Source organism: Netta rufina (genome assembly GCF_964035555.1).
Source record: "Netta rufina genome assembly, chromosome: 3".
NCBI classification, from domain to species: Eukaryota; Metazoa; Chordata; class Aves; order Anseriformes; family Anatidae; genus Netta; species Netta rufina.
This window is the reverse complement of record NC_140125.1, coordinates 1,499,362-1,570,266: the sequence shown is the minus strand read 5'-3', so window position 1 is coordinate 1,570,266 and position 70,905 is coordinate 1,499,362. Positions and strand designations below refer to the sequence as shown.

At 45.2% G+C, this 70,905-nt stretch overlaps 3 protein-coding genes across 3 annotated transcripts in view; all 3 read right to left on the bottom strand.

Annotated features, from left to right (window-relative positions):
• The window catches only part of LOC311207374 (zinc finger CCCH domain-containing protein 11A-like), a gene marked incomplete at both ends in the record, with an annotated part of 13,545 nt that extends 8,565 nt beyond the window's left edge, over positions 1 to 4,980 (bottom strand). Inside the window, 10 exon segments of the mRNA XM_084283378.1 lie at positions 170 to 271; positions 538 to 600; positions 1,331 to 1,441; positions 1,736 to 1,816; positions 2,322 to 2,441; positions 3,068 to 3,157; positions 3,160 to 3,270; positions 3,701 to 3,824; positions 4,602 to 4,721; positions 4,927 to 4,980. Coding sequence (XP_084139504.1) covers positions 170 to 271; positions 538 to 600; positions 1,331 to 1,441; positions 1,736 to 1,816; positions 2,322 to 2,441; positions 3,068 to 3,157; positions 3,160 to 3,270; positions 3,701 to 3,824; positions 4,602 to 4,721; positions 4,927 to 4,980 — 976 coding nt within the window.
• A 9,302-nt stretch (positions 4,981 to 14,282) lies between these two features.
• Positions 14,283 to 23,658, bottom strand: LOC311207373 (zinc finger CCCH domain-containing protein 11A-like; the record flags this gene model as incomplete). The annotated part of the gene is given in 16 exon segments (XM_084283377.1): positions 14,283 to 14,550; positions 15,095 to 15,156; positions 15,571 to 15,740; positions 16,382 to 16,565; positions 17,152 to 17,157; positions 17,265 to 17,341; positions 17,565 to 18,056; positions 18,576 to 18,641; positions 19,999 to 20,109; positions 20,404 to 20,484; positions 20,990 to 21,109; positions 21,746 to 21,835; positions 21,838 to 21,948; positions 22,379 to 22,502; positions 23,280 to 23,399; positions 23,605 to 23,658. Coding segments are annotated over 16 exon segments (2,136 nt in total).
• A 9,305-nt stretch (positions 23,659 to 32,963) lies between these two features.
• Positions 32,964 to 42,335, bottom strand: LOC311207372 (zinc finger CCCH domain-containing protein 11A-like; the record flags this gene model as incomplete). The annotated part of the gene is given in 18 exon segments (XM_084283376.1): positions 32,964 to 33,231; positions 33,776 to 33,837; positions 34,252 to 34,421; positions 35,062 to 35,254; positions 35,832 to 35,837; positions 35,945 to 36,021; positions 36,245 to 36,736; positions 37,256 to 37,321; positions 37,525 to 37,626; positions 37,893 to 37,955; positions 38,686 to 38,796; positions 39,091 to 39,171; positions 39,677 to 39,796; positions 40,423 to 40,512; positions 40,515 to 40,625; positions 41,056 to 41,179; positions 41,957 to 42,076; positions 42,282 to 42,335. Coding segments are annotated over 18 exon segments (2,310 nt in total).
• Positions 42,336 to 70,905: the final 28,570 nt, after the last annotated feature.

Here is a 70,905-nt window from a genome sequence, read left to right as displayed (position 1 = left end):
GCATAATGTCAACTTCAGGTTCACATTTCAAAACAAGACAGGAAAGGTGACTTTGAATCCCAGTGATTACGACCTCAGCCAACATGCAAAAAGAAACATCACTGGAAAAGGACAAACAGAAAGACTAAATACAAAACCCAGGAATCCAATCCAGATGCCCGTTTAGTACCTGTCTCTCTCTTGGGTGCTTTGTCAGCATTTCCCGGAGCCTCTACCTTCTTCCCCAGCCTTTCAGCAAGGCTGCGCTTCACTGGAAGGCTGCTTACATCATCTTCAGAGAAAACAAGGAATATTGTAAGAACTTTTCTTTGCAGGAAGGTTTGAGAACAGTCAACAATAAGCTTCTCTTTTTCAAGCATATTTTCATAGAATTGCCTTTCAGCTGCTAAATGATTTATTTATTTATTTATTTGCCATTTCTGCCGTCAACACAGATCTCCACTGCAATGTATTTTCCTTTCATACATCACAAATACTCTTTAATGCAGTCATATATAGAAGGCAGCACCTACGTAACAGCTCATAAAAAGTTCTTACCTGCAGAGGCTTTCCGTTTTCCTTGTCTATCAGCAAGATCTACTCGAACCACACGTTCCTCCCCTAAAACAAAAGGGAATTTTTTTTTCTATTTCACAGAAACCAGTAGCCAACAGAAATAGTATCCTGTTAGCCTATGTCCAAAAAACCCCAGTCAGACACTCTTTTGACAGCTAAACCACATAAACTCATATTTTAACTATAGTTAACATAGAAAAAAAATATTAATAGTCTCAGTGCTTGCTTCAAATTCCAGCTGAGATAGTAGAGAGTGAATCTGAGTCTGCTTGACACCTATACTTTGTGCAGAACAAAGCTGCATAAGCAAGCAGAATATTCTTAGGTACAAATGCTGAGAAATATTCCTTTCTAAGGTGAATGTCTACGAGTAAAAGTACTTCCACACTTTTTTCCTTTTAAAAGGCATTTGCACAGCTCTAAACAATTTATACACAAACTCCTGTCATACTGTGTCCACACCTGCCACTGTCAGCCTCTTTAATGCTTCAGAAATTGCTTCTTATATAGCACTGTCTTCTACAGCTCTTTCTTCTCGTTACTCTTCTGTTTTTCAGTTACCCCCCTATTTGCATACTGACACTTTTTTTTTTCTCCTGCCACTGCACTTAACCTGAGCACCAAATCTTTCCAGTACAACCAGGGACTTTAAGCATAAAAGCACATTTTGAACAGAAGGCAGCACCAGAAGGCTAACATGGGTGAATTGTTTTAAGTATTGCTTAACCCTCCAGTTTAGGAGTAAGGAAATCAAAACAAAAGCATTCATTATTACCTTTCTTGGAAGACAGTGTCACAGTTCTCACCACTGTCCGGACATTTTCCTTTTCTGGAGCAGGAAAAATCATAGAATCAACGGGACGAAGAGAAGATCTTGAAGAACCTTCTGTTCAGAGCAACCAAAACATAAGGAAGTTTACCCAACATAAAAAACTATCACAAAGAACAAAAAACTTTAAATGATTTGTTACTGTCAAAAATACAGCAAGCAGAGCATGTAAAGAAGAGAGGTGACTAATTTGCCTCTGGTTGCCCTTTGAACTCCCATTTAGAATACCAGCTGGCTGAGAATCAGGTTGCTTTATGCCCCCAGCTAAAAATGGAAGTCTGTCCCTCAAGCAGCTCCCAGTCACCATCACCTGCCGTGAACAGGATAAGAAAGTAGGGAATATTAACTCACCACCGTGTCTCTTATTTTTTTCCTTCATCTTCTGCCATTTGATTTCCTCAAGTGTTTTTATTCCAAAATTCAGATTGCCCTCTGAAAACAGGAAACAGTTCATGAGACAGGCTTAGAGGCACTCACTGAGGACCACAGGTCCTCAGGCTTCTTAGCGCTCAGGAACTTTCTGAAGTATTTAGAATAAAGCCTGTCAACACTCCTCACAAGTGAAAGAGCCATAGAACCAATGGCATTTTGCCCCTCCTTTCATCCTTCAGGGTTCAAAATGTAGTTTTAATTTTAATCCATTTACACGATATTAGATCCCTCTATTGTTAGATATGGCTTATCAACAGTGGTTGCAAGGCTGCACGTGCAGCCATTTAAACTCCATGCTGTGGCCCTGTTTTGTTCTCCAAAAGTAAAGAAAAGGAGTTCACCTTTCTGACCCAATGGGCACATGATGGTATTAATGGCAGAAATGAGATCATGGAAATAACCGACTCCATTCAGCACCCCTACATTTTGTAGTGTTTTTACACCACACTGCTTTTGAGTTAACTGTCAAGTTCTTCTGATTTATCCTACTAAGGTGCTGGCATACCTTGTTTAGTAGTAATAGAACTGCCTTTCCGAGTGGAAATCACCCGTAATCCATTTTTGCCTTCCGCAGCTGGATGCTGGATGGGAGTTTTAGTTTCTTCTCCTTCCTCAGAAAGTTGGTCTGAAGGGGAAAAATCGATTCAGTTATGCATAGACCAGATTGGTCATGATTACGTAGCTCATGCAGTGACACTTCAGCCCATGGTTCATGTAAAAAACTTTGTTGCTGTTTTTGTTTGTTTTGTTTTGTTTGTTTGTTTTTAAACAGCTACACTGACCTGATGAACTCCTAAGTAGAATACACTAGGACAAAACATCTAGGACTCTAGATTCTCTCTGCAGCTTTAACTACTACACAACACATTGCTCTTCAGACAGAAAAAAGAAATTTCCTTCCTAGTTTCATATAGAACTTTACACAACAGACCAGCTAAAGCCAGGAGTGGTTCCAAGCTTTCCTCCAACGTTTCAGGTTCTGTCCACCGACTGCCAGACAAAGCCACCAGTGACCTGGCCAGACTGCCTGCCCTATTGCTAGTCAGACCTCAGGTCATCTGTGATTTATACATTCATTTACAGCACAGATTCCTTCAAGAACCAAAGATTTAACACATTCATTTACAGCACAGATTCCTTCAAGAACCAAAGATTTAACACATTCATTTACAGCACAGATTCCTTCAAGAACCAAAGATTTACACAATCATTTACAGCACAAATTCGTTCCAAGAACCAAAACATGCTCACCATCATCACCTTCATCATCATCTGCAGCATTGATTACAACTGGAGGGTGTGTAGGGCTTGGGACATTTTCAGAGTTTTCCACTTTTGTCACCCCCTTAGCTGTGGAGAGGGATTTGACTGGACAGAAAGTTTGTTTTGCTGCAGTGACATCTGAGCCACTTTCAAATCATCGTCCGCGGACTCAGGCGGACTTGGCAGTGTAGCTAGAGGAAGAGGAGGATCATCGGTAATATGGCAGTTTAAAACTTTGACCACAATGCAAAGAGATGGTAGCAAAGGCAGATAACCCGCACAGACAACGAGTTCAGCATCTCCTTTTGCCCATCCCATCACTGCTTACGCCGTGAACAATGACTTCCCTTCGAACAACAACACATCTCCCTACCACCCAGCAAAAGAGGAAACAACAGGAAGCAAACTGCAAGGCAAACATCACACTAAGCAAAGAGAAGCTGAGCACGAAAGCAGAAAACAAACACCAGCAGTACACTCGGTGCAGTACACCTATGACTGCAGACCTTTTCCTGCACTCACAAATGAACAGTTACCTGATGCCCCCTACAGGATTGGCACCCACTAAGTACTACTCAAAATTAATTCTTCAGCGCTTAAAGAAAAAGGACCTAAACTCACTCTTGCTTGGTGGTAAGAACTGTCCATCGATGTAACGTCCCTTTGCATGATGAAAAGCACAGTTGGCTTTCTGACAGCCTCCCGGCTGGTTCTCCCAGTAGCAAGGAATCTCACTGCGCTTTTTCTGAAGACAGAAAGAAAGAAAAGCTTGTGATAACATGTACCTGAGGCTTGCAAAGAGATGCACAGCTCCAGATCGTGACAGCTGTCACAACACAGTGCTGAAACATCATTCCAAAGGTCACTTTCTCAGTTAAGTGTAGTATTTCTGGGCATATTCACAAAGTTTGCATAAGCTGTAACCACTATGCACATTTAGATTGGTCATCATTCAGTTTGAGAAGACAGGCACTCTCAGACATCCGTTGAGGGTGGGTTAAACTAATACACCTAGGATTATACTAGGATTATTCAGAGGGAAAAAGAACATCTGAAATTGCCTAGGCTAACCCTGTCTAGAACTACTTCTTGGACACTTAGTTCTGCTGCACCTTTAACTTTCCCCACTTCCTACCCCAGGCAGCTACAACAGCGTTATCTGAAGGACTGTGGGTCAGAAGAGACCTGATAGTTCATTATCAAGCCTGCTCCCATGAGGATAGAACAGCCTGTTTATTACCCCCCTGCTCCAGCAGGTTTTAGCAGTCTATTTAACAGCTATTCTGCATCTCTTGAGAAAACTGTCAGCATCTAATAAAAAAAAATAAAAATATCTTGCTAAGACATACCTAAGGCATTGATTTTATTTCCCTCTGCTTCCTCCCACCCCCCCTCTTGGTAACAGAAACCAGTATGATTTTGAAGCAAACGAATCTATCCTGCAAAAGCACAATCAGTGCACCTACGGCACTGAAAAATGCTTTTGTTGATTTATTTTGAGAACACATCGTTAGGCACTCACGTCAATTTCCATGTGTCTGAATCGGCAGACATTCCTGAAACAACGACCCTCCTGCCACAGCTTGCAGACCGTCTCATTGCCCAGAGCAGCTTCGCAGTGGCGGTAGGCACATTTGTCTCCCTGGAACCAAAAGGAAACCAACAAGGAAAATAGAGTACAGCCTCAAAAATGGCCATGCTGCTGCCTCATGTTGCTACAACTGAATTCAGAATCTATCTGGTTCTCAAGTTAACCAAAGACCAGTGTGCTTCCTCCTCCTAATCTACTCCTTCCTGAAAAAAAAAAAAGGGGGAAAAAAAGCAAGGCAAAGGAAAACCAGCCATACCTTGGTACAGGTAGAATAGAAATAGAAGTAGCAGTCGTCTCCTTGTTTAGACATGCCGACGAGTTCTGCTAACAAGCTTGGGTTCTCTCCACTGGGACTTCCTCTGCTCTTGGAGAGAGCTGTCTTCACCCTTGCTTGGGCTGAAAGTCTTCTACTGGCTTGTGATCGGTGAAATCTTCTTTTTAAAAGTAACCCGAAAGAAAGTAACAAGTGAAAAATAATGAGGAACGAACATTTTTCCAGCTTTCTTCAGTTAATCAAATCAAGTTATCAGTCTCTCGAAGAGAGCAAAGCCTTGAAATCAGCTGTTACATGAACTAACTAAATATTAAAGTTCTGTAAAGCTGCCAGGAGCTTTGTCAGCAAGCGTTCTCTTCCACATCCTCAATAATATGACTTGGAGCACATCTGGAAGCCTGAAAACGGAGTCACTCCTTAAAAAACCACCTGATGATACATGCAAGTCAATAATCAACTATGGCTACAAATAACTTCTCTAGAACACAGTTAGGACACATTAAACAGCACGTTCCAGGCACTGTGGGTCTTCGATTTCACCTACCTGGACAACCTCAGCAAAGTTATCGATCTTCAAAGGCTTCCAGTTAACTGCTCCTGTAGGCCGAACCAAGACTGAATCCGTGAATTAATAATAAAGGGGTAGGAAGAATTTTCCTCCTCACTTTGCCAAGGGAACCTCTCATCCACAATTCAAACATAGGATGCGCTTTTAAACAGCTTATAACTAAGAGAGGAAGCAAGTCCATTTGAATGCTCTCTCAGACTGGACGCAGCCAGGGTTAGTTAGCTCTTCAAAAAAATAAAAACCAAAAAGCAAAACAAAACAAAAACAAAAAAAAACAGCGCATTTAGAGATGAACGCGTGATTCAAAGTGGCTGCAAAAATGAGGCTCCATCTTCCACAGCCGGACAATTTAACTTTTTTTTGTTTTTTTTTTTTTTAATTTAAAATTCAGCATATTCCAATCTCTGGTCTTCAAGATTTCTTCACCTATTAAGAAAACACAAAAACCTTTCCCCGTCTTTATTACCTGTACAGCAAAAAACATACCAGTGCATCTAAAGCCACAGATGTGCATACGCATACACACATCTGTGTTTATGCACACACGAGGAGGGAGTGAGAGAAAGTTAGCGAGAGCGACAGTGAAAATCAGAATTTTTGCCTTTTCGACACAGAGAGCGCGTAAAAATTCTCTCATTTTGAGGGAACTAGAAAAAAATGGAGGCTCTACAAAAGATTTTGATGAGTATGCCTTTGAGGCCGATGCTTTGTAACATGAGGGATCTGGGGGCCAGCACACAAATATGCATACGTATGTACATGCATACAGGATAAACAGATCTATACACACAAGCGTGCACAGTATATGTTGTATGATCTCCATATCGAGAACAACTCGTAGCCCTGATCAGACACGTAGAGTTGCAATCAATTAACAGCAGCAAGACAGCAGATCATGGGTACAGCAAGCTTTGAGAGGCAGGGGAATGCTCACTTTGCCAGTGGCATGGCTTCATGATACCAAGGATTTTGAATTAGTTTGATTTTTTGGAAGCAATTTGGTTTTTCTTTCTGCGCTGTAGCAAATACCACAGGTTTGCCATCACGTGCTGTTCCCTAATCCATATATCCATCATCATCCATTGCTGCAGGATCATGAAAGGTTAGAGAAGACGACTTAGGTCCAATTTAACAGCCAATGATTTTTCGATGAGCAGAGCTGCAACAGATTTTATTTAACCACAAGCATTTTTTTTTCTTTTTTTCTGATATGAAGCTAGAAATTTTGATTTTTTTTTTTTTTTTAAAGACACTAAATGTCACAAAACCTGCAACCAGACCAGATAAAGTTCAAATTAGAGTGATTCTGAATCCTTTCATTAAAACGCTGCACATTTCTGTGCAAATTATTTCTGACTCTTCTGGGCAAAAGTGGATGAAATAGTTCTTACAAATTCATAATAAAAGGTTGGAAGCTTTTACTCACACAAACACTAGTGAATTTTCCAGGAAATATTTTTTTGGCAGGGAATTTTCCCAAATCTAAAATAAAGAGAGGAAAAGTTGGGTTCTCATATTAGTTACTGCTTTTGACTGCTGGACAAAGGGAATCAAAACAGTAGTTAAGTGCAAGGTTTCCTTCTCTTCTTTAGTATGGATAGGAATCGTCACTTTGGACCTTTAGCACCTTCAGAAACACACCCAGTGCCATGCAGGTTCCTCTGCAGCTACTTCTAACAATTACTGGTGCTCCTTAGCATGGAAGTTTGACTCAAAACTCTCTCCAGATTTAGCTCTTTTGACTGCCCAAGGAGCTCATCATTTTGCTTGTTGCCTTCCATTTTCCTGAACAGACCGGGAACGCTGTTCAGAATCTGAATGGATCTCGTCTAAGGAATGGGAAGAAAGCAAAACCAACGATACCTTGCAGTATTCCAAATTCCAAAAAAGCAGTCTCATTTTAAAAAGGACCTCAAAAGCTTTTTTTTTTTTTTTAAACTGACATCTGCCAACATAGCAATCCAAGCGCTAAACCAACTGAAGTTGCCCCTGAAAGCCTGAATAAAAGTGAGTAACTCTGGTGCACTCAGCAGGTCTGTAATAGAAGTCGGTTTGATTTTTCAATTTCTTTTTTTTTTGCTCCAGGGTGCTGGTAAAATTTTTGCATTAAGAGATTTTGAACCTTTTGTACCAAAGAATTAGAGATGCGCTACAGTGCCAGTAGCTGGGGGTCTGGAAATACACACCAACAAGTGTCATAAGCTTTGCCTTTGCTGAAGGAAGATGAATAGTACAAAGAAAATCTGTCTAGTTTGTTTTACAAGCTTGTCTTTCTCAGTACGGAACAAACTGACCTCCCTGGTCTAACTTTGCAGTTGCCTATTCTGCCTTTGTCCTGCAGAGAAGAGCAAGAAAGGAACAAATCTATTTTTGCACCTCAAAAATGCATTAGAGGAGGATTATCACACCCACCTAAGGGTACTGCCTTGTTTGTTTATAAAGCACAAAGCATTTCTCTTGGACAGTCTCTGTTGCTGGCCTGTTTTGTGCCTTCCATTTATAATAAAGATATTAAGATGCTTACCCCTTGTTGTTTTTTTTTTGTTGTTGTTTGTTTGTTTTTGTTTTTTTTTTTTAAAGAACAGTGGAAGTGGAGAGTCGGATGACAAGCAAGAACAAACACTAGAAACTCCTTGTTCTGCCCCTGCTTTTTAATCACCCAGCATCACCCCGGCTGCAAAGCAGCCTCTGCTGATTTACCTGCTTGTTAAAGCACCCCACAGGCTGCAAGTGCGGTGTGCTAGGTGTCAAGTTATATTTAACGGTGCACACGTAACCATTCATCTTCCCACAGTCGAAGCACAGAACAGCCTCTTGCTAACAGAACTCATCCCTGCTGCTGCAAGAAACCTCATGGCCTGCAGGAAAACCTCAAGCTAAGAGTTCCAAAGCAAAAGCAGAAAACGCATCATTTGTACTCTTTCTATTTGAGGGAATTCTAGCTGCTAAACGCTGCCTACATCTGAGGGCACGTTCTGCGGCTGGGGGGACGGACACTCAACACCGACTGACAGCAGGAGTGCAAAGATGCCAGCCAAGAAGGCAAAGGTTAGAGCTGAACGCTGCCTCAGCTTCCTCCAGCAGCCAGCTGGGGGTCACCTTTCACCATGCTCTCTGAGACTCTGAGCCCCGAGTTACCGCAGCCGCCACGTACAGCTGCTCCTTGCTGGCCCAAACTATTTGAAGAGTCTTCAAACTTCAGGGACCAGTTTTATGACAGCCTCAAGATCAAATTCATCTGTTCCTGAAGGCGCTGATCGTCCTGCTGTTTCTGTAGCTGTCAAAGAACAATCCTGAACTGAGGCACTCGTCTGATCAGACAGTGCTTCGGCACAGATTTGTCTTTAGCTTGACACATCAAGGTGAAGAGGAATCAATTCTTGCAAGCAACCTCTCAAGCAGGGATCTAATAAGGTGACCAAACAACAGATCTGTTGTGCAGATCTGAGCACGTCACTCTGCAGGGAATCACTTTCAAGCCTAAGATGTTTCACCCATCTCCCTGCCACAGAGCGACACAAGGAAAGCTCTTAAGCAATTGCTAACCTCTTCTCAGTGCTCACGAGTCCCAAATCACTAATTTTACAATATATAAACCATGGCAGCTGGCACCTAGTTGGCACACGGTGACACTGCACACGTTGGCAGTGTCGTCAGGAGCTGGAAAGTCAGGGGTGAGGGGGTTAAGGGAAAACCACACATCAGTTTAGCAACTTGGCTCCCGTAGGATACTTCCTACGGCAGGAGTTTTAGCAAAGTCCCTCCCTCAGAGGGACCTGCTGGCTAATTAAAACGGGACTTCTGCTGGAGCAGTCAGAAGGCAGCAGGGTATCAGGAGATATCCAGTGGGCATCACTGTCAGTCTGTGGCAGTTTGGGGTCCAGGTATCAGTGGTTATGTGTGGTTTTCTCTGCTTCACTTTCTCCAAAGCTGTGAAAAAATATTTCTTTTACAGCACTGTACAGTCACACTTTACGGATGGAACCGGCTGCATCGACTTCCAGTATGACGGTGTTGGAAAAAGGTGCCTTTGGTGGTCAGGAGCACAACAGCTCTGGTGAGGTGTTATTTAAGTGTGTTCTTACATCTGAGTTTCCTCATAGCAGTATGGAGCTGAGGGGGTCCAGGTTTCCCAGGTAAGATTTATGTTTTTTCTCCTACCAAGCACCAGCTCAGTATACAAAGCTCTGTTAATAACACCCAAGCATGTAGATGTTAAACTGAAACTGCTTTTAAACCTATTTGTTGTTACGAAAAAAGCTTCATACACCAACTTCACAGGGTAAAAATTCACATGGAAGGACAGAAAAACCCAGAAGCGCTTCCTGAGCTTCAGTTTACCAACAGCACCATCGGATTTAGATCCTGGCTGCCAGGCCAGGATGCAGGGTCTGTAAGCATTGCTGCGATGTGCAAGTGCCAAGGCAGGTTTCTGGCCTGCCCTGACTAAAATACCTTTTTTTTTTTTTTAATACAAACAGCGTGCCAGGTACGCTGTAATGCCAATGTGCCAGGTCAATAGAGGATGTCAAACAACAGAGGCGTTTATCCTAATTTCTGGCATGAAAACACTTTTAACAGCATTCTTTTCACGAAGAAACCCCTCTCTATCTTCTCCAATGCTCCAGGATCTGCTGCTGCTGCAGCAGCCGCGCTGGTACAACCCACATCTTTGCCAAATCTTTTCCATAATTGTGCTTTACCTCGGCAATGTTGAGGTCACTCCTCTTCCTCCTCCAGCTGAGGAAGCAGCTCGCTGGTTCTGCCACACCACAGGTGCGGAAGCGAAAGCTGGGAACACAGGAGTCAAACTCTCAGTGCTCACGAAGCCACCAGGGCAGAGGGCTGACCCAGAGGCACCCCGGATCCGCTCTCCCTCCCCGCTGCGAGGCTCGCAGCAGCCCCGACCCGAAGCGCACACAATGCTTCGCATGGTGATGTCATTGCTGATTCTGAGTCCCCAGGTGAGGATCTGCTTCACCACTCTCAACGTTGGTGTTGGTTTTTTGTTTTTGTTTTTGTTTTTCTTTTAAACATTCACAGCTTATGGGAAACCATCAGGTAAACCACAGATCGCTAGGGAAGAAGTCCCACACGAGGGAAGTCCGTGCTTTTCTTCCAGGCAGTGGCATGTGCTTTAACACGCCACATTCAACAAAGCAGCTCTCCCAGTTTTGCTCAGTGGCAACAGGCACGACTGCAACGCACACAGCTGTAGGCAGCACCTGCAGGTCCCAAACCCTTAACCCGTTTTTAGAGAGCACCAATTTTTTAAGTAGTGCTTTTCCCTTAATCCATGACCCCTTCTTTCCTTTATTTCTATCGGGTGGCTCTCCTCCATTTTCCTCCTCAGTGTCTGAGCAGACACTGGGAATCGTTTCCGGAGGAAGGGCACTGCTGAAGCTCCTCCATCTACTCTCCGAGAAAAGAGAGTATGTTAAAGAATACATCTTTCCTTTCTTTTCCCTTTTTTAAATACAATTTCTGAAATCAACGCTGCGGCCTGGCAGCAAATACCTACAGGACTAAAGATGATTCCTCATCCTCACTCTAACGTTGTAGTTAACCTCCAAACGAACCCATCTCCCCAGGAAGTGGCCATTTGAGATGGGAAGGGGCAGAGCAAGAGGAAGCTCTCCTTAGCCTAGCTCTTCCCCCAACACCACCTCGCCACCCAGCACCAAATTCAATTCACCTGCTCCGCCTGATCACTCGAACGGGCGTCCGACGCTGGCACACGCCACAGCGGTGGTTCTGACGTGCCTTAAATCACCTCTCCGCAGAATATCTCGGGTCTGTATGCTCAAATAACGCAGTATTTGAGAAATAACGCCCAGAGCTCACATTCTGAGTGCAGCCCAACAGCACCGAAGCACCGGTAGGCTAAACATTCCGAACCTGGCAACAAGGCTGACCCAAGCAACAGCACGGAACCCTTCTGCACCTTCAGCGTGGACATCAGCGTAAGGAAACACAGACCTCCTCGATCCAAATTTTAAGTGAGAAACGCAAAAGGTCACCCAACCGGCTTGTTTTCAGCAAGCTAAGGGAGAAATTAAGGCGACAACCGGGTGCATCCAGAGTTAGTCAGATCCTGAAGGCAGTTCCTTGGGGGAACGGAGGAGCAACGCGCCAGATGAGGGCTGCCTTACAGCGCACCCCTTAGAGGCACTGCTACGGAAGGAAGGCAGAAGGTTGGAACTCGAAATAACTCGCAAGGCGCCTGTTAAGGGGGAAATCTTTCAGTTTTTTCTCAGCAGAACCTCCCCTCTTCCCCCCCTCCCCCCCCCCCCAAGAAGGCAGCCCGGGGACTCTTTCCTTCCTTAGGGAGAGGGCAGGGACGGGGCAGGGTGGTGGGACAGATGGCCAGAGGGTCGGATGGACGGACAGACAGCCGGACAGAGGGCCCAGCAAGGCCTGACGAAGGGCTCAGGAGCGGGAGGGAAGGGCAGGATGAGGGGAAGGGCAGAGAAGTACAAATCTTTTTTTCCTTGTGATAACTTTTCTTGACCAAAAAACACGATTGTGAATGAGGCAAAATGAAAGATGAAACATGGGGACGTGCGGATACTCACGATGATGCAGCCTTCTATCTGCATGTTCACCTGCTCATAGAGCCACACCTGGATCCTCGACCTCTGCAGAACGAAGGAGGAGAGTAAGTCGGGCCACAAACACTGAGCACTTTTGTTCTCTCATGTGTTCAGAAATACCTGCTAGCCACAGCCACGACAGCTCCCAAACGCTCCGAGGAGCAACTCTCAGGGGCAGTTTCAATGAGCAATCTGACATTTGAGCTTTATACCATCGGGTGAATACTACACATTCGGTGAAGAACACGTTTCCAGTCACAAGGGATCACCCCTGCATGCCCGGCTACACGAGGGGGAAACGCTGGGCTCCTTGTGCCCACCAGCACGCCGCACAGCTCTCCATCCCCCACAAACCCGTCCCGGGACACGGCCAGGAGCCGAAAACTCACCGAGGGGAATCCCCAGACCCTCCCCACTCCCCCCACACCTCCCTAATCCCCATCCCCGCCCCCTCCCCGCGGTACTCACGTTCTGCAGGTAGCAGAAGATGAGGTTCTGGGGCGCTGCGTTAAGGGCTCAGCACGGGGACAACAGTTCCGGGCTCGGGACAAGGTCCCAAACCCCACAACAAGGCCTCAGGGCCCCGCGACAAGGCCTCAAGGCCCAGGCTGAGCCCCCAGGGCCCCAGATCCGAGACTCCTGAGGTCCGAGCTGCCCCCCACCCACCTCCCTGGCACCCCGCAGCCGCAGGAAGGATACGATGGGCTGCACAATCACCTTCTGCACCTTCTGGTCCTGCTCGCGGTACGCCATGGCTGCCGCCGCCTCGCCGCTCCCACTGCCAGCACCGCAGGCAGAAGAGGCGAAGGCTGATGGTAGAACAGGGCTTGGGGTGAAGGGAAAGCGAGGGCAGGTGGGCGCAGTCTCTGAGCTCTCCTCCTCCTGATTTTGCTTTTTCTCCCCCATTACTGAGCCGGCAGAAGTCCCCGTGAAGTCCTTTGGCACGATGAAGGCCTGTGTGAGCTCCAGCAGCAGTTTCGTTGGCGGAGGTTTTCCCTGGTGGGGCCGGGGCATCACAGCACACACACACACACACACACACACAGAGACGCGTGGTTTTGTCCAAACATTAAGTATTTACAACAAATTCGACAAGCGCTTTTCCTCTGCCAGCAGCAAATGCCTGAGGGCCCCCACAGCTTCACAAATCATAGCGGGAAGAGCCTACCGTGCCGCGAAAAGTTCGGAAAATAATTCAAAATTGATCTGCTAGGGGAAAAAAAACGATGGCTGGTGGCAGGGTACAGAATACACCCGAATCTCAGCTTTGTCCTCCGCAGAGTCAGTGCCCACGCCCAAGCGCGATGCTGATGGCACCCGAACATTTGCTGTAGCAGGCAGCAGAGCCAGCAGCTCAGGGGAGCAAGTTTTAAAACCAAGAGGCACTTAAACAACCCTTCATCGACCCCGTAACTGCGGCAGAGTTCCGACTGCTCGCCCCGGAGTCCTCACACCAGCAAAAAGCACCAACCAAAGCCTGGGGGAACTTTGGTACAGCACAAGAGAAGGGAGTGGGGGTAGCGGAGCCGCATGGCAGAGCTGCTGCTTTTCACTATTTGATCCTCCCTGATAATTGAAAGGAAGGCTGGGTGGGCTGACCCCCACCCCCACTCCTGGCAGCAAGTTTGGTCCACAACACACCGGAATAACGATTCTGCTCCCTCCCACCCCTACAGCTTCATCATCTGACACAGGTACAGTCAAAACAATGGCATACACGAGTAAAAGTCAAGAGTTGACATAGTAACTCCAGGATTTGGCTATCAACTGTCCGAGAAATCAGAACACTGAAGCTTCACAATGTGCCCAACATCGAGTTGTGCCAAGGGCGGAGGAAGGAAGAAGCTTTACGTTTAAGCCTTCAGAGCATCGCTCCATCAGAAGATCGATTTGCAGCCACCATGGCGTGCCAATGGAGATCTTTCTGTGCCAAAAGAAGTGCTTTGTCCTCTCGATATCGAAGGTAAGAGAATGGATGCACAAGACCTTACCTCTGACCAGCAGGGAAATTTAGGACAACTGAGTGCAGATCCTGCCAATTTCTACCACTTCGGACTGTGCTTTAAGTCTCATTGCAAAGCCTCAGTTAGAAAAAGGATCACCTCGGGGTATCCAACAAGAAGAACAGTTTTAATTTTTTTTTTTTTTTTTTTAATTCTACCATAGGACTACGCAGTTCAACTGTCAATCATCTCGGAGAGTTCAAGGAGGAGGTCATCCTCGTCCTTCCCTGGGTCTAAGTCGATTTCGGCTTCCAGTCTGCCTCCTGAGATTTCCCAAAGTAGCTTCTCAAAATCTTCATCCGCAGATAAGGGCGCGTTCCCTGTGGAACTCAGCCGGCGTGTCCGTGCCTCTTCTAGCTGGGAAGAAGCTGAGGTCGAGGTCTCGAGATCCATCTCCATCTGCTCCTCAAATCTTTCCGGGCTTCCAAGACGCACTTCAGGTCTTGGGAGAGCAAGAAAGAACAATCAGGATATGCCATTTCTTAACGGGAAATCCCTTTCCTGCAAACCGGCTCTTAAAACTGTAGGCAAGCCCTCCTACGCTTCAATCTTACACAGGGATTGTTATCAATCAACCCAGGGCTACATTTAGAGCCCGATGCGTTACCAGGTACATTTTTCAGTCTGGGGGTTTATCTGTGAAGCCAGGGCACCTGGAGTTGAGGTGGCATTCTTGAGGACCAAAAGGCAGAGGACACTACTCATCATCTATCACCTCACGAGGGAGTAGAACTTCACCTCATCCTCGTTCAGGTATTTAGACAACCCAAGAAGTCACCGGAAAGCTGTGCTGACTTGCAGCATTTCAAGAAAGCCTAATTAAGCAATCCTGCTAGCTGCTAGAAAGTGGTTTCAGGTGACTTATTCCTTTGATGGATTTGGGCTTTAATTATCTCAGAACCCTCATTTTTTCCCACATGTGACAGAACTTATGTTTCCCTGGGGATATACACTGATTAAGAAAAAGAGCAAGTTGGGGTTGTCACCTGTTTGGGGGATTTTCTTCAAGTCTGATGGCTGGGACGTGCTCCGGCACGTCTGAAACACCCTAGAAAGCAGCAAAACAGTATTTATGACACATGGGTAAAAGATTCCTTAATAGCTTTTTCCTCCACACTGCTTCTCCTCTGGCATTGCGGAGCCGTGGCCAAAATACAAAAGCAAGGTGCTCCTGAAGAAAGTTCACATTCACCTGGAGGTTACTCATGATCTTGTGTCTTTTAAGAACATGGCATTAATGGACAAAATCCCCCACACCAGAGAAATCACAGCATCAGAGTACCGGTTAAAGAGTGCCATTCATCTCATAAATACAGAAGGGTTCTACAAGCATCCTGGAGACAGCTACTGGATTTCAAAGGAAACAGAAGGCCTGCAGAACGTTTGAGTTTTCCACCTTTTCAAATAGAGGAGGGTAGAAATTTAACAAGGGATCCATCTCTGCATTAGCCCCTGGCCTTACCATGGCTGCTTTTCTGGCTGGAGGTCCCATCATGTCAGCATCAAAGGCAGTCTGTAGTTCCACAGCTGCTATGGCAGAGGGATAACTCCCAGGTGCCTTACGTTTCAGTGCCTTCTTCTTGGGGAAAGTGACTTTCCCACGCGAAGGCTTCGCAGGTGTCATAAAGTTGGCTAGAGTAAAAGGAAGAGAGAACTGATACAGTCTTGCTCTGCCTCAGGAAAAAATCCAGGTTCTCTTAATCATTTCCACAGTCCTTCTACACAGTTAAATGCATTTGGCTAGCACAATTACACCGCCATTGCCTGGATTCTCAGGAATCTTTTCCACATAGTAAACTCTGTCTACCAACAAGCCATACAAAGGAACAAAGATACCGAAGAGCTACAGTAAATAATAATCCAGGACAAGGGACACCTCCGACACATAGCAATCCTAAGTGCAAGCTAGGTTCACAAATATAGACGGCTTTTATATTTAAAGTCCTGCTCCCGCTAGGAAAGGAAAAAGCAGCAGTTATAGTAGGAAAAGAGTGTATGCAACTGTTGTACCAGCTTCCTCTCCCTTGCAGTGATGTCCCACAGTTAAGCTGTTCTACAAAGTCCACACTTGTAGTGTCATTTTCTAGTCTCCCGTTCCTTACCTAACATCTGGCTGGCAGGAAAAGAAACAAACTAAGAAAAAGAAAGCACACCCTTCGCTTCGTAGCATTGCGTGGCAAAATGCACCCTGCCAGAGTTACAGCATGAGAATTGTCATCTTCTGTCTGTATTTCAGAAGACAACCTAAGTAACTCTTAACCTTCAACACTTACTTTTAGCTTCCTGGCCCTGAAATTGAGCTGCCACTTTCCCTGCTGGTTCAGTATTAAAGAAGCCAGCAGTAGATTTGACAGCAGCTTCCTCCTGCCGAAGCTTCTCTTGTTGTTCTCTCTGTTGCCACTTCTCCCACCGTCTCTCTTCAAAGCTCTTCTCTGGACATTTACGAGTTCCACTCTGCTGAGTGGGATAGAAGGAAAGAAAAGGAGTGCATGAATAGGACAAAAAAAAAAAAGAAAAATCCGTGGAGATTTCGTTAAGTAAATCTGATCAGCAATCCCTCCAAAATGGTCTTGATGTGGAACAGCATATTAATATTGTTCAGATTACTGTTGTGTTTTTTTTTTCTCCATAAAATTCTGCCTGTAGCAAGAGCCATGCTTTACTATGGACACAGTCTCACATATCTGCAATATTCACTATGGCAAGCTTCTTTAAACAGATAGGATGTTCTGCTGTACATCTATTTATCACATACTTTTTAAGCAGCAGAAAGTCATACAAGTTCCCCTATACAGTATCCACTGACAGATTGATTTCCTTGAACACAGAACTCTGGCCTTCTGTATTAAATCCTTCATGTCTGACAGATCAAGTCAGTAAGAACAAAAAGAATTCCCTCCACGTTAACTGTGTAGATTTCAGCTGGTGCTAACAGGGTTTCTTTGTTGCTGTGGTATAAACAGACTGATTCCAAGTTTGAGGATTACAGAGCTGTCTGGAAATGCTGCTGGCGATAGGATTTAGACTGCACTGCAGCTCCTACCAGGTGCTGAAGGGTAAGAACACACTCAAGAGGGTGGCACACGGTGAGTAACAAAACTTGTCAGAATTATCAGAAATTGTACGAATGTATGTGTGTCTTCACAGAGGACTCACCTGTACATCAGGTCCAGAGGAAAGTTTAGGAAAAGGCCGGTTCAATTCCACTGTCTTCTTTTCTTCTTTTTCAGGTGCTTTAAAAAAAGACAAAAAAAAGTTTTGTCAACGGCAGAAATAAAGAAAGCTGGGTACTTGTTTCCTTTGTGCATTTATTTCCTTGTGTCCCATGAGAGAGAGAGAGAAAGGCTACAATGTGCAAGCCATTCAGCATTTATCCATGAAGCAGATCCTGAGCAAACTGAACTTGCTCAATATGGGAAGCACCTCACTGGGGCAGGCATTAAAGCATCTTATTACCTGTTAGTTTTGTGCTCCATAAAGATTTCTGCTCTGCTGGGGCAGGTCCGGGTAGTGCTGAGGGAGCTGGCACATCTCCTTCACTCTGCTGCATCCGCAGAGCTTTCTCACGCTTTATTTCTTCCAAGGTTTTAACACGTACTTCTCCTTCTGGCTTGACTTTTCCTGCCGGCTCCTTCGCCTGCCCTTTGCTGGGCCCGGACAGAGTGAGCTGCTTCTTGGACTCACCCTGAATTTTGCTCTCGCTATGGGATTCTCCTGCTTTTTTCTTCTCTTCTACCAAGCGATTATTCTTTTTTTCAGACAAGGCTTCAGAGAAAGTTTGGATGCGACCTGCACGAGCAGCTCTTGCCCCTGCGCTGGAATCTTCACTTTTACCATGCCCTTCAGCCTCGGCTTTGGCTTGAGTTTCGCGTCTCTGAAGAGCTTTCTCACGACGGATTTCCTCCAGTGTTTTCACATGGATCTCTCCCATCGGCTTAGCAGCCTTCCCTGTCATCATCAAGAAATGAGGAGAAGCACCAACATTTAAAGAGAGTCCAGCAATATTTTAAGTCTCCAAAATTTGTCAGAGCACTAAGGAAAACTCATCTTGAGCGTTCCCAATAATGCATCTTAGAACAATATCCTTAGAACAACATTCTCCTCCTCCTCTGAGCCACTTGTATTTTGAAGACCAGCCCTATCCAGAGAGAACTGCTACACAGAAATGCTGCTTTACTTTATTACTTTTTTAGTCTGCATTTCAAATTCCTGCTCCTGGCAGTGGTTCTATTCTAATTGTACGTAACGGTTCACAGAAGCAGCTAAAAACCTCGACAAGGCACAAGTAGAAAATAAACACACACCTAGAGCCAGAGTTCTGATAGTGGCTGTCAGAAGAGCTTCAGCACTCAAGCAAGAGGCGTCAGATCTTTGTTTTCATTTAAATTAGTTTTTCGGGATGTATGAAAGCAGTCCAAGTTCACGGAAATGAAGGAGGAGAAAGCATATTTAATATCTAGCTGTTACCTCTCTCAGTACTGGTCTGTTTAGGAGGTAATCCCAGCCTGTCCTTCAGAGACTTGGGAACTCGAACTGCAAAACAGAAAAAGAACGAATTAGGGAGGCTGCATAATGTCAACTTCAGGTTCACATTTCAAAACAAGACAGGAAAGGTGACTTTGAATCCCAGTGATTACGACCTCAGCCAACATGCAAAAAGAAACATCACTGGAAAAGGACAAACAGAAAGACTAAATACAAAACCCAGGAATCCAATCCAGATGCCCGTTTAGTACCTGTCTCTCTCTTGGGTGCTTTGTCAGCATTTCCCGGAGCCTCTACCTTCTTCCCCAGCCTTTCAGCAAGGCTGCGCTTCACTGGAAGGCTGCTTACATCATCTTCAGAGAAAACAAGGAATATTGTAAGAACTTTTCTTTGCAGGAAGAAGTCAACAATAAGCTTCTCTTTTTCAAGCATATTTTCATAGAATTGCCTTTCAGCTGCTAAATGATTTATTTATTTATTTATTTGCCATTTCTGCCGTCAACACAGATCTCCACTGCAATGTATTTTCCTTTCATACATCACAAATAGTCTTTAATACAGTCATATATAGAAGGCAGCACCTACGTAACAGCTCATAAAAAGTTCTTACTTGCAGAGGCTTTCCGTTCTCCTTGTCTATCAGCAAGATCTACTCGAACCACACGTTCCTCCCCTAAAACAAAAGGGAATTTTTTTTTCTATTTCACAGAAACCAGTAGCCAACAGAAATGGTATCCTGTTAGCCCATGTCCAAAAAACCCCAGTCAGACACTCTTTTGACAGCTAAACCACATAAACTCATATTTTAACTATAATTAACATAGAAAAAAAATATTAATAGTCTCAGTGCTTGCTTCAAATTCCAGCTGAGATAGCAGAGAGTGAATCTGAGTCTGCTTGACACCTATACTTTGTGCAGAACAAAGCTGCATAAGCAAGCAGAATATTCTTAGGTACAAATGCTGAGAAATATTCCTTTCTAAGGTGAATGTCTACGAGTAAAAGTACTTCCACACTTTTTTCCTTTTAAAAGGCATTTGCACAGCTCTAAACAATTTATATACAAACTCCTTTCATACTGTGTCCACACCTGCCACTGTCAGCCTCCTTAATGCTTCAGAAATTGCTTCTTGTATAGCACTGGCTTCTACAGCTCGCTCTTCTCGTTACTCTTCTGTTTTTCAGTTACCCCCCTATTTGCATACTGACACGTTTTTTTTTTTCTCCTGCCACTGCACTTAACCTGAGCACCAAATCTTTCCAGTACAACCAGGGACTTTAAGCATAAAAGCACATTTTGAACAGAAGGCAGCACCAGAAGGCTAACATGGGTGAATTGTTTTAAGTATTGCTTAACCCTCCAGTTTAGGAGTAAGGAAATCAAAACAAAAGCATTCATTATTACCTTTCTTGGAAGACAGTGTCACAGTTCTCACCACTGTCCGGACATTTTCCTTTTCTGGAGCAGGAAAAATCATAGAATCAACGGGACGAAGAGAAGATCTTGAAGAACCTTCTGTTCAGAGCAACCAAAACATAAGGAAGTTTACCCAACATAAAAAACTATCACAAAGAACAAAAAACTTTAAATGATTTGTTACTGTCAAAAATACAGCAAGCAGAGCATGTAAAGAAGAGAGGTGACTAATTTGCCTCTGGTTGCCCTTTGAACTCCCATTTAGAATACCAGCTGGCTGAGAATCAGGTTGCTTTATGCCCCCAGCTAAAAATGGAAGTCTGTCCCTCAAGCAGCTCCCAGTCACCATCACCTGCCGTGAACAGGATAAGAAAGTAGGGAATATTAACTCACCACCGTGTCTCTTATTTTTTTCCTTCATCTTCTGCCATTTGATTTCCTCAAGTGTTTTTATTCCAAAATTCAGATTGCCCTCTGAAAACAGGAAACAGTTCATGAGACAGGCTTAGAGGCACTCACTGAGGACCACAGGTCCTCAGGCTTCTTAGCGCTCAGGAACTTTCTGAAGTATTTAGAATAAAGCCTGTCAACACTCCTCACAAGTGAAAGAGCCATAGAACCAATGGCATTTTGCCCCTCCTTTCATCCTTCAGGGTTCAAAATGTAGTTTTAATTTTAATCCATTTACACGATATTAGATCCCTCTATTGTTAGATATGGCTTATCAACAGTGGTTGCAAGGCTGCACGTGCAGCCATTTAAATTCCATGCTGTGGCCCTGTTTTGTTCTCCAAAAGTAAAGAAAAGGAGTTCACCTTTCTGACCCAATGGGCACATGATGGTATTAATGGCAGAAATGAGATCATGGAAATAACCGACTCCATTCAGCACCCCTACATTTTGTAGTGTTTTTACACCACACTGCTTTTGAGTTAACTGTCAAGTTCTTCTGATTTATCCTACTAAGGTGCTGGCATACCTTGTTTAGTAGTAATAGAACTGCCTTTCCGAGTGGAAATCACCCGTAATCCATTTTTGCCTTCTGCAGCTGGATGCTGGATGGGAGTATTAGTTTCTCCTCCTTCCTCAGAAAGTTGGTCTGAAGGGGAAAAATCGATTCAGTTATGCATAGACCAGATTGGTCATGATTACGTAGCTCATGCAGTGACACTTCAGCCCATGGTTCATATAAAAAACTTTGTTGCTGTTTTGTGTTTTTTTGTTTTGTTTTGTTTTGTTGGTTTGTTTTTAAACAGCTACACTGACCTGATGAACTCCTAAGTAGAATACACTAGGACAAAACATCTAGGACTCCAGATTCTCTCTGCAGTTTTAACTACTACACAACACATTGCTCTTCAGACAGAAAAAAGAAATTTCCTTCCTAGTTTCATATAGAACTTTACACAACAGACCAGCTAAAGCCAGGAGTGGTTCTAAGCTTTCCTCCAACGTTTCAGGTTCTGTCCACCGACTGCCAGACAAAGCCACCAGTGACCTGGCCAGACTGCCTGCCCTATTGCTAGTCAGACCTCAGGTCATCTGTGATTTATACATTCATTTACAGCACAGATTCCTTCAAGAACCAAAGATTTAACACATTCATTTACAGCACAGATTCCTTCAAGAACCAAAGATTTAACACATTCATTTACAGCACAGATTCCTTCAAGAACCAAAGATTTACACAATCATTTACAGCACAAATTCGTTCCAAGAACCAAAACATGCTCACCATCATCACCTTCATCATCATCTGCAGCATTGATTACAACTGGAGGGTGTGTAGGGCTTGGGACATTTTCAGAGTTTTCCACTTTTGTCACCCCCTTAGCTGTGGAGAGGGATTTGACTGGACAGAAAGTTTGTTTTGCTGCAGTGACATCTGAGCCACTTTCAAATCATCGTCCGCGGACTCAGGCGGACTTGGCAGTGTAGCTAGAGGAAGAGGAGGATCATCGGTAATATGGCAGTTTAAAACTTTGACCACAATGCAAAGAGATGGTAGCAAAGGCAGATAACCCGCACAGACAACGAGTTCAGCATCTCCTTTTGCCCATCCCATCACTGCTTACGCCGTGAACAATGACTTCCCTTCGAACAACAACACATCTCCCTACCACCCAGCAAAAGAGGAAACAACAGGAAGCAAACTGCAAGGCAAACATCACACTAAGCAAAGAGAAGCTGAGCACGAAAGCAGAAAACAAACACCAGCAGTACACTCGGTGCAGTACACCTATGACTGCAGACCTTTTCCTGCACTCACAAATGAACAGTTACCTGATGCCCCCTACAGGATTGGCACCCACTAAGTACTACTCAAAATTAATTCTTCAGCGCTTAAAGAAAAAGGACCTAAACTCACTCTTGCTTGGTGGTAAGAACTGTCCATCGATGTAACGTCCCTTTGCATGATGAAAAGCACAGTTGGCTTTCTGACAGCCTCCCGGCTGGTTCTCCCAGTAGCAAGGAATCTCACTGCGCTTTTTCTGAAGACAGAAAGAAAGAAAAGCTTGTGATAACATGTACCTGAGGCTTGCAAAGAGATGCACAGCTCCAGATCGTGACAGCTGTCACAACACAGTGCTGAAACATCATTCCAAAGGTCACTTTCTCAGTTAAGTGTAGTATTTCTGGGCATATTCACAAAGTTTGCATAAGCTGTAACCACTATGCACATTTAGATTGGTCATCATTCAGTTTGAGAAGACAGGCACTCTCAGACATCCGTTGAGGGTGGGTTAAACTAATACACCTAGGATTATACTAGGATTATTCAGAGGGAAAAAGAACATCTGAAATTGCCTAGGCTAACCCTGTCTAGAACTACTTCTTGGACACTTAGTTCTGCTGCACCTTTAACTTTCCCCACTTCCTACCCCAGGCAGCTACAACAGCGTTATCTGAAGGACTGTGGGTCAGAAGAGACCTGATAGTTCATTATCAAGCCTGCTCCCATGAGGATAGAACAGCCTGTTTATTACCCCCCTGCTCCAGCAGGTTTTAGCAGTCTATTTAACAGCTATTCTGCATCTCTTGAGAAAACTGTCAGCATCTAATAAAAAAAAATAAAAATATCTTGCTAAGACATACCTAAGGCATTGATTTTATTTCCCTCTGCTTCCTCCCACCCCCCCTCTTGGTAACAGAAACCAGTATGATTTTGAAGCAAACGAATCTATCCTGCAAAAGCACAATCAGTGCACCTACGGCACTGAAAAATGCTTTTGTTGATTTATTTTGAGAACACATCGTTAGGCACTCACGTCAATTTCCATGTGTCTGAATCGGCAGACATTCCTGAAACAACGACCCTCCTGCCACAGCTTGCAGACCGTCTCATTGCCCAGAGCAGCTTCGCAGTGGCGGTAGGCACATTTGTCTCCCTGGAACCAAAAGGAAACCAACAAGGAAAATAGAGTACAGCCTCAAAAATGGCCATGCTGCTGCCTCATGTTGCTACAACTGAATTCAGAATCTATCTGGTTCTCAAGTTAACCAAAGACCAGTGTGCTTCCTCCTCCTAATCTACTCCTTCCTGAAAAAAAAAAAAGGGGGAAAAAAAGCAAGGCAAAGGAAAACCAGCCATACCTTGGTACAGGTAGAATAGAAATAGAAGTAGCAGTCGTCTCCTTGTTTAGACATGCCGACGAGTTCTGCTAACAAGCTTGGGTTCTCTCCACTGGGACTTCCTCTGCTCTTGGAGAGAGCTGTCTTCACCCTTGCTTGGGCTGAAAGTCTTCTACTGGCTTGTGATCGGTGAAATCTTCTTTTTAAAAGTAACCCGAAAGAAAGTAACAAGTGAAAAATAATGAGGAACGAACATTTTTCCAGCTTTCTTCAGTTAATCAAATCAAGTTATCAGTCTCTCGAAGAGAGCAAAGCCTTGAAATCAGCTGTTACATGAACTAACTAAATATTAAAGTTCTGTAAAGCTGCCAGGAGCTTTGTCAGCAAGCGTTCTCTTCCACATCCTCAATAATATGACTTGGAGCACATCTGGAAGCCTGAAAACGGAGTCACTCCTTAAAAAACCACCTGATGATACATGCAAGTCAATAATCAACTATGGCTACAAATAACTTCTCTAGAACACAGTTAGGACACATTAAACAGCACGTTCCAGGCACTGTGGGTCTTCGATTTCACCTACCTGGACAACCTCAGCAAAGTTATCGATCTTCAAAGGCTTCCAGTTAACTGCTCCTGTAGGCCGAACCAAGACTGAATCCGTGAATTAATAATAAAGGGGTAGGAAGAATTTTCCTCCTCACTTTGCCAAGGGAACCTCTCATCCACAATTCAAACATAGGATGCGCTTTTAAACAGCTTATAACTAAGAGAGGAAGCAAGTCCATTTGAATGCTCTCTCAGACTGGACGCAGCCAGGGTTAGTTAGCTCTTCAAAAAAATAAAAACCAAAAAGCAAAACAAAACAAAAACAAAAAAAAAACAGCGCATTTAGAGATGAACGCGTGATTCAAAGTGGCTGCAAAAATGAGGCTCCATCTTCCACAGCCGGACAATTTAACTTTTTTTTTTTTTTTTTTTTTTTTAATTTAAAATTCAGCATATTCCAATCTCTGGTCTTCAAGATTTCTTCACCTATTAAGAAAACACAAAAACCTTTCCCCGTCTTTATTACCTGTACAGCAAAAAACATACCAGTGCATCTAAAGCCACAGGTGTGCATACGCATGCACACATCTGTGTTTATGCACACACGAGGAGGGAGTGAGAGAAAGTTAGCGAGAGCGACAGTGAAAATCAGAATTTTTGCCTTTTCGACACAGAGAGCGCGTAAAAATTCTCTCATTTTGAGGGAACTAGAAAAAAATGGAGGCTCTACAAAAGATTTTGATGAGTATGCCTTTGAGGCCGATGCTTTGTAACATGAGGGATCTGGGGGCCAGCACACAAATATGCATACGTATGTACATGCATACAGGATAAACAGATCTATACACACAAGCGTGCACAGTATATGTTGTATGATCTCCATATCGAGAACAACTCGTAGCCCTGATCAGACACGTAGAGTTGCAATCAATTAACAGCAGCAAGACAGCAGATCACGGGTACAGCAAGCTTTGAGAGGCAGGGGAATGCTCACTTTGCCAGTGGCATGGCTTCATGATACCAAGGATTTTGAATTAGTTTGATTTTTTGGAAGCAATTTGGTTTTTCTTTCTGCGCTGTAGCAAATACCACAGGTTTGCCATCACGTGCTGTTCCCTAATCCATATATCCATCATCATCCATTGCTGCAGGATCATGAAAGGTTAGAGAAGACGACTTAGGTCCAATTTAACAGCCAATGATTTTTCGATGAGCAGAGCTGCAACAGATTTTATTTAGCCACAAGCAGTTTTTTTTTCTTTTTTTCTGATATGAAGCTAGAAATTTTGATTTATTTTTTTTAAAGACACTAAATGTCACAAAACCTGCAACCAGACCAGATAAAGTTCAAATTAGAGTGATTCTGAATCCTTTCATTAAAACGCTGCACATTTCTGTGCAAATTATTTCTGACTCTTCTGGACAAAAGTGGATGAAATAGTTCTTACAAATTCATAATAAAAGGTTGGAAGCTTTTACTCACACAAACACTAGTGAATTTTCCAGGAAATATTTTTTTGGCAGGGAATTTTCCCAAATCTAAAATAAAGAGAGGAAAAGTTGGGTTCTCATATTAGTTACTGCTTTTGACTGCTGGACAAAGGGAATCAAAACAGTAGTTAAGTGCAAGGTTTCCTTCTCTTCTTTAGTATGGATAGGAATCGTCACTTCGGACCTTTAGCACCTTCAGAAACACACCCAGTGCCATGCAGGTTCCTCTGCAGCTACTTCTAACAATTACTGGTGCTCCTTAGCATGGAAGTTTGACTCAAAACTCTCTCCAGATTTAGCTCTTTTGACTGCCCAAGGAGCTCATCATTTTGCTTGTTGCCTTCCATTTTCCTGAACAGACCGGGAACGCTGTTCAGAATCTGAATGGATCTCGTCTAAGGAATGGGAAGAAAGCAAAACCAACGATACCTTGCAGTATTCCAAATTCCAAAAAAGCAGTCTCATTTTAAAAAGGACCTCAAAAGCTTTTTTTCTTTTTTTAAACTGACATCTGCCAACATAGCAATCCAAGCGCTAAACCAACTGAAGTTGCCCCTGAAAGCCTGAATAAAAGTGAGTAACTCTGGTGCACTCAGCAGGTCTGTAATAGAAGTCGGTTTGATTTTTCAATTTCTTTTTTTTTTGCTCCAGGGTGCTGGTAAAATTTTTGCATTAAGAGATTTTGAACCTTTTGTACCAAAGAATTAGAGATGCGCTACAGTGCCAGTAGCTGGGGGTCTGGAAATACACACCAACAAGTGTCATAAGCTTTGCCTTTGCTGAAGAAAGATGAATAGTACAAAGAAAATCTGTCTAGTTTGTTTTACAAGCTTGTCTTTCTCAGTACGGAACAAACTGACCTCCCTGGTCTAACTTTGCAGTTGCCTATTCTGCCTTTGTCCTGCAGAGAAGTGCAAGAAAGGAACAAATCTATTTTTGCACCCCAAAAACGCATTAGAGGAGGATTATCACACCCACCTAAGGGTACTGCCTTGTTTGTTTATAAAGCACAAAGCATTTCTCTTGGACAGTCTCTGTTGCTGGCCTGTTTTGTGCCTTCCATTTATAATAAAGATATTAAGATGCTTACCCCTTGTTTTGTTTTTTTTTTTTTGTTGTTGTTTGTTTGTTTTTGTTTTTTTTTTTAAAGAACAGTGGAAGTGGAGAGTCGGATGACAAGCAAGAACAAACACTAGAAACTCCTTGTTCTGCCCCTGCTTTTTAATCACCCAGCATCACCCCGGCTGCAAAGCAGCCTCTGCTGATTTACCTGCTTGTTAAAGCACCCCACAGGCTGCAAGTGCGGTGTGCTAGGTGTCAAGTTATATTTAACGGTGCACACGTAACCATTCATCTTCCCACAGTCGAAGCACAGAACAGCCTCTTGCTAACAGAACTCATCCCTGCTCTGCAAGAAACCTCATGGCCTGCAGGAAAACCTCAAGCTAAGAGTTCCAAAGCAAAAGCAGAAAACGCATCATTTGTACTCTTTCTATTTGAGGGAATTCTAGCTGCTAAACGCTGCCTACATCTGAGGGCACGTTCTGAGGCTGGGGGGACGGACACTCAACACCGACTGACAGCAGGAGTGCAAAGATGCCAGCCAAGAAGGCAAAGGTTAGAGCTGAACGCTGCCTCAGCTTCCTCCAGCAGCCAGCTGGAGGTCACCTTTCACCATGCTCTCTGAGACTCTGAGCCCCGAGTTACCGCAGCCGCCACGTACAGCTGCTCCTTGCTGGCCCAAACTATTTGAAGGGTCTTCAAACTTCAGGGACCTGTTTTATGACAGCCTCAAGATCAAATTCATCTGTTCCTGAAGGCGCTGATCGTCCTGCTGTTTCTGTAGCTGTCAAAGAACAATCCTGAACTGAGGCACTCGTCTGATCAGACAGTGCTTCAGCACAGATTTGTCTTTAGCTTGACACATCAAGGTGAAGAGGAATCGATTCTTGCAAGCAACCTCTCAAGCAGGGATCTAATAAGGTGACCAAACGACAGATCTGTTGTGCAGATCTGAGCACGTCACTCTGCAGGGAATCACTTTCAAGCCTAAGATGTTTCACCCATCTCCCTGCCACAGAGTGACACAAGGAAAGCTCTTAAGTAATTGCTAACCTCTTCTCAGTGCTCACGAGTCCCAAATCACTAATTTTACAATATATAAACCATGGCAGCTGGCACCTAGTTGGCACACGGTGACACTGCACACGTTGGCAGTGTCGTCAGGAGCTGGAAAGTCAGGGGTGAGGGGGTTAAGGGAAAACCACACATCAGTTTAGCAACTTGGCTCCCGTAGGATACTTCCTACGGCAGGAGTTTTAGCAAAGTCCCTCCCTCAGAGGGACCTGCTGGCTAATTAAAACGGGACTTCTGCTGGAGCAGTCAGAAGGCAGCAGGGTATCAGGAGATATCCAGTGGGCATCACTGTCAGTCTGTGGCAGTTTGGGGTCCAGGTATCAGTGGTTATGTGTGGTTTTCTCTGCTTCACTTTCTCCAAAGCTGTGAAAAAATATTTCTTTTACAGCACTGTACAGTCACACTTTACGGATGGAACCGGCTGCATCGACTTCCAGTATGACGGTGTTGGAAAAAGGTGCCTTTGGTGGTCAGGAGCACAACAGCTCTGGTGAGGTGTTATTTAAGTGTGTTCTTACATCTGAGTTTCCTCATAGCAGTATGGAGCTGAGGGGGTCCAGGTTTCCCAGGTAAGATTTATGTTTTTTCTCCTACCAAGCACCAGCTCAGTATACAAAGCTCTGTTAATAACACCCAAGCATGTAGATGTTAAACTGAAACTGCTTTTAAACCTATTTGTTGTTACGAAAAAAGCTTCATACACCAACTTCACAGGGTAAAAATTCACATGGAAGGACAGAAAAACCCAGAAGCGCTTCCTGAGCTTCAGTTTACCAACAGCACCATCGGATTTAGATCCTGGCTGCCAGGCCAGGATGCAGGGTCTGTAAGCATTGCTGCGATGTGCAAGTGCCAAGGCAGGTTTCTGGCCTGCCCTGACTAAAATACCTTTTTTTTTTTTTTAATACAAACAGCGTGCCAGGTACGCTGTAATGCCAATGTGCCAGGTCAATAGAGGATGTCAAACAACAAAGGCGTTTATCCTAATTTCTGGCATGAAAACACTTTTAACAGCATTCTTTTCACGAAGAAACCCCTCTCTATCTTCTCCAATGCTCCAGGATCTGCTGCTGCTGCAGCAGCCGCGCTGGTACAACCCACATCTTTGCCAAATCTTTTCCATAATTGTGCTTTACCTCGGCAATGTTGAGGTCACTCCTCTTCCTCCTCCAGCTGAGGAAGCAGCTCGCTGGTTCTGCCACACCACAGGTGCGGAAGCGAAAGCTGGGAACACAGGAGTCAAACTCAGTGCTCACGAAGCCACCAGGGCAGAGGGCTGACCCAGAGGCACCCCGGATCCGCTCTCCCTCCCCGCTGCGAGGCTCGCAGCAGCCCCGACCCGAAGCGCACACAATGCTTCGCATGGTGATGTCATTGCTGATTCTGAGTCCCCAGGTGAGGATCTGCTTCACCACTCTCAACGTTGTTGTTTTTTTTTTGTTTTTTTTTTTTTTTCTTTTAAACATTCACAGCTTATGGGAAACCATCAGGTAAACCACAGATCGCTAGGGAAGAAGTCCCACACGAGGGAAGTCCGTGCTTTTCTTCCAGGCAGTGGCACGTGCTTTAACACGCCGCGTTCGACAAAGCAGCTCTCCCCGTTTTGCTCAGTGACAACAGGCACGACTGCAACGCACACAGCTGTAGGCAGCACCTGCAGGTCCCAAACCCTTAACCCGTTTTTAGAGAGCACCAATTTTTTAAGTAGTGCTTTTCCCTTAATCCATGACCCCTTCTTTCCTTTATTTCTATCGGGTGGCTCTCCTCCATTTTCCTCCTCAGTGTCTGAGCAGACACTGGGAATCGTTTCCGGAGGAAGGGCACTGCTGAAGCTCCTCCATCTACTCTCCGAGAAAAGAGAGTATGTTAAAGAATACATCTTTCCTTTCTTTTCCCTTTTTTAAATACAATTTCTGAAATCAACGCTGCGGCCTGGCAGCAAATACCTACAGGACTAAAGATGATTCCTCATCCTCACTCTAACGTTGTAGTTAACCTCCAAACGAACCCATCTCCCCAGGAAGTGGCCATTTGAGATGGGAAGGGGCAGAGCAAGAGGAAGCTCTCCTTAGCCTAGCTCTTCCCCCAACACCACCTCGCCACCCAGCACCAAATTCAATTCACCTGCTCCGCCTGATCACTCGAACGGGCGTCCGACGCTGGCACACGCCACAGCGGTGGTTCTGACGTGCCTTAAATCACCTCTCCGCAGAATATCTCGGGTCTGTATGCTCAAATAACGCAGTATTTGAGAAATAACGCCCAGAGCTCACATTCTGAGTGCAGCCCAACAGCACCGAAGCACCGGTAGGCTAAACATTCCGAACCTGGCAACAAGGCTGACCCAAGCAACAGCACGGAACCCTTCTGCACCTTCAGCGTGGACATCAGCGTAAGGAAACACAGACCTCCTCGATCCAAATTTTAAGCGAGAAACGCAAAAGGTCACCCAACCGGCTTGTTTTCAGCAAGCTAAGGGAGAAATTAAGGCGACAACCGGGTGCATCCAGAGTTAGTCAGATCCTGAAGGCAGTTCCTTGGGGGAACGGAGGAGCAACGCGCCAGATGAGGGCTGCCTTACAGCGCACCCCTTAGAGGCACTGCTACGGAAGGAAGGCAGAAGGTTGGAACTCGAAATAACTCGCAAGGCACCCGTTAAGGGGGAAATCTTTCAGTTTTTTCTCAGCAGAACCTCCCCTCTTCCCCCCCCCCCCCCCCCCCCCCCCAAGAAGGCAGCCCGGGGACTCTTTCCTTCCTTAGGGAGAGGGCAGGGACGGGGCAGGGTGGTGGGACAGATGGCCAGAGGGTCGGATGGACGGACAGACAGCCGGACAGAGGGCCCAGCAAGGCCTGACGAAGGGCTCAGGAGCGGGAGGGAAGGGCAGGATGAGGGGAAGGGCAGAGAAGTACAAATCTTTTTTTCCTTGTGATAACTTTTCTTGACCAAAAAACACGATTGTGAATGAGGCAAAATGAAAGATGAAACATGGGGACGTGCGGATACTCACGATGATGCAGCCTTCTATCTGCATGTTCACCTGCTCATAGAGCCACACCTGGATCCTCGACCTCTGCAGAACGAAGGAGGAGAGTAAGTCGGGCCACAAACACTGAGCACTTTTGTTCTCTCATGTGTTCAGAAATACCTGCTAGCCACAGCCACGACAGCTCCCAAACGCTCCGAGGAGCAACTCTCAGGGGCAGTTTCAATGAGCAATCTGACATTTGAGCTTTATACCATCGGGTGAATACTACACATTCGGTGAAGAACACGTTTCCAGTCACAAGGGATCACCCCTGCATGCCCGGCTACACGAGGGGGAAACGCTGGGCTCCTTGTGCCCACCAGCACGCCGCACAGCTCTCCATCCCCCACAAACCCGTCCCGGGACACGGCCAGGAGCCGAAAACTCACCGAGGGGAATCCCCAGACCCTCCCCACTCCCCCCACACCTCCCTAATCCCCATCCCCGCCCCCTCCCCGCGGTACTCACGTTCTGCAGGTAGCAGAAGATGAGGTTCTGGGGCGCTGCGTTAAGGGCTCAGCACGGGGACAACAGTTCCGGGCTCGGGACAAGGTCCCAAACCCCACAACAAGGCCTCAGGGCCCCGCGACAAGGCCTCAAGGCCCAGGCTGAGCCCCCAGGGCCCCAGATCCGAGACTCCTGAGGTCCGAGCCGCCCCCCACCCACCTCCCTGGCACCCCGCAGCCGCAGGAAGGATACGATGGGCTGCACAATCACCTTCTGCACCTTCTGGTCCTGCTCGCGGTACGCCATGGCTGCCGCCGCCTCGCCGCTCCCACTGCCAGCACCGCAGGCAGAAGAGGCGAAGGCTGATGGTAGAACAGGGCTTGGGGTGAAGGGAAAGCGAGGGCAGGTGGGCGCAGTCTCTGAGCTCTCCTCCTCCTGATTTTGCTTTTTCTCCCCCATTACTGAGCCGGCAGAAGTCCCCGTGAAGTCCTTTGGCACGATGAAGGCCTGTGTGAGCTCCAGCAGCAGTTTCGTTGGCGGAGGTTTTCCCTGGTGGGGCCGGGGCATCACAGCACACACACACACACACACACACACAGAGACGCGTGGTTTTGTCCAAACATTAAGTATTTACAACAAATTCGACAAGCGCTTTTCCTCTGCCAGCAGCAAATGCCTGAGGGCCCCCACAGCTTCACAAATCATAGCGGGAAGAGCCTACCGTGCCGCGAAAAGTTCGGAAAATAATTCAAAATTGATCTGCTAGGGGAAAAAAAACGATGGCTGGTGGCAGGGTACAGAATACACCCGAATCTCAGCTTTGTCCTCCGCAGAGTCAGTGCCCACGCCCAAGCGCGATGCTGATGGCACCCGAACATTTGCTGTAGCAGGCAGCAGAGCCAGCAGCTCAGGGGAGCAAGTTTTAAAACCAAGAGGCACTTAAACAACCCTTCATCGACCCCGTAACTGCGGCAGAGTCCCGACTGCTCGCCCCGGAGTCCTCACACCAGCAAAAAGCACCAACCAAAGCCTGGGGGAACTTTGGTACAGCACAAGAGAAGGGAGTGGGGGTAGCGGAGCCGCATGGCAGAGCTGCTGCTTTTCACTATTTGATCCTCCCTGATAATTGAAAGGAAGGCTGGGTGGGCTGACCCCCACCCCCACTCCTGGCAGCAAGTTTGGTCCACAACACACCGGAATAACGATTCTGCTCCCTCCCACCCCTACAGCTTCATCATCTGACACAGGTACAGTCAAAACAATGGCATACACGAGTAAAAGTCAAGAGTTGACATAGTAACTCCAGGATTTGGCTATCAACTGTCCGAGAAATCAGAACACTGAAGCTTCACAATGTGCCCAACATCGAGTTGTGCCAAGGGCGGAGGAAGGAAGAAGCTTTACGTTTAAGCCTTCAGAGCATCGCTCCATCAGAAGATCGATTTGCAGCCACCATGGCGTGCCAATGGAGATCTTTCTGTGCCAAAAGAAGTGCTTTGTCCTCTCGATATCGAAGGTAAGAGAATGGATGCACAAGACCTTACCTCTGACCAGCAGGGAAATTTAGGACAACTGAGTGCAGATCCTGCCAATTTCTACCACTTTGGACTGTGCTTTAAGTCTCATTGCAAAGCCTCAGTTAGAAAAAGGATCACCTCGGGGTATCCAACAAGAAGAACAGTTTTAATTTTTTTTTTTTTTTTTTTTAATTCTACCATAGGACTACGCAGTTCAACTGTCAATCATCTCGGAGAGTTCAAGGAGGAGGTCATCCTCGTCCTTCCCTGGGTCTAAGTCGATTTCGGCTTCCAGTCTGCCTCCTGAGATTTCCCAAAGTAGCTTCTCAAAATCTTCATCCGCAGATAAGGGCGCGTTCCCTGTGGAACTCAGCCGGCGTGTCCGTGCCTCTTCTAGCTGGGAAGAAGCTGAGGTCGAGGTCTCGAGATCCATCTCCATCTGCTCCTCAAATCTTTCCGGGCTTCCAAGACGCACTTCAGGTCTTGGGAGAGCAAGAAAGAACAATCAGGATATGCCATTTCTTAACGGGAAATCCCTTTCCTGCAAACCGGCTCTTAAAACTGTAGGCAAGCCCTCCTACGCTTCAATCTTACACAGGGATTGTTATCAATCAACCCAGGGCTACATTTAGAGCCCGATGCGTTACCAGGTACATTTTTCAGTCTGGGGGTTTATCTGTGAAGCCAGGGCACCTGGAGTTGAGGTGGCATTCTTGAGGACCAAAAGGCAGAGGACACTACTCATCATCTATCACCTCACGAGGGAGTAGAACTTCACCTCATCCTCGTTCAGGTATTTAGACAACCCAAGAAGTCACCGGAAAGCTGTGCTGACTTGCAGCATTTCAAGAAAGCCTAATTAAGCAATCCTGCTAGCTGCTAGAAAGTGGTTTCAGGTGACTTATTCCTTTGATGGATTTGGGCTTTAATTATCTCAGAACCCTCATTTTTTCCCACATGTGACAGAACTTATGTTTCCCTGGGGATATACACTGATTAAGAAAAAGAGCAAGTTGGGGTTGTCACCTGTTTGGGGGATTTTCTTCAAGTCTGATGGCTGGGACGTGCTCCGGCACGTCTGAAACACCCTAGAAAGCAGCAAAACAGTATTTATGACACATGGGTAAAAGATTCCTTAATAGCTTTTTCCTCCACACTGCTTCTCCTCTGGCATTGCGGAGCCGTGGCCAAAATACAAAAGCAAGGTGCTCCTGAAGAAAGTTCACATTCACCTGGAGGTTACTCATGATCTTGTGTCTTTTAAGAACATGGCATTAATGGACAAAATCCCCCACACCAGAGAAATCACAGCATCAGAGTACCGGTTAAAGAGTGCCATTCATCTCATAAATACAGAAGGGTTCTACAAGCATCCTGGAGACAGCTACTGGATTTCAAAGGAAACAGAAGGCCTGCAGAACGTTTGAGTTTTCCACCTTTTCAAATAGAGGAGGGTAGAAATTTAACAAGGGATCCATCTCTGCATTAGCCCCTGGCCTTACCATGGCTGCTTTTCTGGCTGGAGGTCCCATCATGTCAGCATCAAAGGCAGTCTGTAGTTCCACAGCTGCTATGGCAGAGGGATAACTCCCAGGTGCCTTACGTTTCAGTGCCTTCTTCTTGGGGAAAGTGACTTTCCCACGCGAAGGCTTCGCAGGTGTCATAAAGTTGGCTAGAGTAAAAGGAAGAGAGAACTGATACAGTCTTGCTCTGCCTCAGGAAAAATCCAGGTTCTCTTAATCATTTCCACAGTCCTTCTACACAGTTAAATGCATTTGGCCAGCACAATTACACCGCCATTGCCTGGATTCTCAGGAATCTTTTCCACATAGTAAACTCTGTCTACCAACAAGCCATACAAAGGAACAAAGAAACCGAAGAGCTACAGTAAATAATAATCCAGGACAAGGGACACCTCCGACACATAGCAATCCTAAGTGCAAGCTAGGTTCACAAATATAGACGGCTTTTATATTTAAAGTCCTGCTCCCGCTAGGAAAGGAAAAAGCAGCAGTTATAGTAGGACAAGAGTGTATGCAACTGTTGTACCAGCTTCCTCTCCCTTGCAGTGATGTCCCACAGTTAAGCTGTTCTACAAAGTCCACACTTGTAGTGTCATTTTCTAGTCTCCCGTTCCTTACCTAACATCTGGCTGGCAGGAAAAGAAACAAACTAAGAAAAAGAAAGTACACCCTTCGCTTCGTAGCATTGCGTGGCAAAATGCACCCTGCCAGAGTTACAGCATGAGAATTGTCATCTTCTGTCTGTATTTCAGAAGACAACCTAAGTAACTCTTAACCTTCAACACTTACTTTTAACTTCCTGGCCCTGAAATTGAGCTGCCACTTTCCCTGCTGGTTCAGTATTAAAGAAGCCAGCAGTAGATTTGACAGCAGCTTCCTCCTGCCGAAGCTTCTCTTGTTGTTCTCTCTGTTGCCACTTCTCCCACCGTCTCTCTTCAAAGCTCTTCTCTGGACATTTACGAGTTCCACTCTGCTGAGTGGGCTAGAAGGAAAGAAAAGGAGTGCATGAATAGGACAAAAAAAAAAAAAAAAAAAATCCGTGGAGATTTCATTAAGAAAATCTGATCAGCAATCCCTCCAAAATGGTCTTGATGTGGAACAGCATATTAATATTGTTCAGGTTACTGTTGTGTTTTTTTTCTCCATAAAATTCTGCCTGTAGCAAGAGCCATGCTTTACTATGGACACAGTCTCACATATCTGCAATATCCACTATGGCAAGCTTCTTTAAACAGATAGGATGTTCTGCTGTACATCTATTTATCACATTCTTTTTAAGCAGCAGAAAGTCATACAAGTTCCCCTATACAGTATCCACTGACAGATTGATTTCCTTGAACACAGAACTCTGGCCTTCTGTATTAAATCCTTCATGTCTGACAGATCAAGTCAGTAAGAACAAAAAGAATTCCCTCCACGTTAACTGTGTAGATTTCAGCTGGTGCTAACAGGGTTTCTTTGTTGCTGTGGTATAAACAGACTGATTCCAAGTTTGAGGATTACAGAGCTGTCTGGAAATGCTGCTGGCGATAGGATTTAGACTGCACTGCAGCTCCTACCAGGTGCTGAAGGGTAAGAACACACTCAAGAGGGTGGCACACGGTGAGTAACAAAACTTGTCAGAATTATCAGAAATTGTACGAATGTATGTGTGTCTTCACAGAGGACTCACCTGTACATCAGGTCCAGAGGAAAGTTTAGGAAAAGGCCGGTTCAATTCCACTGTCTTCTTTTCTTCTTTTTCAGGTGCTTTAAAAAAAGACAAAAAAAAGTTTTGTCAACGGCAGAAATAAAGAAAGCTGGGTACTTGTTTCCTTTGTGCATTTATTTCCTTGTGTCCCATGAGAGAGAGAGAGAAAGGCTACAATGTGCAAGCCATTCAGCATTTATCCATGAAGCAGATCCTGAGCAAACTGAACTTGCTCAATATGGGAAGCACCTCACTGGGGCAGGCATTAAAGCATCTTATTACCTGTTAGTTTTGTGCTCCATAAAGATTTCTGCTCTGCTGGGGCAGGTCCGGGTAGTGCTGAGGGAGCTGGCACATCTCCTTCACTCTGCTGCATCCGCAGAGCTTTCTCACGCTTTATTTCTTCCAAGGTTTTAACACGTACTTCTCCTTCTGGCTTGACTTTTCCTGCCGGCTCCTTCGCCTGCCCTTTGCTGGGCCCGGACAGAGCGAGCTGCTTCTTGGACTCACCCTGAATTTTGCTCTTGCTATGGGATTCTCCTGCTTTTTTCTTCTCTTCTACCAAGCGATTATTCTTTTTTTCAGACAAGGCTTCAGAGAAAGTTTGGATGCGACCTGCACGAGCAGCTCTTGCCCCTGCGCTGGAATCTTCACTTTTACCATGCCCTTCAGCCTCGGCTTTGGCTTGAGTTTCGCGTCTCTGAAGAGCTTTCTCGCGACGGATTTCCTCCAGTGTTTTCACATGGATCTCTCCCATCGGCTTAGCAGCCTTCCCTGTCATCATCAAGAAATGAGGAGAAGCACCAACATTTAAAGAGAGTCCAGCAATATTTTAAGTCTCCAAAATTTGTCAGAGCACTAAGGAAAACTCATCTTGAGCGTTCCCAATAATGCATCTTAGAACAATATCCTTAGAACAACATTCTCCTCCTCCTCTGAGCCACTTGTATTTTGAAGACCAGCCCTATCCAGAGAGAACTGCTACACAGAAATGCTGCTTTACTTTATTACTTTTTTAGTCTGCATTTCAAATTCCTGCTCCTGGCAGTGGTTCTATTCTAATTGTACGTAACGGTTCACAGAAGCAGCTAAAAACCTCGACAAGGCACAAGTAGAAAATAAACACACACCTAGAGCCAGAGTTCTGATAGTGGCTGTCAGAAGAGCTTCAGCACTCAAGCAAGAGGCGTCAGATCTTTGTTTTCATTTAAATTAGTTTTTCGGGATGTATGAAAGCAGTCCAAGTTCACGGAAAGGAAGGAGGAGAAAGCATATTTAATATCTAGCTGTTACCTCTCTCAGTACTGGTCTGTTTAGGAGGTAATCCCAGCCTGTCCTTCAGAGACTTGGGAACTCGAACTGCAAAACAGAAAAAGAACGAATTAGGGAGGCTGCATAATGTCAACTTCAGGTTCACATTTCAAAACAAGACAGGAAAGGTGACTTTGAATCCCAGTGATTACGACCTCAGCCAACATGCAAAAAGAAACATCACTGGAAAAGGACAAACAGAAAGACTAAATACAAAACCCAGGAATCCAATCCAGATGCCCGTTTAGTACCTGTCTCTCTCTTGGGTGCTTTGTCAGCATTTCCCGGAGCCTCTACCTTCTTCCCCAGCCTTTCAGCAAGGCTGCGCTTCACTGGAAGGCTGCTTACATCATCTTCAGAGAAAACAAGGAATATTGTAAGAACTTTTCTTTGCAGGAAGGTTTGAGAACAGTCAACAATAAGCTTCTCTTTTTCAAGCATATTTTCATAGAATTGCCTTTCAGCTGCTAAATGATTTATTTATTTATTTATTCGCCATTTCTGCCGTCAACACAGATCTCCACTGCAATGTATTTTCCTTTCATACATCACAAATACTCTTTAATGCAGTCATATATAGAAGGCAGCACCTACGTAACAGCTCATAAAAAGTTCTTACTTGCAGAGGCTTTCCGTTTTCCTTGTCTATCAGCAAGATCTACTCGAACCACACGTTCCTCCCCTAAAACAAAAGGGAATTTTTTTTTCTATTTCACAGAAACCAGTAGCCAACAGAAATAGTATCCTGTTAGCCTATGTCCAAAAAACCCCAGTCAGACACTCTTTTGACAGCTAAACCACATAAACTCATATTTTAACTATAGTTAACATAGAAAAAAAATATTAATAGTCTCAGTGCTTGCTTCAAATTCCAGCTGAGATAGTAGAGAGTGAATCTGAGTCTGCTTGACACCTATACTTTGTGCAGAACAAAGCTGCATAAGCAAGCAGAATATTCTTAGGTACAAATGCTGAGAAATATTCCTTTCTAAGGTGAATGTCTACGAGTAAAAGTACTTCCACACTTTTTTCCTTTTAAAAGGCATTTGCACAGCTCTAAACAATTTATACACAAACTCCTGTCATACTGTGTCCACACCTGCCACTGTCAGCCTCTTTAATGCTTCAGAAATTGCTTCACATATAGCACTGTCTTCTACAGCTCTTTCTTCTCGTTACTCTTCTGTTTTTCAGTTACCCCCCTATTTGCATACTGACACTTTTTTTTTTCTCCTGCCACTGCACTTAACCTGAGCACCAAATCTTTCCAGTACAACCAGGGACTTTAAGCATAAAAGCACGTTTTGAACAGAAGGCAGCACCAGAAGGCTAACATGGGTGAATTGTTTTAAGTATTGCTTAACCCTCCAGTTTAGGAGTAAGGAAATCAAAACAAAAGCATTCATTATTACCTTTCTTGGAAGACAGTGTCACAGTTCTCACCACTGTCCGGACATTTTCCTTTTCTGGAGCAGGAAAAATCATAGAATCAACGGGACGAAGAGAAGATCTTGAAGAACCTTCTGTTCAGAGCAACCAAAACATAAGGAAGTTTACCCAACATAAAAAACTATCACAAAGAACAAAAAACTTTAAATGATTTGTTACTGTCAAAAATACAGCAAGCAGAGCATGTAAAGAAGAGAGGTGACTAATTTGCCTCTGGTTGCCCTTTGAACTCCCATTTAGAATACCAGCTGGCTGAGAATCAGGTTGCTTTATGCCCCCAGCTAAAAATGGAAGTCTGTCCCTCAAGCAGCTCCCAGTCACCATCACCTGCCGTGAACAGGATAAGAAAGTAGGGAATATTAACTCACCACCGTGTCTCTTATTTTTTTCCTTCATCTTCTGCCATTTGATTTCCTCAAGTGTTTTTATTCCAAAATTCAGATTGCCCTCTGAAAACAGGAAACAGTTCATGAGACAGGCTTAGAGGCACTCACTGAGGACCACAGGTCCTCAGGCTTCTTAGCGCTCAGGAACTTTCTGAAGTATTTAGAATAAAGCCTGTCAACACTCCTCACAAGTGAAAGAGCCATAGAACCAATGGCATTTTGCCCCTCCTTTCATCCTTCAGGGTTCAAAATGTAGTTTTAATTTTAATCCATTTACACGATATTAGATCCCTCTATTGTTAGATATGGCTTATCAACAGTGGTTGCAAGGCTGCACGTGCAGCCATTTAAACTCCATGCTGTGGCCCTGTTTTGTTCTCCAAAAGTAAAGAAAAGGTGTTCACCTTTCTGACCCAATGGGCACATGATGGTATTAATGGCAGAAATGAGATCATGGAAATAACCGACTCCATTCAGCACCCCTACATTTTGTAGTGTTTTTACACCACACTGCTTTTGAGTTAACTGTCAAGTTCTTCTGATTTATCCTACTAAGGTGCTGGCATACCTTGTTTAGTAGTAATAGAACTGCCTTTCCGAGTGGAAATCACCCGTAATCCATTTTTGCCTTCCGCAGCTGGATGCTGGATGGGAGTTTTAGTTTCTTCTCCTTCCTCAGAAAGTTGGTCTGAAGGGGAAAAATCGATTCAGTTATGCATAGACCAGATTGGTCATGATTACGTAGCTCATGCAGTGACACTTCAGCCCATGGTTCATATAAAAAACTTTGTTGCTGTTTTTGTTTGTTTTGTTTTGTTTGTTTGTTTTTAAACAGCTACACTGACCTGATGAACTCCTAAGTAGAATACACTAGGACAAAACATCTAGGACTCTAGATTCTCTCTGCAGCTTTAACTACTACACAACACATTGCTCTTCAGACAGAAAAAAGAAATTTCCTTCCTAGTTTCATATAGAACTTTACACAACAGACCAGCTAAAGCCAGGAGTGGTTCCAAGCTTTCCTCCAACGTTTCAGGTTCTGTCCACCGACTGCCAGACAAAGCCACCAGTGACCTGGCCAGACTGCCTGCCCTATTGCTAGTCAGACCTCAGGTCATCTGTGATTTATACATTCATTTACAGCACAGATTCCTTCAAGAACCAAAGATTTAACACATTCATTTACAGCACAGATTCCTTCAAGAACCAAAGATTTAACACATTCATTTACAGCACAGATTCCTTCAAGAACCAAAGATTTACACAATCATTTACAGCACAAATTTGTTCCAAGAACCAAAACATGCTCACCATCATCACCTTCATCATCATCTGCAGCATTGATTACAACTGGAGGGTGTGTAGGGCTTGGGACATTTTCAGAGTTTTCCACTTTTGTCACCCCCTTAGCTGTGGAGAGGGATTTGACTGGACAGAAAGTTTGTTTTGCTGCAGTGACATCTGAGCCACTTTCAAATCATCGTCCGCGGACACAGGCGGACTTGGCAGTGTAGCTAGAGGAAGAGGAGGATCATCGGTAATATGGCAGTTTAAAACTTTGACCACAATGCAAAGAGATGGTAGCAAAGGCAGATAACCCGCACAGACAACGAGTTCAGCATCTCCTTTTGCCCATCCCATCACTGCTTACGCCGTGAACAATGACTTCCCTTCGAACAACAACACATCTCCCTACCACCCAGCAAAAGAGGAAACAACAGGAAGCAAACTGCAAGGCAAACATCACACTAAGCAAAGAGAAGCTGAGCACGAAAGCAGAAAACAAACACCAGCAGTACACTCGGTGCAGTACACCTATGACTGCAGACCTTTTCCTGCACTCACAAATGAACAGTTACCTGATGCCCCCTACAGGATTGGCACCCACTAAGTACTACTCAAAATTAATTCTTCAGCGCTTAAAGAAAAAGGACCTAAACTCACTCTTGCTTGGTGGTAAGAACTGTCCATCGATGTAACGTCCCTTTGCATGATGAAAAGCACAGTTGGCTTTCTGACAGCCTCCCGGCTGGTTCTCCCAGTAGCAAGGAATCTCACTGCGCTTTTTCTGAAGACAGAAAGAAAGAAAAGCTTGTGATAACATGTACCTGAGGCTTGCAAAGAGATGCACAGCTCCAGATCGTGACAGCTGTCACAACACAGTGCTGAAACATCATTCCAAAGGTCACTTTCTCAGTTAAGTGTAGTATTTCTGGGCATATTCACAAAGTTTGCATAAGCTGTAACCACTATGCACATTTAGATTGGTCATCATTCAGTTTGAGAAGACAGGCACTCTCAGACATCCGTTGAGGGTGGGTTAAACTAATACACCTAGGATTATACTAGGATTATTCAGAGGGAAAAAGAACATCTGAAATTGCCTAGGCTAACCCTGTCTAGAACTACTTCTTGGACACTTAGTTCTGCTGCACCTTTAACTTTCCCCACTTCCTACCCCAGGCAGCTACAACAGCGTTATCTGAAGGACTGTGGGTCAGAAGAGACCTGATAGTTCATTATCAAGCCTGCTCCCATGAGGATAGAACAGCCTGTTTATTACCCCCCTGCTCCAGCAGGTTTTAGCAGTCTATTTAACAGCTATTCTGCATCTCTTGAGAAAACTGTCAGCATCTAATAAAAAAAAATAAAAATATCTTGCTAAGACATACCTAAGGCATTGATTTTATTTCCCTCTGCTTCCTCCCACCCCCCCTCTTGGTAACAGAAACCAGTATGATTTTGAAGCAAACGAATCTATCCTGCAAAAGCACAATCAGTGCACCTACGGCACTGAAAAATGCTTTTGTTGATTTATTTTGAGAACACATCGTTAGGCACTCACGTCAATTTCCATGTGTCTGAATCGGCAGACATTCCTGAAACAACGACCCTCCTGCCACAGCTTGCAGACCGTCTCATTGCCCAGAGCAGCTTCGCAGTGGCGGTAGGCACATTTGTCTCCCTGGAACCAAAAGGAAACCAACAAGGAAAATAGAGTACAGCCTCAAAAATGGCCATGCTGCTGCCTCATGTTGCTACAACTGAATTCAGAATCTATCTGGTTCTCAAGTTAACCAAAGACCAGTGTGCTTCCTCCTCCTAATCTACTCCTTCCTGAAAAAAAAAAAAGGGGGAAAAAAAGCAAGGCAAAGGAAAACCAGCCATACCTTGGTACAGGTAGAATAGAAATAGAAGTAGCAGTCGTCTCCTTGTTTAGACATGCCGACGAGTTCTGCTAACAAGCTTGGGTTCTCTCCACTGGGACTTCCTCTGCTCTTGGAGAGAGCTGTCTTCACCCTTGCTTGGGCTGAAAGTCTTCTACTGGCTTGTGATCGGTGAAATCTTCTTTTTAAAAGTAACCCGAAAGAAAGTAACAAGTGAAAAATAATGAGGAACGAACATTTTTCCAGCTTTCTTCAGTTAATCAAATCAAGTTATCAGTCTCTCGAAGAGAGCAAAGCCTTGAAATCAGCTGTTACATGAACTAACTAAATATTAAAGTTCTGTAAAGCTGCCAGGAGCTTTGTCAGCAAGCGTTCTCTTCCACATCCTCAATAATATGACTTGGAGCACATCTGGAAGCCTGAAAACGGAGTCACTCCTTAAAAAACCACCTGATGATACATGCAAGTCAATAATCAACTATGGCTACAAATAACTTCTCTAGAACACAGTTAGGACACATTAAACAGCACGTTCCAGGCACTGTGGGTCTTCGATTTCACCTACCTGGACAACCTCAGCAAAGTTATCGATCTTCAAAGGCTTCCAGTTAACTGCTCCTGTAGGCCGAACCAAGACTGAATCCGTGAATTAATAATAAAGGGGTAGGAAGAATTTTCCTCCTCACTTTGCCAAGGGAACCTCTCATCCACAATTCAAACATAGGATGCGCTTTTAAACAGCTTATAACTAAGAGAGGAAGCAAGTCCATTTGAATGCTCTCTCAGACTGGACGCAGCCAGGGTTAGTTAGCTCTTCAAAAAAATAAAAACCAAAAAGCAAAACAAAACAAAAACAAAAAAAAACAGCGCATTTAGAGATGAACGCGTGATTCAAAGTGGCTGCAAAAATGAGGCTCCATCTTCCACAGCCGGACAATTTAACTTTTTTTTGTTTTTTTTTTTTTTTAATTTAAAATTCAGCATATTCCAATCTCTGGTCTTCAAGATTTCTTCACCTATTAAGAAAACACAAAAACCTTTCCCCGTCTTTATTACCTGTACAGCAAAAAACATACCAGTGCATTTAAAGCCACAGATGTGCATACGCATACACACATCTGTGTTTATGCACACACGAGGAGGGAGTGAGAGAAAGTTAGCGAGAGCGACAGTGAAAATCAGAATTTTTGCCTTTTCGACACAGAGAGCGCGTAAAAATTCTCTCATTTTGAGGGAACTAGAAAAAAATGGAGGCTCTACAAAAGATTTTGATGAGTATGCCTTTGAGGCCGATGCTTTGTAACATGAGGGATCCGGGGGCCAGCACACAAATATGCATACGTATGTACATGCATACAGGATAAACAGATCTATACACACAAGCGTGCACAGTATATGTTGTATGATCTCCATATCGAGAACAACTCGTAGCCCTGATCAGACACGTAGAGTTGCAATCAATTAACAGCAGCAAGACAGCAGATCACGGGTACAGCAAGCTTTGAGAGGCAGGGGAATGCTCACTTTGCCAGTGGCATGGCTTCATGATACCAAGGATTTTGAATTAGTTTGATTTTTTGGAAGCAATTTGGTTTTTCTTTCTGCGCTGTAGCAAATACCACAGGTTTGCCATCACGTGCTGTTCCCTAATCCATATATCCATCATCATCCATTGCTGCAGGATCATGAAAGGTTAGAGAAGACGACTTAGGTCCAATTTAACAGCCAATGATTTTTCGATGAGCAGAGCTGCAACAGATTTTATTTAGCCACAAGCAGTTTTTTTTTCTTTTTTTCTGATATGAAGCTAGAAATTTTGATTTATTTTTTTTAAAGACACTAAATGTCACAAAACCTGCAACCAGACCAGATAAAGTTCAAATTAGAGTGATTCTGAATCCTTTCATTAAAACGCTGCACATTTCTGTGCAAATTATTTCTGACTCTTCTGGACAAAAGTGGATGAAATAGTTCTTACAAATTCATAATAAAAGGTTGGAAGCTTTTACTCACACAAACACCAGTGAATTTTCCAGGAAATATTTTTTTGGCAGGGAATTTTCCCAAATCTAAAATAAAGAGAGGAAAAGTTGGGTTCTCATATTAGTTACTGCTTTTGACTGCTGGACAAAGGGAATCAAAACAGTAGTTAAGTGCAAGGTTTCCTTCTCTTCTTTAGTATGGATAGGAATCGTCACTTCGGACCTTTAGCACCTTCAGAAACACACCCAGTGCCATGCAGGTTCCTCTGCAGCTACTTCTAACAATTACTGGTGCTCCTTAGCATGGAAGTTTGACTCAAAACTCTCTCCAGATTTAGCTCTTTTGACTGCCCAAGGAGCTCATCATTTTGCTTGTTGCCTTCCATTTTCCTGAACAGACCGGGAACGCTGTTCAGAATCTGAATGGATCTGGTCTAAGGAATGGGAAGAAAGCAAAACCAACGATACCTTGCAGTATTCCAAATTCCAAAAAAGCAGTCTCATTTTAAAAAGGACCTCAAAAGCTTTTTTTCTTTTTTTAAACTGACATCTGCCAACATAGCAATCCAAGCGCTAAACCAACTGAAGTTGCCCCTGAAAGCCTGAATAAAAGTGAGTAACTCTGGTGCACTCAGCAGGTCTGTAATAGAAGTCGGTTTGATTTTTCAATTTCTTTTTTTTTTGCTCCAGGGTGCTGGTAAAATTTTTGCATTAAGAGATTTTGAACCTTTTGTACCAAAGAATTAGAGATGCGCTACAGTGCCAGTAGCTGGGGGTCTGGAAATACACACCAACAAGTGTCATAAGCTTTGCCTTTGCTGAAGAAAGATGAATAGTACAAAGAAAATCTGTCTAGTTTGTTTTACAAGCTTGTCTTTCTCAGTACGGAACAAACTGACCTCCCTGGTCTAACTTTGCAGTTGCCTATTCTGCCTTTGTCCTGCAGAGAAGTGCAAGAAAGGAACAAATCTATTTTTGCACCCCAAAAACGCATTAGAGGAGGATTATCACACCCACCTAAGGGTACTGCCTTGTTTGTTTATAAAGCACAAAGCATTTCTCTTGGACAGTCTCTGTTGCTGGCCTGTTTTGTGCCTTCCATTTATAATAAAGATATTAAGATGCTTAACCCTTGTTGTTTTTTTTTTGTTGTTTCTTTGTTTTTGTTTTTTTTTTTTAAAGAACAGTGGAAGTGGAGAGTCGGATGACAAGCAAGAACAAACACTAGAAACTCCTTGTTCTGCCCCTGCTTTTTAATCACCCAGCATCACCCCGGCTGCAAAGCAGCCTCTGCTGATTTACCTGCTTGTTAAAGCACCCCACAGGCTGCAAGTGCGGTGTGCTAGGTGTCAAGTTATATTTAACGGTGCACACGTAACCATTCATCTTCCCACAGTCAAAGCACAGAACAGCCTCTTGCTAACAGAACTCATCCCTGCTGCTGCAAGAAACCTCATGGCCTGCAGGAAAACCTCAAGCTAAGAGTTCCAAAGCAAAAGCAGAAAACGCATCATTTGTACTCTTTCTATTTGAGGGAATTCTAGCTGCTAAACGCTGCCTACATCTGAAGGCACGTTCTGCGGCTGGGGGGACGGACACTCAACACCGACTGACAGCAGGAGTGCAAAGATGCCAGCCAAGAAGGCAAAGGTTAGAGCTGAACGCTGCCTCAGCTTCCTCCAGCAGCCAGCTGGGGGTCACCTTTCACCATGCTCTCTGAGACTCTGAGCCCCGAGTTACCGCAGCCGCCACGTACAGCTGCTCCTTGCTGGCCCAAACTATTTGAAGGGTCTTCAAACTTCAGGGACCTGTTTTATGACAGCCTCAAGATCAAATTCATCTGTTCCTGAAGGCGCTGATCGTCCTGCTGTTTCTGTAGCTGTCAAAGAACAATCCTGAACTGAGGCACTCGTCTGATCAGACAGTGCTTCGGCACAGATTTGTCTTTAGCTTGACACATCAAGGTGAAGAGGAATCGATTCTTGCAAGCAACCTCTCAAGCAGGGATCTAATAAGGTGACCAGACGACAGATCTGTTGTGCAGATCTGAGCACGTCACTCTGCAGGGAATCACTTTCAAGCCTAAGATGTTTCACCCATCTCCCTGCCACAGAGCGACACAAGGAAAGCTCTTAAGTAATTGCTAACCTCTTCTCAGTGCTCACGAGTCCCAAATCACTAATTTTACAATATATAAACCATGGCAGCTGGCACCTAGTTGGCACACGGTGACACTGCACACGTTGGCAGTGTCGTCAGGAGCTGGAAAGTCAGGGGTGAGGGGGTTAAGGGAAAACCACACATCAGTTTAGCAACTTGGCTCCCGTAGGATACTTCCTACGGCAGGAGTTTTAGCAAAGTCCCTCCCTCAGAGGGACCTGCTGGCTAATTAAAACGGGACTTCTGCTGGAGCAGTCAGAAGGCAGCAGGGTATCAGGAGATATCCAGTGGGCATCACTGTCAGTCTGTGGCAGTTTGGGGTCCAGGTATCAGTGGTTATGTGTGGTTTTCTCTGCTTCACTTTCTCCAAAGCTGTGAAAAAATATTTCTTTTACAGCACTGTACAGTCACACTTTACGGATGGAACCGGCTGCATCGACTTCCAGTATGACGGTGTTGGAAAAAGGTGCCTTTGGTGGTCAGGAGCACAACAGCTCTGGTGAGGTGTTATTTAAGTGTGTTCTTACATCTGAGTTTCCTCATAGCAGTATGGAGCTGAGGGGGTCCAGGTTTCCCAGGTAAGATTTATGTTTTTTCTCCTACCAAGCACCAGCTCAGTATACAAAGCTCTGTTAATAACACCCAAGCATGTAGATGTTAAACTGAAACTGCTTTTAAACCTATTTGTTGTTATGAAAATAGCTTCATACACCAACTTCACAGGGTAAAAATTCACATGGAAGGACAGAAAAACCCAGAAGCGCTTCCTGAGCTTCAGTTTACCAACAGCACCATCGGATTTAGATCCTGGCTGCCAGGCCAGGATGCAGGGTCTGTAAGCATTGCTGCGATGTGCAAGTGCCAAGGCAGGTTTCTGGCCTGCCCTGACTAAAATACCTTTTTTTTTTTTTTTAATACAAACAGCGTGCCAGGTACGCTGTAATGCCAATGTGCCAGGTCAATAGAGGATGTCAAACAACAAAGGCGTTTATCCTAATTTCTGGCATGAAAACACTTTTAACAGCATTCTTTTCACGAAGAAACCCCTCTCTATCTTCTCCAATGCTCCAGGATCTGCTGCTGCTGCAGCGGCCGCGCTGGTACAACCCACATCTTTGCCAAATCTTTTCCATAATTGTGCTTTACCTCGGCAATGTTGAGGTCACTCCTCTTCCTCCTCCAGCTGAGGAAGCAGCTCGCTGGTTCTGCCACACCACAGGTGCGGAAGCGAAAGCTGGGAACACAGGAGTCAAACTCAGTGCTCACGAAGCCACCAGGGCAGAGGGCTGACCCAGAGGCACCCCGGATCCGCTCTCCCTCCCCGCTGCGAGGCTCGCAGCAGCCCCGACCCGAAGCGCACACAATGCTTCGCATGGTGATGTCATTGCTGATTCTGAGTCCCCAGGTGAGGATCTGCTTCACCACTCTCAACGTTGTTGTTTTTTTTTTGTTTTTTTTTTTTTTCTTTTAAACATTCACAGCTTATGGGAAACCATCAGGTAAACCACAGATCGCTAGGGAAGAAGTCCCACACGAGGGAAGTCCGTGCTTTTCTTCCAGGCAGTGGCACGTGCTTTAACACGCCGCGTTCGACAAAGCAGCTCTCCCCGTTTTGCTCAGTGACAACAGGCACGACTGCAACGCACACAGCTGTAGGCAGCACCTGCAGGTCCCAAACCCTTAACCCGTTTTTAGAGAGCACCAATTTTTTAAGTAGTGCTTTTCCCTTAATCCATGACCCCTTCTTTCCTTTATTTCTATCGGGTGGCTCTCCTCCATTTTCCTCCTCAGTGTCTGAGCAGACACTGGGAATCGTTTCCGGAGGAAGGGCACTGCTGAAGCTCCTCCATCTACTCTCCGAGAAAAGAGAGTATGTTAAAGAATACATCTTTCCTTTCTTTTCCCTTTTTTAAATACAATTTCTGAAATCAACGCTGCGGCCTGGCAGCAAATACCTACAGGACTAAAGATGATTCCTCATCCTCACTCTAACGTTGTAGTTAACCTCCAAACGAACCCATCTCCCCAGGAAGTGGCCATTTGAGATGGGAAGGGGCAGAGCAAGAGGAAGCTCTCCTTAGCCTAGCTCTTCCCCCAACACCACCTCGCCACCCAGCACCAAATTCAATTCACCTGCTCCGCCTGATCACTCGAACGGGCGTCCGACGCTGGCACACGCCACAGCGGTGGTTCTGACGTGCCTTAAATCACCTCTCCGCAGAATATCTCGGGTCTGTATGCTCAAATAACGCAGTATTTGAGAAATAACGCCCAGAGCTCACATTCTGAGTGCAGCCCAACAGCACCGAAGCACCGGTAGGCTAAACATTCCGAACCTGGCAACAAGGCTGACCCAAGCAACAGCACGAAACCCTTCTGCACCTTCAGCGTGGACATCAGCGTAAGGAAACACAGACCTCCTCGATCCAAATTTTAAGCGAGAAACGCAAAAGGTCACCCAACCGGCTTGTTTTCAGCAAGCTAAAGGAGAAATAAAGGCGACAACCGGGTGCATCCAGAGTTAGTCAGATCCTGAAGGCAGTTCCTTGGGGGAACGGAGGAGCAACGCGCCAGATGAGGGCTGCCTTACAGCGCACCCCTTAGAGGCACTGCTACGGAAGGAAGGCAGAAGGTTGGAACTCGAAATAACTCGCAAGGCACCCGTTAAGGGGGAAATCTTTCATTTTTTTCTCAGCAGAACCTCCCCTCTTCACGCCCCCCCCCCCAAGAAGGCAGCCCGGGGACTCTTTCCTTCCTTAGGGAGAGGGCAGGGACGGGGCAGGGTGGTGGGACAGATGGCCAGAGGGTCGGATGGACGGACAGACAGCCGGACAGAGGGCCCAGCAAGGCCTGAGGAAGGGCTCAGGAGCGGGAGGGAAGGGCAGGACGAGGGGAAGGGCAGAGAAGTACAAATCTTTTTTTCCTTGTGATAACTTTTCTTGATCAAAAATCACGAATGTGAATGAGGCAAAATGAAAGATGAAACATGGGGACGTGCGGATACTCACGATGATGCAGCCTTCTATCTGCATGTTCACCTGCTCATAGAGCCACACCTGGATCCTCGACCTCTGCAGAACGAAGGAGGAGAGTAAGTCGGGCCACAAACACTGAGCACTTTTGTTCTCTCATGTGTTCAGAAATACCTGCTAGCCACAGCCACGACAGCTCCCAAACGCTCCGAGGAGCAACTCTCAGGGGCAGTTTCAATGAGCAATCTGACATTTGAGCGTTATACCATCGGGTGAATACTACACACTCGGTGAAGAACACGTTTCCAGTCACAAGGGATCACCCCTGCACGCCCGGCTACACGAGGGGGAAACGCTGGGCTCCTTGTGCCCACCAGCACGCCGCACAGCTCTCCATCCCCCACAAACCCGTCCCGGGACACGGCCAGGAGCCGAAAACTCACCGAGAGGAATCCCCAGACCCTCCCCACTCCCCCCACACCTCCCAAATCCCCATCCCCGCCCCCTCCCCGCGGTACTCACGTTCTGCAGGTAGCGGAAGATGAGGTTCTGGGGCGCTGCGTTAAGGGCTCAGCACGGGGACAACAGTTCCGGGCTCGGGACAAGGTCCCAAACCCCACAACGAGGCCTCAGGGCCCCGCGACAAGGCCTCAAGGCCCAGGCCGAGCCCCCAGGGCCCCAGATCCGAGACCCCTGAGGTCCGAGCCGCCCCCCACCCACCTCCCTGGCACCCCGCAGCCGCAGGAAGGATACGATGGGCTGCACAATCACCTTCTGCACCTTCTGGTCCTGCTCGCGGTACGCCATGGCTGCCGCCGCCTCGCCGCTCCCGCTGCCAGCACCGCAGGCAGAAGAGGCGAAGGCTGATGGTAGAACAGGGCTTGGGGTGAAGGGAAAGCGAGGGCAGGTGGGCGCAGTCTCTGAGCTCTCCTCCTCCTGATTTTGCTTTTTCTCCCCCATTACTGAGCCGGCAGAAGTCCCCGTGAAGTCCTTTGGCACGATGAAGGCCTGTGTGAGCTCCAGCAGCAGTTTCGTTGGCGGAGGTTTTCCCTGGTGGGGCCGGGGCGTCACAGTACACACACACACACACACACACACACACACAGGAGACGCGTGGTTTTGTCCAAACATTAAGTATTTACAACAAATTCGACAAGCGCTTTTCCTCTGCCAGCAGCAAATGCCTGAGGGCCCCCACAGCTTCACAAATCATAGCGGGAAGAGCCTACCGTGCCGCGAAAAGTTCGGAAAATAATTCAAAATTGATCTGCTAGGGGAAAAAAAACGATGGCTGGTGGCAGGGTACACAATACACCCGAATCTCAGCTTCTTCCTCCGCAGAGTCAGTGCCCACGCCCAAGCGCGATGCTGATGGCACCCGAACATTTGCTGTAGCAGGCAGCAGAGCCAGCAGCTCAGGGGAGCAAGTTTTAAAACCAAGAGGCACTTAAACAACCCTTCATCGACCCCGTAACTGCGGCAGAGTTCCGACTGCTCGCCCCGGAGTCCTCACACCAGCAAAAAGCACCAACCAAAGCCTGGGGGAACTTTGGTACAGCACAAGAGAAGGGAGTGGGGGTAGCGGAGCCGCATGGCAGAGCTGCTGCTTTTCACTATTTGATCCTCCCTGATAATTGAAAGGAAGGCTGGGTGGGCTGACCCCCACCCCCACTCCTGGCAGCAAGTTTGGTCCACAACACACTGGAATAACGATTCTGCTCCCTCCCACCCCTACAGCTTCATCATCTGACACGGGTACAGTCAAAACAATGGCATACACGAGTAAAAGTCAAGAGTTGACATAGTAACTCCAGGATTTGGCTATCAACTGTCCGAGAAATCAGAACACCGAAGCTTCACAATGTGCCCAACATCGAGTTGTGCCAAGGGCGGAGGAAGGAAGAAGCTTTACGTTTAAGCCTTCAGAGCATCGCTCCATCAGAAGATCGATTTGCAGCCACCATGGCGTGCCAATGGAGATCTTTCTGTGCCAAAAGAAGTGCTTTGTCCTCTCGATATCGAAGGTAAGAGAATGGATGCACAAGACCTTAACTCTGACCAGCAGGGAAATTTAGGACAACTGAGTGCAGATCCTGCCAATTTCTACCACTTTGGACTGTGCTTTAAGTCTCATTGCAAAGCCTCAGTTAGAAAAAGGATCACCTCGGGGTATCCAACAAGAAGAACAGTTTTAATTTTTTTTTTTTTTTTTTTTAATTCTACCATAGGACTACGCAGTTCAACTGTCAATCATCTCGGAGAGTTCAAGGAGGAGGTCATCCTCGTCCTTCCCTGGGTCTAAGTCGATTTCGGCTTCCAGTCTGCCTCCTGAGATTTCCCAAAGTAGCTTCTCAAAATCTTCATCCGCAGATAAGGGCGCGTTCCCTGTGGAACTCAGCCGGCGTGTCCGTGCCTCTTCTAGCTGGGAAGAAGCTGAGGTCGAGGTCTCGAGATCCATCTCCATCTGCTCCTCAAATCTTTCCGGGCTTCCAAGACGCACTTCAGGTCTTGGGAGAGCAAGAAAGAACAATCAGGATATGCCATTTCTTAACGGGAAATCCCTTTCCTGCAAACCGGCTCTTAAAACTGTAGGCAAGCCCTCCTACGCTTCAATCTTACACAGGGATTGTTATCAATCAACCCAGGGCTACATTTAGAGCCCGATGCGTTACCAGGTACATTTTTCAGTCTGGGGGTTTATCTGTGAAGCCAGGGCACCTGGAGTTGAGGTGGCATTCTTGAGGACCAAAAGGCAGAGGACACTACTCATCATCTATCACCTCACGAGGGAGTAGAACTTCACCTCATCCTCGTTCAGGTATTCAGACAACCCAAGAAGTCACCGGAAAGCTGTGCTGACTTGCAGCATTTCAAGAAAGCCTAATTAAGCAATCCTGCTAGCTGCTAGAAAGTGGTTTCAGGTGACTTATTCCTTTGATGGATTTGGGCTTTAATTATCTCAGAACCCTCATTTTTTCCCACATGTGACAGAACTTATGTTTCCCTGGGGATATACACTGATTAAGAAAAAGAGCAAGTTGGGGTTATCACCTGTTTGGGGGATTTTCTTCAAGTCTGATGGCTGGGACGTGCTCCGGCACGTCTGAAACACCCTAGAAAGCAGCAAAACAGTATTTATGACACATGGGTAAAAGATTCCTTAATAGCTTTTTCCTCCACACTGCTTCTCCTCTGGCATTGCGGAGCCGTGGCCAAAATACAAAAGCAAGGTGCTCCTGAAGAAAGTTCACATTCACCTGGAGGTTACTCATGATCTTGTGTCTTTTAAGAACATGGCATTAATGGACAAAATCCCCCACACCAGAGAAATCACAGCATCAGAGTACCGGTTAAAGAGTGCCATTCATCTCATAAATACAGAAGGGTTCTACAAGCATCCTGGAGACAGCTACTGGATTTCAAAGGAAACAGAAGGCCTGCAGAACGTTTGAGTTTTCCACCTTTTCAAATAGAGGAGGGTAGAAATTTAACAAGGGATCCATCTCTGCATTAGCCCCTGGCCTTACCATGGCTGCTTGTCTGGCTGGAGGTCTCATCATGTCAGCATCAAAGGCAGTCTGTAGTTCCACAGCTGCTATGGCAGAGGGATAACTCCCAGGTGCCTTACGTTTCAGTGCCTTCTTCTTGGGGAAAGTGACTTTCCCACGCGAAGGCTTCGCAGGTGTCATAAAGTTGGCTAGAGTAAAAGGAAGAGAGAACTGATACAGTCTTGCTCTGCCTCAGGAAAAATCCAGGTTCTCTTAATCATTTCCACAGTCCTTCTACACAGTTAAATGCATTTGGCCAGCACAATTACACCGCCATTGCCTGGATTCTCAGGAATCTTTTCCACATAGTAAACTCTGTCTACCAACAAGCCATACAAAGGAACAAAGAAACCGAAGAGCTACAGTAAATAATAATCCAGGACAAGGGACACCTCCGACACATAGCAATCCTAAGTGCAAGCTAGGTTCACAAATATAGACGGCTTTTATATTTAAAGTCCTGCTCCCGCTAGGAAAGGAAAAAGCAGCAGTTATAGTAGGACAAGAGTGTATGCAACTGTTGTACCAGCTTCCTCTCCCTTGCAGTGATGTCCCACAGTTAAGCTGTTCTACAAAGTCCACACTTGTAGTGTCATTTTCTAGTCTCCCGTTCCTTACCTAACATCTGGCTGGCAGGAAAAGAAACAAACTAAGAAAAAGAAAGTACACCCTTCGCTTCGTAGCATTGCGTGGCAAAATGCACCCTGCCAGAGTTACAGCATGAGAATTGTCATCTTCTGTCTGTATTTCAGAAGACAACCTAAGTAACTCTTAACCTTCAACACTTACTTTTAGCTTCCTGGCCCTGAAATTGAGCTGCCACTTTCCCTGCTGGTTCAGTATTAAAGAAGCCAGCAGTAGATTTGACAGCAGCTTCCTCCTGCCGAAGCTTCTCTTGTTGTTCTCTCTGTTGCCACTTCTCCCACCGTCTCTCTTCAAAGCTCTTCTCTGGACATTTACGAGTTCCACTCTGCTGAGTGGGCTAGAAGGAAAGAAAAGGAGTGCATGAATAGGACAAAAAAAAAAAAAAAAAAAAAAATCCGTGGAGATTTCATTAAGAAAATCTGATCAGCAATCCCTCCAAAATGGTCTTGATGTGGAACAGCATATTAATATTGTTCAGGTTACTGTTGTGTTTTTTTTCTCCATAAAATTCTGCCTGTAGCAAGAGCCATGCTTTACTATGGACACAGTCTCACATATCTGCAATATCCACTATGGCAAGCTTCTTTAAACAGATAGGATGTTCTGCTGTACATCTATTTATCACATTCTTTTTAAGCAGCAGAAAGTCATACAAGTTCCCCTATACAGTATCCACTGACAGATTGATTTCCTTGAACACAGAACTCTGGCCTTCTGTATTAAATCCTTCATGTCTGACAGATCAAGTCAGTAAGAACAAAAAGAATTCCCTCCACGTTAACTGTGTAGATTTCAGCTGGTGCTAACAGGGTTTCTTTGTTGCTGTGGTATAAACAGACTGATTCCAAGTTTGAGGATTACAGAGCTGTCTGGAAATGCTGCTGGCGATAGGATTTAGACTGCACTGCAGCTCCTACCAGGTGCTGAAGGGTAAGAACACACTCAAGAGGGTGGCACACGGTGAGTAACAAAACTTGTCAGAATTATCAGAAATTGTACGAATGTATGTGTGTCTTCACAGAGGACTCACCTGTACATCAGGTCCAGAGGAAAGTTTAGGAAAAGGCCGGTTCAATTCCACTGTCTTCTTTTCTTCTTTTTCAGGTGCTTTAAAAAAAGACAAAAAAAAGTTTTGTCAACGGCAGAAATAAAGAAAGCTGGGTACTTGTTTCCTTTGTGCATTTATTTCCTTGTGTCCCATGAGAGAGAGAGAGAAAGGCTACAATGTGCAAGCCATTCAGCATTTATCCATGAAGCAGATCCTGAGCAAACTGAACTTGCTCAATATGGGAAGCACCTCACTGGGGCAGGCATTAAAGCATCTTATTACCTGTTAGTTTTGTGCTCCATAAAGATTTCTGCTCTGCTGGGGCAGGTCCGGGTAGTGCTGAGGGAGCTGGCACATCTCCTTCACTCTGCTGCATCCGCAGAGCTTTCTCACGCTTTATTTCTTCCAAGGTTTTAACACGTACTTCTCCTTCTGGCTTGACTTTTCCTGCCGGCTCCTTCGCCTGCCCTTTGCTGGGCCCGGACAGAGCGAGCTGCTTCTTGGACTCACCCTGAATTTTGCTCTTGCTATGGGATTCTCCTGCTTTTTTCTTCTCTTCTACCAAGCGATTATTCTTTTTTTCAGACAAGGCTTCAGAGAAAGTTTGGATGCGACCTGCACGAGCAGCTCTTGCCCCTGCGCTGGAATCTTCACTTTTACCATGCCCTTCAGCCTCGGCTTTGGCTTGAGTTTCGCGTCTCTGAAGAGCTTTCTCGCGACGGATTTCCTCCAGTGTTTTCACATGGATCTCTCCCATCGGCTTAGCAGCCTTCCCTGTCATCATCAAGAAATGAGGAGAAGCACCAACATTTAAAGAGAGTCCAGCAATATTTTAAGTCTCCAAAATTTGTCAGAGCACTAAGGAAAACTCATCTTGAGCGTTCCCAATAATGCATCTTAGAACAATATCCTTAGAACAACATTCTCCTCCACCTCTGAGCCACTTGTATTTTGAAGACCAGCCCTATCCAGAGAGAACTGCTACACAGAAATGCTGCTTTACTTTATTACTTTTTTAGTCTGCATTTCAAATTCCTGCTCCTGGCAGTGGTTCTATTCTAATTGTACGTAACGGTTCACAGAAGCAGCTAAAAACCTCGACAAGGCACAAGTAGAAAATAAACACACACCTAGAGCCAGAGTTCTGATAGTGGCTGTCAGAAGAGCTTCAGCACTCAAGCAAGAGGCGTCAGATCTTTGTTTTCATTTAAATTAGTTTTTCGGGATGTATGAAAGCAGTCCAAGTTCACGGAAATGAAGGAGGAGAAAGCATATTTAATATCTAGCTGTTACCTCTCTCAGTACTGGTCTGTTTAGGAGGTAATCCCAGCCTGTCCTTCAGAGACTTGGGAACTCGAACTGCAAAACAGAAAAAGAACGAATTAGGGAGGCTGCATAATGTCAACTTCAGGTTCACATTTCAAAACAAGACAGGAAAGGTGACTTTGAATCCCAGTGATTACGACCTCAGCCAACATGCAAAAAGAAACATCACTGGAAAAGGACAAACAGAAAGACTAAATACAAAACCCAGGAATCCAATCCAGATGCCCGTTTAGTACCTGTCTCTCTCTTGGGTGCTTTGTCAGCATTTCCCGGAGCCTCTACCTTCTTCCCCAGCCTTTCAGCAAGGCTGCGCTTCACTGGAAGGCTGCTTACATCATCTTCAGAGAAAACAAGGAATATTGTAAGAACTTTTCTTTGCAGGAAGGTTTGAGAACAGTCAACAATAAGCTTCTCTTTTTCAAGCATATTTTCATAGAATTGCCTTTCAGCTGCTAAATGATTTATTTATTTATTTATTCGCCATTTCTGCCGTCAACACAGATCTCCACTGCAATGTATTTTCCTTTCATACATCACAAATACTCTTTAATGCAGTCATATATAGAAGGCAGCACCTACGTAACAGCTCATAAAAAGTTCTTACTTGCAGAGGCTTTCCGTTTTCCTTGTCTATCAGCAAGATCTACTCGAACCACACGTTCCTCCCCTAAAACAAAAGGGAATTTTTTTTTCTATTTCACAGAAACCAGTAGCCAACAGAAATGGTATCCTGTTAGCCCATGTCCAAAAAACCCCAGTCAGACACTCTTTTGACAGCTAAACCACATAAACTCATATTTTAACTATAATTAACATAGAAAAAAAATATTAATAGTCTCAGTGCTTGCTTCAAATTCCAGCTGAGATAGCAGAGAGTGAATCTGAGTCTGCTTGACACCTATACTTTGTGCAGAACAAAGCTGCATAAGCAAGCAGAATATTCTTAGGTACAAATGCTGAGAAATATTCCTTTCTAAGGTGAATGTCTACGAGTAAAAGTACTTCCACACTTTTTTCCTTTTAAAAGGCATTTGCACAGCTCTAAACAATTTATATACAAACTCCTGTCATACTGTGTCCACACCTGCCACTGTCAGCCTCTTTAATGCTTCAGAAATTGCTTCACATATAGCACTGTCTTCTACAGCTCTTTCTTCTCGTTACTCTTCTGTTTTTCAGTTACCCCCCTATTTGCATACTGACACTTTTTTTTTTTCTCCTGCCGCTGCACTTAACCTGAGCACCAAATCTTTCCAGTACAACCAGGGACTTTAAGCATAAAAGCACGTTTTGAACAGAAGGCAGCACCAGAAGGCTAACATGGGTGAATTGTTTTAAGTATTGCTTAACCCTCCAGTTTAGGAGTAAGGAAATCAAAAGAAAAGCATTCATTATTACCTTTCTTGGAAGACAGTGTCACAGTTCTCACCACTGTCCGGACATTTTCCTTTTCTGGAGCAGGAAAAATCATAGAATCAACGGGACGAAGAGACGATCTTGAAGAACCTTCTGTTCAGAGCAACCAAAACATAAGGAAGTTTACCCAACATAAAAAACTATCACAAAGAACAAAAAACTTTAAATGATTTGTTACTGTCAAAAATACAGCAAGCAGAGCATGTAAAGAAGAGAGGTGACTAATTTGCCTCTGGTTGCCCTTTGAACTCCCATTTAGAATATCAGCTGGCTGAGAATCAGGTTGCTTTATGCCCCCAGCTAAAAATGGAAGTCTGTCCCTCAAGCAGCTCCCAGTCACCATCACCTGCAGTGAACAGGATAAGAAAGTAGGGAATATTAACTCACCACCGTGTCTCTTATTTTTTTCCTTCATCTTCTGCCATTTGATTTCCTCAAGTGTTTTTATTCCAAAATTCAGATTGCCCTCTGAAAACAGGAAACAGTTCATGAGACAGGCTTAGAGGCACTCACTGAGGACCACAGGTCCTCAGGCTTCTTAGCGCTCAGGAACTTTCTGAAGTATTTAGAATAAAGCCTGTCAACACTCCTCACAAGTGAAAGAGCCATAGAACCAATGGCATTTTGCCCCTCCTTTCATCCTTCAGGGTTCAAAATGTAGTTTTAATTTTAATCCATTTACACGATATTAGATCCCTCTATTGTTAGATATGGCTTATCAACAGTGGTTGCAAGGCTGCACGTGCAGCCATTTAAACTCCATGCTGTGGCCCTGTTTTGTTCTCCAAAAGTAAAGAAAAGGAGTTCACCTTTCTGACCCAATGGGCACATGATGGTATTAATGGCAGAAATGAGATCATGGAAATAACCGACTCCATTCAGCACCCCTACATTTTGTTGTGTTTTTACACCACACTGACTGTTTCCTTCCTTAGGGAGAGGGCAGGGACGGGGCAGGGTGGTGGGACAGATGGCCAGAGGGTTTCCTTGTGATAACTTTTCTTGACCATACAGCCGGACAGAGGGCCCAGCAAGGCCTGAGGAAGGGCTCAGGAGCGGGAGAGAAGGGCAGGGCGAGGGGAATTGCGGCCCCGGGCCTGACAGGCGACCTTGGGCCTAACCCCGCGTAGCAGCTCCGCGTCTCACAGGGCCCAGAAGGGGCTGATACAGGGGGAGGGAACACTCCAGCTCGCAGCCCTGCCTCCAGTCCCTGCGACCTGCACCCCCTCCCCTCCCCTCAGGGCACCCTGACCCACAGGGCCCGGGATGCAGCCTGCTCCCCCTCAGGGCAGCGGAGGGGAGCCTGGCCGGGCAGGAGGCCTTTCCCCCCCCCCCCCGGTGGTCTATGAAGGGCTCTAGTTCTCTGCGAGCAGGGATTTTTACCGATCCTGGCCGGACAACGAAGACTACTTATTAGAGAAGTACAATTCTTTTTTTCCTTGTGATAACTTTTCTTGACCAAAAAACACGATTGTGAATGAGGGAAAATGAAATATGTAACATGGGGACGTGCGGATACTTACGATGATGCAGCTGATTTGGGATTTTGGGGTCTGATTTGGGGTTTTTGTGTCCCGTCCCACAGCTGGCTGGCCCGCACTGACCCCCGGGACGTGGCGCGGGTGGAGAGCCACATGGTGCTGGTGACGGAGCGGGAGCGGGATGCTGTGCCCGTCCGATCCCAAAACGGGACCCCGCAGCTGGGCAACTGGATGAGCCCCCAGCAGCTGGAGCAGGCCCTACAGCAGCGCTTCCCGGGCTGCATGGAAGGTCAGACCCCAAAACGGGGAGAAATCCTATAAAAATGGGGAGGAAGAAAGTCCTAAAAGAAACGGGAAAAAAATCCCATAGAAAAGGGGACAAATCCTACAAAAAAAAGGGGGAAATCCTACAGAAAGGGGAGAAATCCTATAGAAAATGGGGAAATCCTAAAAAAAAGGGGGGTAAATCCTATAAAGAGGGGAGAAATCCTATAAGGGAGGGGGAAAATCCTATAAGGAGGGTGAAAATCCTATAAAAATGGGAGAAATCCTATAGAAAATGGGGAAATCCTAAAAAAAGGGGGGTAAATCCTATAAAGAGGGGAGAAATCCTATAAGGGAGGGGGAAAATCCTATAAGGAGGGTGAAAATCCTATAAAAATGGGAGAAATCCTATAGAAAATGGGGAAATCCTATAAAAAGGGGACAAATCCTATTAAAAAGGGGGAAATCCTATAAAGGTAGGGGGAAAAATCCTATAAAAATGGATGAAAAATCCTAAAAAAATGGGAGGGAGAAAGTCCTAAAAGAAACGGGAAAAAATCCTATTAAAAAGGGAGAAATCCTATAGAAAAGGGGGAAAATCCTATAAAGGAGGGTGGGAGAGCCCTATAAAGGAAGGGGAGGGGGAAATCCTATAAAAAGGGGGAAAATCCTATAAAGAAGGAGGAGAAATCCTATAAAGGAAGGGGAAAATCCTATAAAAATGGGGACAAATCCTATAAAAAGGGGGGAACCCAACTGGATGAGCCCCCAGCAGCTGGAGCAGGCCCTACAGCAGCGCTTCCCGGGCCGCATGGAAGGTCAGACCCCAAAACGGGGAGAAATCCTATAAAAAGGGGGGGAAATCCTAAAAAAATGGGGAGGGAGAAAGTCCTATACGAAACGGGAAAAAAATCCCATAAAAAAGGGGGAAATCCTTTAGAAAAAGGAAAAATTCCTATGAAAAGGGGGTAAATCCTATAAAAAAGGTGGAGAAATCCTATAAAAAGGGTGAAAATCCTATAAAAAGGGGAGAAATCCTATAAGGGAGGGGAAAAATCCTATAAGGAGAGTGAAAATCCTATAAAAATAGGGAGAAATCCTATAGAAAAGGGGGAAATCCTGTAAAGAAGGGGGAAATCCTATAAAGGAAGGTGGAAAAATCCTATAAAAAAAGGGGGGGGAATCCTATAAGGGAAGAGAGAATTCCTAAAAGAGCGGGGAAGAAATCCTATAAAAAGGGGGCAAAATCCTTTAAAAGGATTCTTTCTTCCTCAACCTTTTTGGGGTCTTCCTCAAATCTTTTTGGGTTCTCCACATCTCCTTTTTCAACCTTTTTTGGGGTCTTCTCCCTCGACCCTTTTTTGGGGTCTTCTTCAACCTTTTTTGAGCTCTCCTTCTTTGGGGTCTTCTCTAACCTTTTTTGGGGTCTCCAGCTTTTTTTTTGGGTCTCCAACCCATTTTGGGGTCTTCATGTCTCCTCTCTCAACCTTTTTTGGGGTCTTCTTCAACCTTTTTTGAGCTCTCCTTTTTGGGGTTTTCTCCAACCTTCTTTGGGGTCTCCAACCCTTTTTGGGGTCTCCTTCCTCAACCCTTCTTTGGGGTCTTCTCCAACCCTTTTTGGGGTCTCTTTCCTCACCCTTTTTGGGGTCTTCATGTCTTCAACCTTTTTTGGGGGTCTCCACATCTCCTCCTTTCTCAACCTTTTTTTGGGGTCTTCTTCACCCTTTTTGGGGTCTCCTTTTTAGGGTCTCCTTCCTCACCCTTTTTGGGGTCTTCATGTCTCCTTCCTCAACTCTTTTTGGGGTCTTCTTCCTCAGCCTTTTTTGGGGTCTTCTCCATCCTTTTTTGGGGTCTTCTTCAACCTTTTTGGGTTCTCCACATCTCCTCCTTCTCCAACCCTTTTTTGGGGTCTCCTTCTTCACCTTTTTTGGTGTCTCTTCTTCAACCTTTTTTGGGGTCTTCCTCACCCTTTTTGGGGTCTTCCTCACCCTTTTTTGGGGCCTTCTCCAACCCTTTTTGGGGTCTCCATGTCTCCTCTCTCAACCCTTTTTGGGGTCTTTTTCAACCCTTTTTGGGGTCTTCTTCAACCCTTTTTGGGGTTTCCTTCTCCAACGCTTTTTTGGGGTCTTCTCCAACCCTTTTATGGGGTCTCCTCCCTCACGCTTTTTGGGGTCTTCACGTCTCCTTCCTCAACCCTTTTTTGGGGGTCTTCTTCAACCCTTTTTAGGGTCTCCTTCCTCACCCTTTTTGGGGTCTTCTCCAACCCCTTTTGGGGTCTTCAACTCAACCTTTTTTGGGGTCTTCTTCTCCAACCTTTTTTTGTGGTCTTCCTCACCCTATTTGGGGTCTTCAACCTTTCTTTGGGGTCTCCAACCCTTTCTGGGGTCTCCTTTTTGGGGTCTCCAACCCTTTTTTTGGGGTCCCCCAGGCCGCACCATGTACGTCATCCCCTTCAGCATGCCCCCTCCCCCATCACCCCTGGCCAAGGCGGGCGTGCAGCTCACCAACTCGCCCTACGTCGTGGCCTCCATGCGCATCATGACCCGCGTGGGCCACCAGATCTTCCCCTCGCTGGCCACCGGGGACTTCGTCCGCTGCCTCCACTCCATCAGCTGGCCTCTGCCGCTGCGAGGTGAGCCCAAAAACCCCCAAAATGCCCCCCAAATTCCCCAAAACAGGCAAAAACACCCAAAAAACGCCCAAGAAACGCGCAAAAACGCCCAAGCAATGTGCAAAAACGCACCAAAACACCCAAGAAATGCCCCAAAACGCACAGACGCACCAAAAATAGCCATAAATGCTCAAAAACGCCCATGAAACGCCCCAAAACACCCATGAAACACCCACGAAACATGCAAAAACGCCCCAAAATGCACAGAAACGCCCAAGAGATGCCCCAAAACGCCCAAGAAACACCCCAAAACACCCAAGAAACGTGCAAAAATGCCCAAGAAACGCTGAAAAACACCCCAAAACACCCAAAAAATGTGCAAAAACGCCTAAGAAAAACCCCAAAACACTGAAAAACGCTCAAGAAATGCCCAAAAACACGCAAAAATGGTCAAGAAATGCCACAAAACACGCCAAAACGCTCAAGAAACGCCCCAAAACATGCAAAAACACCAAAGAAACGCCCCAAAATGCGCAAAAACACCCAAGAAACGCCCAAGAAACACCCCAAAACACGCAAAAACGCTCAAGAAATGCCCCAAAACACGCAAAATCGCCCAAAATACGCCCAAGAAACGCCCAAGACCACGCAAAAACACCCTAGAAACACCCAAAACCGCGCAGAAACGCCCAAAAAAACGTGCAAAAACGCCCAAAAAACACCCATAAACGCTCAAAAATGCCCAAGAAATGCCCAATAAAAACGCAAAAACGCCCAAAAAACGCCCCAAAACAGGCAAAACCGCCCCCAAAACACCACAAAACAAGCAAAAACTCCCCAATAAAAAAACAAAACAAGCAAGTAGACACACAAAAAAAGCCATAGAAAAGCAAAAAAAAAAAAAAAAAAAAAAAAAAAAAAAAGCCCCCAAAACCCCTAAATTCACCCCAAAAACTGTTTTCTTTTTTCGCAGAGCCCCTGGTGAACGGGTGGCCCTGCGACCCCGAGCGCACCCTGGTGGCCCACGTCCCCGCCAAGTGCAGGATCACGTCCTTCGGCAGCAGTAACGGGGGCAATTCACTGCTGGGCAAGAAGTGCTTTGCCCTGTGCATCGCCTCCCGCATGGCCTGCGACGAGGGCTGGCTGGCTGAGCACATGCTGGTGGGGGGCTCTTTTGGGGTGAAATCAGGGGGTTTCTGTTTATTTTTTTTTGAGGATCTGGGTTGATTTTGGGGCGGCTTTGGGGTGGATTCATGCTTTTTTGTTTTTTTTTCTTCTGATCCCATTCTTTATCTGCACATCGCCTCCCGCATGGCCTGTGACAAAGGTTTAAGGGTTTTTTGGGGTGAAATCATGGCATTTCATTTTTTTTTGTATCCGGGCTGATATTGTGGTGGTTTTGAGGTGTTTCTGGGGTCTTCATTGGGTTTCGTTGGGTTCTTTTTGGTCATGATGGTGAATGGGAGTGAAATGTGGGATTTGGAGAAGATCAGGTGAATTTAGTGTGGTTTTGGGGGGAAATTCATGTTTTGTTTTTGTTTTTGTTTTTGTTTTTTCTTCACATCTAGTTCTTTTTTTGGGGATTTTTTGAGGTGTTTTAGGGTCTCCGTTGGGTTTTGTTGGGTTTCCATTGGGCTTTCTGGTGATTGGGAGTGGATTGTACATTTAGGAGAACATCAGGTAGGTTTAAGATTTTTTTTGGTTTTAAATCACATTTTTTCTTCTGATCTGGTTCGCTTTTGGGGTGTTTTTGACGTGTTTTGGGGTTTCCGTTGCGTTTTGTTGAGTTCCTAATGGGTTTTATGGTGGTTGGGAGTGGACTTTGGGATTTGGAGAACATCAGGTAGGTTTAGGGTTGTTTTGGGGTGGATCTATGGTTTTTGGGGGTTTCTTTCGTTTTTGGGGGTGATCCCGTTCTTGTTTGGGGTGTTTTTGACATGTTTCGGGGTCTCTGCTGAGTTTCGTTGGGTTTTCCATGGTCATCATGGTGGGAAAGGGTAAATTGCGGGTTTTGGTGAACATCAGGTAGGTTTAGGGGGACTTTTGCGTTGGATTCATACTATTCGGGGTTTTCTTCTGTTTTTTTGAGGTGATCCCTTTCTTGTTTGGGGTGTTTTTGATGTGTTTTGGGGTCTCCGTTGGGTTTTAGTTTGGTTCTTGTTGGTCATCATGGGGAAAAAGGGTAAATTGTGGGTTTTGGAGAACTTCAGGTAGGTTTAGGGGGACTTTTGGGGTGGATCCATGGATTATTTTTTTTTTATTATTTGGGGGTGATCCTGATCTTGTTTGGGATGTTTTTGACGTTTTTTGGGGTCTCTGTTGGGTTTCGTTGGGTTCTCGTTTGTCGTTAAGTTAAATGGGAGTGGATTGTGGGTTTTGGAGAAGATCAGGTGAGTTTAGGGTGGTTTTGGGGGGAAATTCATAGTTTTTGGTGTTTTTTCTTCTGATCCAGTACTTTTTTGGGGTGTTTTTGACGTGTTTTGGGGTCTCCGTTGGGTTTCGTTGGGTTTTGCGTGGTCATCATGGTGGAAAAGTGTAAATTGTGGGTTTTGGAGAACATCAGGTAGGTTTAGGGGGACTTTTGGGGCAGATTCATGGTTTTTGGGGTTTTCTTATGTTTTTTTGGGGTGGTCTCGTTCTTTTTTGGGAAGTTTTTGAGGTGTTTGGGGGTCTCCGTTGGGTTTTGTTGGGTTCTTGTTGGTCATTATGTTAAATAGGAGTGGATTGTGGGTTTTGGAGAACATCAGGTAGGTTTAGGGTGATTTGGGGGTGAAATTACGGGTTTTTGTTTTTTTTTTTTTCTTCATGTTATATTCTTTTTTGGAGTGCTTTTGAGGTGTTTTGGGGTCTCCGTTATGTTTCGTTTGGTTCCCAATGGGTTTTATCATCGTTGGGAGTGGACTTTGGGATTTGGAGAACATCAGGTAGGTTTAAGGGTTTTTTGGGTGAAATCATGTCATTTTGTTTTTTTTTTTTGAGGATCCAGGTCGATTTCGGGGTGGTTTTGAGGTGTTCTGGGGTCTCTGTTGGGTTTTGTTGGGTTCTTGTTGGTCATATTGATGGAAGGGAGTGAAATGTGTGTTTTGGAGAACATCAGGTGAGTTTAGGGACTTTTTTGGGTGTTCTTCTGCTTTTTTGGGGTTTTCTTCACTTTTTTTTTTTTTTTCACTTTTTTTTTTTTTTTTTTTTTTTGTGGATAGTCAGCTGAATATGAGCCAGCAGTGTGCTCAGGTGGCCAAGAAGGCCAACGGCATCCTGTCTTGTATCAGAAACAGTGTGACCAGCAGGGCTAGGGAGGTGATCGTCCCCCTGTACTCAGCTCTGGTGAGGCCGCACTTTGAGTACTGTGTTCAGTTTTGGGCCCCTCGCTACAAGAAGGACATCGAGGTGCTTGAGTGGGTGCAGAGAAGGGCGACGAAGCTGGTGAGGGGCCTGGAGAACAAGTCCTACGAGGAGCGGCTGAGGGAGCTGGGCTTGTTCAGCCTGGAGAAGAGGAGGCTCAGGGGCGACCTTATCGCTCTTTATAGGTACCTCAAGGGAGGCTGTAGCGAGGTGGGGGTTGGCCTGTTCTCCCACGTGCCTGGTGACAGGACGAGGGGGAATGGGCTTAAGTTGAGCCAGGGGAGTTTTAGGTTAGATGTTAGGAAGAACTTCTTTACTGAAAGGGTTGTGAGGCACTGGAACAGGCTGCCCAGGGAAGTGGTGGAGTCACCATCCCTGGAAGTCTTCAAAAGACGTTTAGATGTAGAGCTTAGGGATATGGTTTGGTGGGGACTGTTAGCATTAGGTCAGAGGTTGGACTCGATGATCTTGAGGTCTCTTCCAACCTAGAAATTCTGTGATTCTGTGATTCTGTGATTTTTGGGTTGGTCCCATTCTTTTTGGGGGTGTTTTGGAGTGGACTTTGGGATTTGGAGAACATCAGGTAGGTTTAGGGTGGTTTTGGGGTGGATTCTTGCTTTTTGGTTTTTTTTTTTTTCTTCTGATCCCGTTCTTTATCTGCACATCGCCTCCCACATGGCCCGCGACAAAGGGTGGCTGGCCGAGCACATGCTGGTGGGGGGCTCTTTTGGGTGAAATCAGGGGGTTTTGTTTTTTTTTGAGGATCCAGGTTGATTTTGGGGCAGTTTTGATTTCATTTGGGATCTCCGTTGGGTTGCATTGGTTCTCGTTGGTTGTTACGGTGAATGGGAGTGGATTGCGGGTTTTGGAGAAGATCAGGTGAGTTTAGGGTGGTTTTGGGGGGAAATTCATAGTTTTTGGTGTTTTTTCTTCTGATCCAGATCTTTTTTGGGGTGTTTTTGACGTGTTTTGGGGTCTCCGTTGGGTTTTGTTGGGTTCTTGTTGGTCTTTATGTTAAATAGGATTGGATTGTGGGTTTTGGAGAACATCAGGTAGGTTTAAGGGTTTTTTGGGGTGAAATCATGGCATTTTGTTTTTTTTTTTGAGGATCCGGGTCGATTTCGGGGTGGTTTTGAGGTGTTTTGGGGTCTCTGTTGGGTTTTGTTGGGTTCTTGTTGGTCATATTGATGGAAGGGAGTGAAATGTGTGTTTTGGAGAACATCAGGTGAGTTTACGGACATTTTTGGGTGTTCTTCTGCTTTTTTGGGTTTTTCTTCAGTTTTTTGTGTTGGTCCCATTCTTTTTTGGGGTGTTTTGGAGTGGACTTTGGGATTTGGAGAACATCAGGTAGGTTTAGGGTGGTTTTGGGGTGGATTCATGCTTTTTTGTTTTTTTTTTTCTTCTGATCCCGTTCTTTATCTGCGCATCGCCTCCCGCATGGCCTGTGACGAAGGGTGGCTGGCTGAGCACATGCTGGTGGGGGGCTCTTTTGGGGTGAAATCAAGGGGTTTCTGTTTATTTTTTTTTGAGGATCTGGGTTGATTTTGGGGCGGCTTTGGGGTGGATTCATGCTTTTTTGTTTTTTTTTCTTCTGATCCCATTCTTTATCTGCACATCGCCTCCCGCATGGCCTGTGACAAAGGTTTAAGGGTTTTTTGGGGTGAAATCATGGCATTTCATTTTTTTTTGTATCCGGGCTGATATTGTGGTGGTTTTGAGGTGTTTCTGGGGTCTTCATTGGGTTTCGTTGGGTTCTTTTTGGTCATGATGGTGAATGGGAGTGAAATGTGGGATTTGGAGAAGATCAGGTGAATTTAGTGTGGTTTTTGGGGGAAATTCATGTTTTGTTTTTGTTTTTGTTTTTGTTTTTTCTTCACATCTAGTTCTTTTTTTGGGGATTTTTTGAGGTATTTTAGGGTCTCCGTTGGGTTTTGTTGGGTTTCCATTGGGTTTTCTGGTGATTGGGAGTGGATTGTACATTTAGGAGAACATCAGGTAGGTTTAAGGTTTTTTTTGGTTTTAAATCACATTTTTTCTTCTGATCTGGTTCGCTTTTGGGGTGTTTTTGACGTGTTTTGGGGTTTCCGTTGCGTTTTGTTGAGTTCCTAATGGGTTTTATGGTGGTTGGGAGTGGACTTTGGGATTTGGAGAACATCAGGTAGGTTTAGGGTTGTTTTGGGGTGGATCTATGGTTTTTGGGGGTTTCTTTCATTTTTGGGGGTGATCCCGTTCTTGTTTGGGGTGTTTTTGACATGTTTCGGGGTCTCTGCTGAGTTTCGTTGGGTTTTCCATGGTCATCATGGTGGGAAAGGGTAAATTGCGGGTTTTGGTGAACATCAGGTAGGTTTAGGGGGACTTTTGCGTTGGATTCATACTATTCGGGGTTTTCTTCTGTTTTTTTGAGGTGATCCCTTTCTTGTTTGGGGTGTTTTTGATGTGTTTTGGGGTCTCCGTTGGGTTTTAGTTTGGTTCTTGTTGGTCATCATGGGGAAAAAGGGTAAATTGTGGGTTTTGGAGAACTTCAGGTAGGTTTAGGGGGACTTTTGGGGTGGATCCATGGATTATTTTTTTTTTATTATTTGGGGGTGATCCTGATCTTGTTTGGGATGTTTTTGACGTTTTTTGGGGTCTCTGTTGGGTTTCGTTGGGTTCTCGTTTGTCATTAAGTTAAATGGGAGTGGATTGTGGGTTTTGGAGAAGATCAGGTGAGTTTAGGGTGGTTTTGGGGGGAAATTCATAGTTTTTGGTGTTTTTTCTTCTGATCCAGTTCTTTTTTGGGGTGTTTTTGACGTGTTTTGGGGTCTCCGTTGGGTTTCGTTGGGTTTTGCGTGGTCATCATGGTGGAAAAGTGTAAATTGTGGGTTTTGGAGAACATCAGGTAGGTTTAGGGGGACTTTTGGGGCAGATTCATGGTTTTTGGGGTTTTCTTATGTTTTTTTGGGGTGGTCTCGTTCTTTTTTGGGAAGTTTTTGAGGTGTTTGGGGGTCTCCGTTGGGTTTTGTTGGGTTCTTGTTGGTCATTATGTTAAATAGGAGTGGATTGTGGGTTTTGGAGAACATCAGGTAGGTTTAGGGTGATTTGGGGGTGAAATTACGGGTTTTTGTTTTTTTTTTTTTCTTCATGTTATATTCTTTTTTGGAGTGCTTTTGAGGTGTTTTGGGGTCTCCGTTATGTTTCGTTTGGTTCCCAATGGGTTTTATCATCGTTGGGAGTGGACTTTGGGATTTGGAGAACATCAGGTAGGTTTAAGGGTTTTTTGGGTGAAATCATGTCATTTTGTTTTTTTTTTTTGAGGATCCAGGTCGATTTCGGGGTGGTTTTGAGGTGTTCTGGGGTCTCTGTTGGGTTTTGTTGGGTTCTTGTTGGTCATATTGATGGAAGGGAGTGAAATGTGTGTTTTGGAGAACATCAGGTGAGTTTAGGGACTTTTTTGGGTGTTCTTCTGCTTTTTTGGGGTTTTCTTCACTTTTTTTTTTTTTTTTCACTTTTTTTTTTTTTTTTTTTTTTTTTTTGTGGATAGTCAGCTGAATATGAGCCAGCAGTGTGCTCAGGTGGCCAAGAAGGCCAACGGCATCCTGTCTTGTATCAGAAACAGTGTGACCAGCAGGGCTAGGGAGGTGATCGTCCCCCTGTACTCAGCTCTGGTGAGGCCGCACTTTGAGTACTGTGTTCAGTTTTGGGCCCCTCGCTACAAGAAGGACATCGAGGTGCTTGAGTGGGTGCAGAGAAGGGCGACGAAGCTGGTGAGGGGCCTGGAGAACAAGTCCTACGAGGAGCGGCTGAGGGAGCTGGGCTTGTTCAGCCTGGAGAAGAGGAGGCTCAGGGGCGACCTTATCGCTCTTTATAGGTACCTCAAGGGAGGCTGTAGCGAGGTGGCGGTTGGCCTGTTCTCCCACGTGCCTGGTGACAGGACGAGGGGGAATGGGCTTAAGTTGAGCCAGGGGAGTTTTAGGTTAGATGTTAGGAAGAACTTCTTTACTGAAAGGGTTGTGAGGCACTGGAACAGGCTGCCCAGGGAAGTGGTGGAGTCACCATCCCTGGAAGTCTTCAAAAGACGTTTAGATGTAGAGCTTAGGGATATGGTTTAGTGGGGACTGTTAGCATTAGGTCAGAGGTTGGACTCGATGATCTTGAGGTCTCTTCCAACCTAGAAATTCTGTGATTCTGTGATTCTGTGATTTTTGGGTTGGTCCCATTCTTTTTGGGGGTGTTTTGGAGTGGACTTTGGGATTTGGAGAACATCAGGTAGGTTTAGGGTGGTTTTGGGGTGGATTCTTGCTTTTTTGTTTTTTTTTTTTTCTTCTGATCCCGTTCTTTATCTGCACATCGCCTCCCACATGGCCCGCGACAAAGGGTGGCTGGCCGAGCACATGCTGGTGGGGGGCTCTTTTGGGTGAAATCAGGGGGTTTTGTTTTTTTTTGAGGATCCAGGTTGATTTTGGGGCAGTTTTGATTTCATTTGGGATCTCCGTTGGGTTGCATTGGTTCTCGTTGGTTGTTACGGTGAATGGGAGTGGATTGCGGGTTTTGGAGAAGATCAGGTGAGTTTAGGGTGGTTTTGGGGGGAAATTCATAGTTTTTGGTGTTTTTTCTTCTGATCCAGATCTTTTTTGGGGTGTTTTTGACGTGTTTTGGGGTCTCCGTTGGGTTTTGTTGGGTTCTTGTTGGTCTTTATGTTAAATAGGATTGGATTGTGGGTTTTGGAGAACATCAGGTAGGTTTAAGGGTTTTTTGGGGTGAAATCATGGCATTTTGTTTTTTTTTTTGAGGATCCGGGTCGATTTCGGGGTGGTTTTGAGGTGTTTTGGGGTCTCTGTTGGGTTTTGTTGGGTTCTTGTTGGTCATATTGATGGAAGGGAGTGAAATGTGTGTTTTGGAGAACATCAGGTGAGTTTACGGACATTTTTGGGTGTTCTTCTGCTTTTTTGGGTTTTTCTTCAGTTTTTTGTGTTGGTCCCATTCTTTTTTGGGGTGTTTTGGAGTGGACTTTGGGATTTGGAGAACATCAGGTAGGTTTAGGGTGGTTTTGGGGTGGATTCATGCTTTTTTGTTTTTTTTTTTCTTCTGATCCCGTTCTTTATCTGCGCATCGCCTCCCGCATGGCCTGTGACGAAGGGTGGCTGGCTGAGCACATGCTGGTGGGGGGCTCTTTTGGGGTGAAATCAAGGGGTTTCTGTTTATTTTTTTTTGAGGATCTGGGTTGATTTTGGGGCGGCTTTGGGGTGGATTCATGCTTTTTTGTTTTTTTTTCTTCTGATCCCATTCTTTATCTGCACATCGCCTCCCGCATGGCCTGTGACAAAGGTTTAAGGGTTTTTTGGGGTGAAATCATGGCATTTCATTTTTTTTTGTATCCGGGCTGATATTGTGGTGGTTTTGAGGTGTTTCTGGGGTCTTCATTGGGTTTCGTTGGGTTCTTTTTGGTCATGATGGTGAATGGGAGTGAAATGTGGGATTTGGAGAAGATCAGGTGAATTTAGTGTGGTTTTTGGGGGAAATTCATGTTTTGTTTTTGTTTTTGTTTTTGTTTTTTCTTCACATCTAGTTCTTTTTTTGGGGATTTTTTGAGGTGTTTTAGGGTCTCCGTTGGGTTTTGTTGGGTTTCCATTGGGTTTTCTGGTGATTGGGAGTGGATTGTACATTTAGGAGAACATCAGGTAGGTTTAAGGTTTTTTTTGGTTTTAAATCACATTTTTTCTTCTGATCTGGTTCGCTTTTGGGGTGTTTTTGACGTGTTTTGGGGTTTCCGTTGCGTTTTGTTGAGTTCCTAATGGGTTTTATGGTGGTTGGGAGTGGACTTTGGGATTTGGAGAACATCAGGTAGGTTTAGGG